Raw genomic sequence first — 71,796 nt, 5'->3', positions numbered from 1 at the left:
ATGTATCAAAAGGGTGGTTTGATTTTCAAATACCAAATGCAACTTCGATGTGGCACCTCTCTCGCAAAGCGCACGGTATTGCTTGCCCCGACACCCCCCTCGTGTCGGCACAAAGGGAATCCTAAGCTATGAATGCATGCCCCCTCCCCCCCAACCGAGGTTCACCTAGAAAAGTGCGAAGTAGCTAGAAGCCCAACTCCTCCCTCGTGTCGGCGCGAAGGGAATCCTAAGCTATGAATGCATGCCCCCCCAACTGAGGTTCATCCACCTAGCAAAGTGCGAAGTAGCTAGCAGCCCCCCTCCCTCGTGTCGACACGAAGGGAATCCTAAGCTATGAATGCATGCCCCCCCAACCGAGGTTCACCCTAGGAAAGTGCGAAGTAGCTAGCAACCCCCCTCCCTCGTGTTGGCACGAAGGGAATCCTAAGCTATGAATGCATGCCCCCCCCCAACCGAGGTTCACCCTAGCAAAGTGCAAAGTAGCTAGCAGCCCCCTCCCTCGTGTCGGCACGAAAGGAATCCTAAGCTATGAATGCATGCCCCCACCCAATCGAGGTTCACCTAGCAAAGTGTGAAGTAGCTAGCAGCCCCCCCCCCTCGTGTCGGCACGAAGGGAATCCTAAGCTATGAATGCATACCCCCCAACCGAGGTTCACCTAGCAAAGTGCGAAGTAGCTAGCAGCCCCCACCCCCCTCGTGTCGGCACGAAGGAAATCCTAAGCTATGAATGCATGCCCCCTCCCCCCAACCGAGGTTCACCTAGCAAAGTGCGAAGTAGCTAGGAGCCCCCCCCCCCCGGTGTCGCTACGAAGGGAATCCTAAGCTATAAATGCATGCCCCCCAACCGAGGTTCACCTAGCAAAGTGCGAAGTAGCAACCCCCCCCCCCCCACACACACACACACTTTCAGTCGGCGGGCCAGAGAGGCATATCTCACCAAGATGGATCGTAAAACGGACCAAGAATAATCCACCTTGGTCGTACAACCTCTCTCTTATTGTTGGTCAAAGTGATGGCCGTCCATGCGACCCCGAGGATGGGCTAGCTCGCCAATAATCACGCAAGTAGCTAGTCCTCGAAGACAACCACTTCATGCATGTGGCCCAAACATATGTAGGAGAGGTGTGTTTTTGAGTAACAATGGAACAACTTTGATGTGGCACCATGATTTCGAACTAGAAATCCCCACACTGAGTGAGGGTTAGGTTAACGATGCATATGTATGTTACACCACACTTCAAGCCAACGACGAGGATTCATGCATGCATGCGTGCATAGTATATGCGCTCAAACTTAAGGTCTGAATCTCACCATGACTTATACTACGATAACACGAACCAAATGAAGAATCTACCATGGTAACCTATCTTGTTGGTCAAGCTGATCATGGATGCCCACGCGGGCCCACGAATATATGGGCTTGTCGCCGATAACCACGCGAGGGAGTGTACCGTTCAAAGGCAACCACTACATGCATATGTATGGAGGTGATGCGTACATGCATGTTTGAATACACAACATTGATGTGGCGCGTGCGTAAAAAATCGTACATTAGCTCCCCACACAGAGCGAGATCGGTTCATGATGTGTCGTTGTACTAGCCACTTCGACTCGATGGGAGGGAATCATGTGTACACATGCATGTGTGTGTGCTCAAACTGTATCATGCATGTCATTCCAGAGCAAAAATAATAATCCCCTCCTAAGTCAAATTAACCTCTCTTGTTGTCAGGCAAAAAGTAGTGATGGATCAAGTGGGCCCACAGATGGAAAGCATCGATATCGCTGATAACCGCTTAAGTGGGTGCGAGAGGACAACTACCACCGCTTTGCATGTGGGCCATATATATATATATATATATGTGTGTGTGTGTGTGTGTGTGTGTGTGTGTGTGTGTGTGTGTGTTGAATACCCAAAATGCATAACTTTGATGTGCCACATGCCTCAAAAACCGTAAACCATGCACCCACACAGAGCGAGGTTCATCAAGCGTACTACATATGATGGTCCCCTTCCCCCCTCTTCACTGCATACTATATGCTCCTGCCGTAATATATGTACAACCCAAAAGAATCCCCATCGATGGTGAAATTAACTAACCTCTCCCGATGTAGGTAAGTGATGCATGCATGCATCGACGATGGCCTCCTGGGCCCACAGATGGAAGCGTCACACGTGAGTGTCCTATTTAGGATATGCATGTGGCCCAAAAAGGTGTTGTGTGATGTTTAAATAGCCAATTTTTCACAATTTTGATGTGGCACGTGCCTAGGAAACCAAAAGTCCCGACACTGAGTGAGGTGTACTTGTTCACGGACGCGTACGTATAGTATATATGCTAGTCCCCTCCCACCTCTTCGACGCGTACTATATACCACCATAACACAAACAAAAAATATTCTACCTTGCTGGTCAAATTAACCTCACTGCCGACTGTTCGTCAAAGTGATGGACGACGACCTCGCGGGCCCACAGAAAGCGTCACACGCGAGTATCGAGTGTCGTGTAGGACAACCATCGACTGCATGTGGCCAAAACATTTATGTATGAAAGGGTTGTGTAATGTTTTAAATAACGATTTCACGACTCTGATGTGGCACCGTCCTGCCTAACAAAACGGCCAACCCACACGGTGGCTCACAACTCGTAGTGTACTGCGAGCCACCCGCCACCCTCAGACGCACACACCCACACACACACCGCGAATCCACCCCAACTACGATGCATGTTAAATTAATTATCCCGCGGTGAACATATATGTTACCAAAGGAGGGACGTTTTAATTTCAAAAAAATCACAGAGATCATTAAGACGTTTTAGTACATTAATTGATTGATTTTCTATGGGTATAATGTGCAAAAATAAAATTTGAGCTACATGCACACGTGACAGTGCACCTAAATGGATTGCAAAAACACATGTGTCTCACTGGGTGCATGTTTACTCCCCGTGCAACAAATTTCAAATATTGAGAATCTTGATTTTTAAATTCTAGTACATCCAAAACTTATTTGAAGTTCATGAAACTTATCGTGTTGTCATATGGACACCAATACAAAGTGGCATTATACTTTTTTGTCAAATTTGAGACCAGTTTTGATGCAATCTTTATCTAATTACAGACGGGAGATTATTAATAATTGGGAACCAATATCCCAAACGGGTTATTTATTCGAACCGTGAGCATTAGACCAACAATGGATACGTGGCATGCTTCGATTAAGCAACAAAGCGGTAGCATTAATCAAACAAATAGAAAAACGATATACGTGCCGCCGCGCGACCCGTGTGTCGTGCGAGCGGGCGTGAGTTGACGGGACGCATGCGAGTAGTCCGCCGCGCAGGCAGACGGGGAGGCGTGCGTGCAGGTGTGTGAATTGACGGAGGCGTGCTACTGCGCAGTGTCATCGGGAGGCGTGCGAGTAGTTGTGTGAAACTTTGGTAGGCATGCCAGCAGTCCGGTACGTAGGCTCACCGGGAGGCGAGCCATCGGTTTGACCGTCGCCCGCCTCTCTCCCACAACTCCCACTACTCCATATTAATGGTGCGCCCGAGCGGCCACACCCCCATCCTCGCCACACACACACAATCCTCTCTCTCCGCTTGCATCCTCGACGCCGCTCTCGATTAGTCCACAAAGCCGTCAGTGTATGAGGATGCCGCCGAAGCGCCCCATCGAAGGGAGTGGCGACGCCGGGGCTGCTAAAGCACCGGAGCACGGCATGGAGATGGAGACAGAGGTTGCTGTCACCGTCGGCAAGTTATCGCTGCACCCTGACGTCGTCGACGGCGTCAAGCTTCCACAGCCGGAGGCGGAGTTCCACACCGACTCTGACGACCACTCCGGCGACGACTCCGACGACCACTCTGGCGACGACTCCGACGACGACGGACAGCAGGTTAGTCATCTATACCCATTTATGTGTCAAATAGATCATAGGGTTTCTCTGGTTACTCCTGCCTCCCCCTTTTTGGAATAGAAATCATGTGGTTATGTTCTCCCAATCCATGAAATTTGAGTAAGTTTCGTTAGATCCGTGTAGTGTATTGATTGTTAGAATGGTACAGGTGATAAGTGATTAGTTGTTTCATCTGTGCAAATGATTTCTGCTAGTAATCCGACAGGGTTAGTATTCGTGCTAATAATTCCTAGCCAGGACTTGACAATTGATTTTGAATGACCTACATATGTTTGTGCCATTATTTTCTTCAAGATTGGTCTGTACATAGACAACTGTGCTTAAAAATCGAACCATAATCTCTGGATATGTATAAATAAATAGCCATAAATTCCTAATCCTACTTCACGGCATGTAATCAGTGATTTGATGCCAAATTTGTTTTACTATTTGTATAGGTGTTGTCTGACGACGTGGACAGCGAGGATGAAGATGCCCAGAGGAGGTACAAGAGGCGGATCCTGAGGGAGCTTTATGCGGGAATGCATAACAGGCGTATTAGGGCCTGAAACGACAGCTATGGATGCCCATTTTGCAACCACAAGCTTCATGACGCGTATCTAAGTGTTCTAGCGCATGCAAGAGGACGGGTCGTTGGCTCCTTCAAGCAGAAGTATTCTCGCAGGGTGGCGCACGACGCGTACGCCGAGTACCTGGAGAAGCTTCAGGATCGTGCCGGCATGTGAGATGAGATGTGGGATGGATCGAACTATGTACGCTTGAGTATGCTTAATGATGGTTGAACTATGTACTTATGGTGTAACTATGCTTATGTACGTGTACGCTTATTATCTATGTCTGAGTATGTTAAATATTTGGTCAAAATTTGGTAAAAAATTCAAAGGGGGGCCAATAAACCAGGAAACGGAGGTAGTACGTCAATCACACACGGTTCCCAAAATTGGAACCGTGTGCAATCACTTTCATTTTGCCTGTTGCGTCAATTACACACGGTTCGCTCTAGCAAACCGCCGCCCCCAAAATTCTTTGTGGGACAGAAAACCCTCACCACCCAATTCAAAAAAGAAAAAAGAAAACCCTCACCATCCCCACGTCACAAAAACCCTCACCCCGCCCGCTACACCCTCCGGTACGGTCCCCATTCACACCTGCACAAACTCCTCCGCGTCTATGCCATGGCACCGCCTATCGCGGCGGTAAACACTTAGCTCGACGCCTGCCGCCGCTGCCAGGCTGCCGGCAAATCCCACCGCATTTCGCCACTTCCGCTTGCCGCCGCCTATCGCCATCGACTTTCTCGACACTGCTCGCGGTCGACCCATCTCTGCTTGGTTGGGGAACCTGCCGTACTGAGGGTTCTTCCTCATGGACGACGAGGTAACTAATTTAATGAGATATTATCTCATCTCTTATCCCAGTTCATCTGCCTCCTTTAATCACCCGGCGGAAATCGCTGTGAATTCATTTTTATTCGAGCTGATTTGAGGGTTTTCTTTCATTCATAGAATGTACACTGCGCCGACACTTCAGCACTTTGCAACCGCCGCCAGAGATTCCATCTCACCATACCAGATAACTTGAGGACGCGCGCGGTATGTTCAATCTCACCCTAAATCGGTTGGCATGGCCTACTTTCCTGAACATATTCTAAATATTGCTACATTTGGATAAAAGGTGACACATGCACCATATACGTCAAAGGGGATTTTCCCCTCTTCTTTCTATATTAGGCAAATTAATGATGTATTGTTCTTTCGATTACTCTCATTTTTCCATGACATCATGTTTACCCTATCTGTTTAATTATAGATTTTTGTCCTTCGATTTCAACTGCTATATAGTTCTTTCAATTCGGGCCCATATTTGCACGTTACCATATTTTCTTTAACAATCCTACCATTTTCTGCAAAACATCCCTCGCTATGCAATAGATTATGTAGTGCACAATTTTTCCCTTTACATAGATCAAGGCTCCACTGATGTCATACTGCACACAAACCATGGATTTACAATCATTGCTACTGTAAGACTTGCTCAACGTGGTGACTCCTATTTTGGCACTGGCTTTTGGAAAGAAATTGCAAAGTTTTATGTACTGGAAGCTGGCACTAAAATTGCACTGCACATAAAAGGACCTGGTCATGAGATATATGCTAACTTCCTCGACAAAATCATCCGTCCAGACTTTGTTTGAAGTAAGTTTGCTTTTCAACTATCTGCATATGTTGACTTACCCAGCAATGTCAAATGAATTGTGTAGTATTTAAGCAACCAATTGTTATTCCCCTTCCTTACTATATTCCTACCTAATAACTTCTACTTACCAATACACTTTTCTATTGCCATGTTTTAACTAACTATTCCCTATACTCCCATTTCTATCAGAAAGCGCCGCTGACAAGGAGACTCCGGAGGTGGAGAACGGGGCTGCCAACAAGCGGAGGCGGGGTGAGCTAGAACCGCAAGCAACTCCAGCAGGCCTAGACTTAATCAGCAGGCTCCCCGATGATATGTTGAGAGTCATCATCTCCCTCCTCCCAATCAAATATGGGGCGCGGACAACCCTCCTTTCCTGGCGGTGGCGCCCCCTATGGAACTCTAGCCCTCTCGACCTTATCGACACCCACGAGCTCTGCCATGGCTATCGCAAAAGTTTGGATGCGTTCTCCAAGATCCTCGGCAGTCACCTTGGCCCAACCAAAAGCCTTAGAATGTGCAAGCTCCGTTCCAACGGCAAGGACCCGGCCAAGCTTGACGACTGGTTCCGGTCCCCCGCCCTAGATCAGCGCGAGGAGCTCACTTTGATGATGGGCATATGGGGTCGCTGCCAACGTCCGCACTCCGCCTCGAGCCCACGCTACGCGTCGCCAAGTTCAGGAACTACCATTTCCCGCCCCTTAATGACGCGCCCGCTCTTATTCTACCACGACTGAAGCACCTCGAGCTCGTCGCCGTATACCTCTCAAAGGGTGACATGGAGTGCCTGCTCCGTGGCTGTACTGCACTTGAGTACCTTCGTCTTCAGGCGATCAATGGGTTGAGTACCATCCACATCACCTCCATGACTCTCCGGACTATTTATGTGTGTTGCTGGTGCGGCAGGAAGACATCACAATGTTGGGGAACGTAGTAATTTCAAAAAAATCCTACGCACACGCAAGATCATGGTGATGCATAGCAACGAGAGGGGAGAGTGTTGTCCACGTACCCTCGTAGACCGAAAACGGAAGCGTTAGCACAACGCGGTTGATGTAGTCGTACATCTTCACGATCCGACCGATCAAGTACCGAACGCACGGCACCTCCGAGTTCAGCACACGTTCAGCCCGATGATGTCCTTCAAACTCCGATCCAGCCGAGTGTTGAGGGAGAGTTTCGTCAGCACGACGGCGTGGTGACGATGATGATGTTCTACCGACGCAGGGCTTCGCCTAAGCACCGCTACAGTATTATCGAGGTGGACTATGGTGGAGGGGGGCACCGCACACGGCTAAAAGATCAAATCAATTGATGTGTATCTAGGGTGCCATCCTGCCCCCGTATATCAAGGAGCAAGGGGGGAGGTGCGGCCGGCCAGGAGGGGGCGCGCCAGGAGGAGTCCTACTCCCACCAGGAGTAGGACTCCCTCCCTTTTCCTTGTTGGATTAGGAGAAGGGGGGAAAGAGGTGGAGGAGAGGAAGGAAAGGGGGGCGCCGCCCCCCTCTCCTTGTCCTATTCGGACTAGGGGGAGGGGCGTGTGGCCCTGCCCTGGCCGCCTCTCCTCTTCTCCACTAAGGCCCACTATGGCCCATTAACCCCCGGGGGTTCCGGTAACCCCTCCGGTACTCCGGTAAAATCCCGATTTCACCCGGAACACTTCCGATATCCAAATATAGGCTTCCAATATATCAATCTTCATGTCTCGACCATTTCAAGACTCCTCGTCATGTCCGTGATCACATCCGGGACTCCGAACAACCTTCATACATCAAAACTCATAAACTCATAATATAACCGTCATCAAAACTTTAAGCATGCGGACCCTACGGGTTCGAGAACTATGTAGACATGACCGAGACACGTCTCCGGTAAATAACCAATAGCGGAACCTGGATGCTCATATTGGCTCCCACATATTCTACGAAGATCTTTATCGGTCAGATCGCATAACAACATATGTTGTTCCCTTTATCATCGGTATGTTACTTGCCCGAGATTCGATCGTCGGTATCTCAATACCTAGTTCAATCTTGTTACCGGCAAGTCTCTTTACTCGTTCCGTAATACATCATCCCGCAACTAACTCATTAGTTGCAATGCTTGCAAGGCTTGAGTGATGTGCATTACCGAGTGGGCCCAGAGATACCTCTCCGACAATCGGAGTGACAAATCCTAATCTCAAAATATGCCAACCCAACAAGTACCTTCGGAGACACCTGTAGAGCACCTTTATAATCACCCAGTTACGTTGTGACGTTTGGTAGCACACAAAGTGTTCCTCCGGTAAACGGGAGTTGCATAATCTCATAGTCATGGGAACATGTATAAGTCATGAAGAAAGCAATAGCAACATACTAAACGATCGAGTGCTAAGCTAACGGAATGGGTCAAGTCAATCACATCATTCTCCTAATGATGTGATCCCGTTAATCAAATGACAACTCATGTCAATGGCTAGGAAACATAACCATCTTTGATCAATGAGCTAGTCAAGTAGAGGCATACTGGTGACACTCTGTTTGTCTATGTATTCACACATGTATCATGTTTCCGGTTAATACAATTCTAGCATGAATAATAAACATTTATCATGATATAAGGAAATAAATAATAACTTTATTATTGCCTCTAGGGCATATTTCCTTCAGTCTCCCACTTGCACTAGAGTCAATAATCTAGATTACACAGTAATGATTCTAACACCCATGGAGCTTTGGTGATGATCATGTTTTGCTCGTGGAAGAGGCTTAGTCAACGGGTCTGCAACATTCAAATCCGTGTGTATCTTGCAAATTTCTATGTCTCCCACCTGGACTAAATCCCGGATGGAATTGAAGCGTCTCTTGATGTGCTTGGTTCTCTTGTGAAATCTGGATTCCTTCACCAAGGCAATTGCACCAGTATTGTCACAAAAGATTTTCATTGGACCCGATGCACTAGGTATGACACCTAGATCGGATATGAACTCCTTCATCCAGACTCCTTCATTTGCTGCTTCCAAAGCAGCTATGTACTCTGCTTCACACGTAGATCCCGCCACGACGCTTTGTTTAGAACTGCACCAACTGACAGCTCCACCGTTCCATGTAAACACGTATCCGGTTTGCGATTTAGAATCGTCCGGATCAGTGTCAAAGCTTGCATCAAAGTAACCGTTTACGATGAGCTCTTTGTCACCTCCATAAACGAGAAACATATCCTTAGTCCTTTTCAGGTATTTCAGGATGTTCTTGACCGCTGTCCAGTGATCCACTCCTGGATTACTTTGGTACCTCCCTGCTAGACTTATAGCAAGGCACACATCAGGTCTGGTACACAGCATTGCATACATGATAGAGCCTATGGCTGAAGCATAGGGAACATCTTTCATCTTCTCTCTATCTTCTGCAGTGGTCGAGCATTGAGTCTTACTCAACTTCACACCTTGTAACACAGGCAAGAACCCTTTCTTTGCTTGATCCATTTTGAACTTCTTCAAAACTTTGTCAAGGTATGTGCTTTGTGAAAGTCCAATTAAGCGTCTTGATCTATCTCTATAGATCTTGATGCCCAATATATAAGCAGCTTCACCGAGGTCTTTCATTGAAAAACTCTTATTCAAGTATCCCTTTATGCTATCCAGAAATTCTATATCATTTCCAATCAGCAATATGTCATCCACATATAATATCAGAAATGCTATAGAGCTCCCACTCACTTTCTTGTAAATACAGGCTTCTCCAAATGTCTGTACAAAACCAAATGCTTTGATCACAGTATCAAAGCGTTTATTCCAACTCCGAGAGGCTTGCACCAGTCCATAAATGGATCGCTGGAGCTTGCACACTTTGTTAGCTCCCTTTGGATCGACAAAACCTTCCGGTTGCATCATATACAACTCTTCTTCCAGAAATCCATTCAGGAATGCAGTTTTGACATCCATTTGCCAAATTTCATAATCATAAAATGCGACAATTGCTAACATGATTCGGACATACTTAAGCATCGCTACGGGTGAGAAGGTCTCATCGTAGTCAATCCCTTGAACTTGTCGAAAACCTTTCGCAACAAGTCGAGCTTTATAGACAGTAACATTACCGTCAGCGTCAGTCTTCTTGAAGATCCATTTATTCTCAATGGCTTGCCGATCATCGGGCAAGTCAACCAAAGTCCACACTATGTTCTCATACATGGATCCCATCTCAGATTTCATGGCCTCAAGCCATTTTGCGGAATCTGGGCTCACCATCGCTTCTTCATAGTTCGTAGGTTCGTCATGGTCTAGCAACATAACTTCCAGAACAGGATTACCGTACCACTCTGGTGCGGATCTTACTCTAGTTGATCTACGAGGTTCAGTAACAACTTGATCTGAAGTTTCATGATCATCATCATTAACTTCCTCACTAATTGGTGTAAATGTCACAGGAACCGGTTTCTGTGATGAACTACTTTCCAATAAGGGAGCAGGTACAATTACCTCATCAAGTTCTACTTTCCTCCCACTCACTTCTTTCGAGAGAAACTCCTTCTCTAGAAGGGATCCATTCTTAGCAATGAATGTCTTGCCTTCGGATCTGTGATAGAAGGTGTACCCAACAGTCTCCTTTGGGTATCCTATGAAGACACATTTCTCTGATTTGGGTTCGAGCTTATCAGGTTGAAGCTTTTTCACATAAGCATCGCAGCCCCAAACTTTAAGAAACGACAACTTTGGTTTCTTGGCAAACCACAGTTCATAAGGCGTCGTCTCAACGGATTTCGATGGTGCCCTATTTAACGTGAATGCAGTCGTCTCTAAAGCATAACCCCAAAACGATAGCGGTAAATCAGTAAGAGACATCATAAATCGCACCATATCTAGTAAAGTACGATTACGACGTTCGGACACACCATTACGTTGTGGTGTTCCGGGTGGTGTGAGTTGCGAAACTATTCCGCATTGTTTCAAATGTAGACCAAACTCGTAACTCAAATATTCTCCTCCACGATCAGATCGTAGAAACTTTATTTTCTTGTTACGATGATTTTCAACTTGACTCTGAAATTCTTTGAACTTTTCAAATGTTTCAGACTTATGTTTCATTAAGTAGATATACCCATATCTGCTTAAATCATCTGTGAAGGTGAGAAAATAATGATATCCGCCACGAGCCTCAACATTCATCGGACCACATACATCTGTATGTATGATTTCCAATAAATTTGTTGCTCTCTCCATAGTTTCGGAGAACGGTGTTTTAGTCATCTTGCCCATGAGGCACAGTTCGCAAGTACCAAGTGATTCATAATCAAGTGGTTCCAAAAGTCCATCAGTATGGAGTTTCTTCATGTGCTTTACACCGATATGACCTAAACGGCAGTGCCACAAATAAGTTGCACTATCATAATCAACTCTGCATCTTTTGGCTTCAACATTATGAATATGTCTATCACTACTATCGAGATTCATCAAAAATAGACTACTCTTCAAGGGTGCATGACCATAAAAGATATTACTCATATAAATAGAACAACCATTATTCTCTGATTTAAATGAATAACTGTCTCGTATCAAACAAGATCCATATATAATGTTCATGCTCAACGATGGCACCAAATAACAATTACTTAGGTCTAATACTAATCCAAAAGGTAGATGTAGAGGTAGCGTGCCGACGGCGATCACATCGACTTTGGAACCATTTCCCACGCACAACGTCACCTCGTCCTTGGCCAGTGTTCACTTAATCCGTAGTCCCTGTTTCGAGTTGCAAATATTAGCAACAGAACCAGTATCAAATACCCAGGTGCTACTGCGAGCTCTAGTAAGGTACACATCAATAACATGTATATCACATATACCTTTGTTCACCTTGCCATCCTTCTTATCCGCCAAATACTTGGGGCAGTTCCGCTTCCAGTGACCAGTCTGCTTGCAGTAGAAGCACTCAGTCTCAGGCTTAGGTCCAGACTTGGGTTTCTTCTCTTGAGCAGCAACTTGCTTGCTGTTCTTCTTGAAGTTCCCCTTCATCTTCCTTTTGCCCTTTTTCTTGAAACTGGTGGTCTTATTGACCATCAACACTTGATGCTCCTTCTTGATTTCTACCTCCGCAGCCTTTAGCATTGCGAAGAGCTCGGGAATCTTCTTATCCATCCCTTGCATCTTATAGTTCATCACGAAGCTCTTGTAGCTTGGTGGCAGTGATTGAAGAATTCTGTCAATGACTCTATCATCCGGAAGATTAACTCCCAGTTGAATCAAGTGATTGTTATACCCAGACATTTTGAGTATATGTTCACTGACAGAACTATTCCCCTCCATCTTACAGCTGTAGAACTTATTGGAAACTTCATATCTCTCAATCCGTGCATTTGCTTGAAATATTAACTTCAACTCCTGGAACATCTCATATGCTCCATGACGTTCAAAACGTCGTTGAAGTCCCGGTTCTAAGCCGTAAAGCATGGCACACTGAACTATCGAGTAGTCATCAGCTTTGCTCTGCCAGACGTTCATAACATCTGGTGTTGCTCCTGCAGCAGGTCTGGCACCCAGCGGTGCTTCCAGGACGTAATTCTTCTGTGCAGCAATGAGGATAATCCTCAAGTTACGGACCCAGTCCGTGTAATTGCTACCATCATCTTTCAACTTTGCTTTCTCAAGGAACGCATTAAAATTCAACGGAACAACAGCACGGGCCATCTATCTACAATCAACATAGACAAGCAAGATACTATCAGGTACTAAGTTCATGATAAATTTAAGTTCAATTAATCATATTACTTAAGAACTCCCACTTAGATAGACATCCCTCTAATCCTCTAAGTGATCACGTGATCCATATCAACTAAACCATAACCGATCATCACGTGAAATGGAGTAGCTTTCAATGGTGAACATCATTATGTTGATCATATCTATTATATGATTCACGCTCGACCTTTCGGTCTCAGTGTTCCGAGGCCATATCTGCATATGCTAGGCTCGTCAAGTTTAACCTAAGTATTCTGTGTGTGCAAAACTGGCTTGCACCCGTTGTAGATGGACGTAGAGCTTATCACACCCGATCATCACGTGGTGTCTGGGCATGACAAACTTTGGCAACGGTGCATACTCAGGGAGAACACTTTTATCTTGAAATTTAGTGAGAGATCATCTTATAATGCTATCGTCAATCAAAGCAAGATAAGATGCATAAAAGATAAACATCACATGCAATCAATATAAGTGATATGATATGGCCATCATCATCTTGTGCTTGTGATCTCCATCTCCGAAGCACCGTCATGATCACCATCGTCACCGGCGCGACACCTTGATCTCCATCGTAGCATCATTGTCGTCTCGCCAATCTTATGCTTCTACGACTATCGCTACCGCTTAGTGATAAAGTAAAGCATTACAGGGCGATTGCATTGCATACAATAAAGCGACAACCATATGGCTCCTGCCAGTTGCCGATAACTCGGTTACAAAACATGATCATCTCATACAATAAATTTAGCATCATGTCTTGACCATATCACATCACAACATGCCCTGCAAAAACAAGTTAGACGTCCTCTACTTTGTTGTTGAAAGTTTTACGTGGCTGCTACTGGGCTTAGCAAGAACCGTTCTTACCTACGCATCAAAACCACAACGATAGTTTGTCAAGTTGGTGTTGTTTTAATCTTCGCAAGGACCGGGCGTAGCCATACTCGGTTCAACTAAAGTTGGAGAAACTGACACCCGCCAGCCACCTGTGTGCAAAGCACGTCGGTAGAACCAGTCTCGCGTAAGCGTACGCGTAATTTCGGTCTGGGCCGCTTCATCCAACAATACCGCCGAACCAAAGTATGACATGCTGGTAAGCAGTATGTTATATCGCCCACAACTCACTTGTGTTCTACTCGTGCATATGACATCTATGCATAAAACCTGGCTCGGATGCCACTTTTGGGGAGCGTAGTAATTTCAAAAAAATTCCTACGCACACGCAAGATCATGGTGATGCATAGCAACGAGAGGGGAGAGTGTTGTCCACGTACCCTCGTAGACCGAAAGCGGAAGCGTTAGCACAACGCGGTTGATGTAGTCGTACGTCTTCACGATCCGACCGATCAAGTACCGAATGCACGGCACCTCCGAGTTCAGCACACGTTCCGCCCGATGACGTCCCTCGAACTCCGATCTAGCCGAGTGTTGAGGGAGAGTTTCGTCAGCACGACGGCGTGGTGACGATGATGATGTTCTACCGACGCAGGGCTTCGCCTAAGCACCGCTACAGTATTATCGAGGTGGACTATGGTGGAGGGGGGCACCGCACACGGCTAAAAGATCAAATCAATTGTTGTGTATCTAGGGTGCCCCCTGCCCCCGTATATAAAGGAGCAAGGGGGGAGGTGCGGCCGGCCAGGAGGGGGTGCGCCAGGAGGAGTCCTACTCCCACCGGGAGTAGGACTCCCTCCCTTTTCCTTGTTGGATTAGGAGAAGGGGGGAAAGAGGTGGAGGAGAGGAAGGAAAGGGGGGGCGCCGCCCCCCTCTCCTTGTCCTATTCGGACTAGGGGGAGGGGCGCGCGGCCCTGCCCTGGGCGCCTCTCCTCTTCTCCACTAAGGCCCACTATGGCCCATTAACACCCGGGGGGTTCCGGTAACCCCTCCGGTACTCTGGTAAAATCCCGATTTCACCCGGAACACTTCCGATATCCAAATATAGGCTTCCAATATATCAATCTTCATGTCTCGACCATTTCGAGACTCCTCGTCATGTCTGTGATCACATCCGGGACTCCGAACAACCTTCGGTACATCAAAACTCACAAACTCATAATATAACCATCATCGAAACTTTAAGCGTGCGGACCCTACGGGTTCGAGAACTATGTAGACATGACCGAGACACGTCTCCGGTCAATAACCAATAGCGGAACCTGGATGCTCATATTGGCTCCCACATATTCTACGAACATCTTTATCGGTCAGACCGCATAACAACATACGTTGTTCCCTTTGTCATCAGTATGTTACTTGCCCGAGATTCGATCGTCGGTATCTCAATACCTAGTTCAATCTCGTTACCGGCAAGTCTCTTTACTCGTTCCGTAATACATCATCCCGCAACTAACTCATTAGTTGCAATGCTTGCAAGGCTTGAGTGATGTCCATTACCGAGTGGGCCCAGAGATACCTCTCCAACAATCGGAGTGACAAATCCTAATCTCGAAATACGCCAACCCAACAAGTACCTTCGGAGACACCTATAGAGCACCTTTATAATCACCCAGTTACGTTGTACGTTTGGTAGCACACAAATTGTTCCTCCGGTAAACGGGAGTTGCATAATCTCATAGTCATAGGAACATGTATAAGTCATGAAGAAAGCAATAGCAACATACTAAACGATCGAGTGCTAAGCTAACGGAATGGGTCAAGTCAATCACATCATTCTCCTAATGATGTGATCCCGTTAATCAAATGACAACTCATGTCAATGGCTAGGAAACATAACCATCTTTGATCAACGAGCTAGTCAAGTAGAGGCATACTAGTGACACTCTGTTTTTCTATGTATTCACACATGTATCATGTTTCCAGTTAATACAATTCTAGCATGAATAATAAACATTTATCATGATATAAGGAAATAAATAATAACTTTATTATTGCCTCTAGGGCATATTTCCTTCACACAAAAGGTGGACCACGGTATGGTCATCCAGGACACACCTGCACTTGAGAGATTACTTGTAGTTGATCAAGAAGGTCCAACAGGAATCAATGTCATTTCTGCACCGAAATTGACAGTGGTGGGCTACTCGTCTAACAAATACTCCGAACTTGTTATTGGATCCACACCCGTTCAGGTACAACAGCCGCCTTCTACCTCTCCTTCTACAAATTAACATTATTTCTAATTTTGAAGATGTTTGTTCATCTGTCATTCAGAAAATGATTCCGACAAGCTTGACCCCGAAACTACGCACAGTGAAGGTCTTGGCACTAGAATCTATCGGCCCCGACCTAGAGCAAGTTGTCAGTTTCCTGAGATACTTTCCGTGCCTGGAGAAGCTATATATCGAGGTGATGTTCCTTTCCTGTTAAATGTTAACCATAAGGGAGTTCAATTTGTGACACCTTTTTCCAAGTTTACAATGGCAATGTACGATTTTTGAAGGTTCTTTTGGAGGATTTCAGTACATACATGTCCCCCCATATTGGTTGCTTGATCCATATGTTCACAATCAATAAGCATTTCTCCTTTGGATTCATCTGTACTAGTTTTCTTAGGAAACTTTTCATCCACTCCAACCTCTTGTGAAGAAGGCTACATTTTTCTAGAATGTAATCAAATGCCCATGTTAATCATGTCAGATCGAAGGTGGCATGTTAATGAATTTTACAAATCCTGCAAACCAAATAGGCATGTCGTAATGTTCAAAACTGCATTTAGGCACTAACACGTTCTCTTCTTTTGCAGATAAGATTAGGCCCAGTGGTGGATAATGTGATACAATATAACAATCACGTCGAATGCCTAGATCTACATCTCTCAGAAATTACTTTGAAGAACTACCGAGAGACCTTACCGGAGATTATATTCGCCAGGTTCTTTGTTCTCAGAGCAAGGGTGCTGAAGGAAATGAGGTTTGCCCTACATTTATTTCGCAAGAATGAATGGTTTGTTGATCGTAGGCTCCAAAAATGCTGAATTTCATTTTGGAACTTCATATGACAGAGTAATCGGAAGTCATTGTGTCAAGCCCATACACGACTTCTCAGTGGCTGGCCCCTTTGCAGAAATTGTGAGGTTTTGAAACCAGACTTAGAAGCGGTGATGTTAGTTTGAACCTCTCTGATATCCATGTTCAGTGGATCAGCGCGAGCGTTTGCAGCTGATGAGCTAAATTTCATTTCTAATATCAGTTTGAACCTTGTAATCTTTGAATTTGAGCCATATAACTCTGGAATTTGAACCTTGTAACATTTCGAGCTTTTGTGGTACAATCGTTGAAATGGCATCGTATGAGACTCGTATATTTCTAGCACTATTTTGACCTTAATATGCAATGGTCTTAGATTTTATTAACCATTCTCGAATCAGTTTACCTTGTCGATCTCACAGCAACGATCTGTATAGCTAACTCGACTGTGATCTTCGACATTATTGCACACAGTTGGTTTCTTCCATCGTGTGCAATGTAGAGCACAAAATTAATTATCGCACTCGAGTGTCCATCATCACCCTTCTGTGTAACTTTGACCTCATCACCCCAAGGGTAAACTTATGACCGAAGTCATTCCACACACTTTGTTTTTACAAAGCTTTTTGCCAATAAACGCCCACGATTTGTCCCTCTTATAGCCGACGCGTGGCCAAACTAGCCGGGCGGGAAGCTTGCGCGGTAGCGTGGGAATAGGCTCACCGATGATACATTTGGCGCCTCTTCGAGCACACGCGTGCGGTGCGGTGTTGTCAAGCGTGCACTAGATTCTAGAATCCTCCGCTACGAACGCAGTGACAAGACGTGACGATTACAGGCCGGCCGGCCCCCATTAATTACAGCGGCCATTTAACCTACCCTTGTGTCTCTTCAACCTTTCGATCGCGCCCCACCATTGCAATAATCACACCCACCATGAGAAATTCTTAGAGGGTATCCTGCGCGGCTCCAATGGCGCTCCGAGAGGCTGCCGACGACGACCAGCAGTTCACCATGCGTGCCGTGGTGGACACCCACAGAAGGTTCATGGACCTCTCGGTGGTGTACACCAACGACCCGGTTTGGGTGGAGCACTCCATCCACATCATGGAGCTGTTGCTTGCCGAGGAGAAGTACAAGGTGGTCGAGTTCGACCTTGAGTACACCCACGCTCGTGTCGGGTCTTGTCCCAAGGTCGTCGTTGCCCAGATGTGCATGCACCACCACGTCCTCGTCTACCATTACTGCCTGGCCACAAGGCCTTGCGAGCGTTTCGCCAGGTTTGTCAACAGCCCCCACTACATGTTGTGGACATCACCAACGATGTAAAGGCGCTCGAGAGTTCGCGCATCGCCTGCCAGAATCTTGTCGACATCCAGGGCCAATACAAGATCTGGGGCAGCAAGGAGCATGAGAAGGACTCACTGGTTCACCTCGCCGAGGCCATCATCGACCCCTACTACAGAGACATGAAGGATTCGTGCAACAAGGACAAGCGTGCCTGACACTCGGCCTGGATGGAGAAACTCGACAAAGCTCACGTCGTGTACGTGGCCAAGGAGGCGTACACGAGCTACGACATGTACAGGCGGATCGTTGACATGAGGATGTGCCTCCTTCCCCAATACGGCCAGGGATCCAACCGGAAGCAGAGCAATGGCAAGCGTCGTCGCAACAATAAGTAGATGATTAGATCCTCGTTTCTCCTACTTTAGTATGCATGTAATTGCTTACTTTGGTGTGTACAAATGTTATGTGTGTAGTCACTTGTGTAATTGTAAGCTTAATTTGGTTATGCAATGCTGTCTTTTTAAGTATATATGTTGATGCTCTGTAGACAGAGCGTAGATGTTGTGCGGACAAAGAAAATCACATCGCACACGGACTAAACAATGGAACCCATCGGTGATGTTTTCATCAATCACTCACAATTGTATACCAGCAATCATTTGCTCGCAACACACACGGCTTGTTAGCAGTAATCGTTTGTGTTGTTATCGGTCTTCGCACACGTTTCCGATTACATATCTGTTTGCCTCGTATCACACACATCTTGTTCATTTGAACCATTTTTGTTCTCATGTCTCAACGCAAACAGTTCATCCGAGTGAACCGCATGCCGTATATCGCACACACCTTTGATCTGGCTGACCGTTTCTTTTGTGTTGCCTAATCACAAACAGTTCATCCGAGTGAACCGTATGTTGTACATCGCACACACCTTCATCTGGCTGCCCATTTCTTTTGTTCCTCCTCATTGCAAACAATTAATTGAGCTGAACCGTATGCCCTGCATCGCACACGCAACTAAAATCTGAACCGTGTTTAATGCATCCTCCATCGCAAATGTTTTGCACCTTTTTTGACGGTTATTTTACACCACCGTTTGCGATTATGGCATCGCACACAGTTTCGTCGAAGGGTCTCTGATCGTAGTGTCGCGTTAGTAGCATCCTGCAGTAGTGAATGTGACTAATGTGTTAGTTACGGGATGATGCATTACGGAAATAGTAAAGAGACTTGCCGGTAATGAGATTGAACTAGGTATTGTGATACCGACGATCGAATCTCGGGCAAGTAACATACGTATGACAAAGGGAATGACGTATGATGTTATGCGGTTTGACCGATAAAGATCTTCGTAGAATATGTAGGAGCCAATATGAGCATCCAGGTTCTGCTATTGGTTATTTACCGGAGATGTGTCTCGGTCATGTCTACATAGTTCTCGAACCCGTAGGGTCTGCACGCTTAACGTTCGATGACGATTTGTATTATGAGTTATGTGTTTTGATGACCGAATGTTGTTCGGAGTCCCGGATGAGATCATGGACATGACGAGGAGTCTCGAAATGGTCGAGACATAAAGAATGATATATTGGACGATGTTATTCGGACACCGGAATAGTTCCAAGAGGTACCGGGTAAAAACGGAGTGCCGGAGGGGTTACCGGAACCCCCGGGGAAGTAATGGGCCAACATGGGCCTTAGGGGAGAGAGAGGGCAGGCCACGAGGAGGTGCGCCCTCCCCCTGGGGAGTCCGAATAGGACTAGGGGAGGGGGCGCGGCCCCCCTTTCCCTCTCCATCTCCCTCTCCCTTCCTTCTTCCCCCTTCCACCAAGAGGAATCCTACTAGAGTCCTAGTAGGATTCCTCTCTCTGGCGTGCCCTACAGGGGCCGGCCGGCCTCTCCCTCTCCTCCTTTATATAAAGAGGCAGGGGGCACCCTAGAACACACAAGATCAATTGTCTTAGCCGTGTGAGATGCCCCCCTCCACAGTTTACCACCTTGGTCATATCATCGTAGTGCTTAGGCGAAGCCCTGCGCCGGTAACTTCATCATCACCATCGCCACGCCATCGTGCTGACGGAACTCTCCCTCGTCCTCAACTGGATCAAGAGCTCGAGGGACGTCATCGTGCTGAACGTGTGCTGAACACGGAGGTGCCGTACGTTCGGTGCTAGGATCGGTTGGATCGCGAAGACGTTCGACTACATCAACCGCATTACTAAACGTTGTTGCCTGCTTTTTGCGGTGGCCTTGCCCCTTGCCGGCGTCGCCTGCCTGGCAAGGGAGGCCTTTCTCTTGCCGATATCTTTCTCTTCTGGCTCGATCTTGGTCTCTCTGGGCTGTGTGTTGGTTCTTCTGGACCTCTTGATTTCTTGTATTCTGGCTCGACCTTGGCCTGTCCGTGCACGAGTTAGGGGGAAAATGCATACCCCTGTATATTTTCCCCGACATAAGCCCCCGGTCCTGAGCCATACGTGTCGCGTGGCACGTTGGGTTAGGCCCCAAACAGTGCGCGGACACGTGGTGGGGAAGGGCTGCGCACGCCGTTTTGCTACAGCGACCAGTCAGTCCAACGTCCTCTTTGCGCAATTATTATGCGTCATGGGGTCGTGGGACGGTTGCAGTTATGGTAAAACGGTAACTTTCTGAAGCGTCGCGCATGTGCCCCCCTTAAGAGTAGGGGAAAAACAGAGCGGCGCGACTTACTCGCCTCCCGCTCCGCTCCTCCATCTTCTTCCTCTGCAAGCCAACTGACAGTTCCTCATCTCATCTCTCCTTTCGCCGTTTCCTTCCCCAACGAATCCCTCCCCTTTTCTCGTTGCCGCAACAATGGGGAAGAAACCCGTGGAGAAGAGAAAGCCGACGACCGCGGCGAAGGAGGCCGCCGCCGAAGGGAACAAGAGGTCCGCGGAGCTGAACAAGAAGCGGAGCGAGGACGTTGTCTTCATTCCGCCCACCTTGAGCGGCCCCGTCCTTCAGGCAAAGTACGAGTATCTGTGGGGGCGGCCCGTTGAGAAAGGGCACGGGGCGCCCGTGGTCTACGAAGCGGGTGAGGTGAATCCCCCCGATTCTTATCGGTTCTTTGCCGCTTATTTCATCTGCGGTCTGTGCCCTCCCTTTTCTGAGTTCTTTGAGGCAATCATGAACATCTATGGATTTCACCTCCTTGATTTCACGCCAAATGCAATGGCGACCATGGACATCTTTGCGGATTTGTGTGAGAATTTCGTCGGGGTGAAGCCCAATGTGGATCTATTCCAGCATTACTTCGTCCCGCGGGTGGAGAGCAGGGTTAACCACTCAGGGATCATCATCTGGATACCGCGCAGCAAGGAAGATCTAGGATTACCTCCCTGGATACCAGCGCGAGAGGTGGGACGAATGGAGAGGGGACCGATGTTGGATCCAGGACAAAGAAGCCCCGAGTTTTGCGAAGCACGGCGGGAGTGCGTTGAGCGCGACAAGGATTGGAGCGCCAAGGGCCTTACTGAGGACAGGTTGCGCCCGGCAATTAATAGGATCACCCGCCTGGCGGCTGCCGGGTTAACCATCAAGCATGTGGGGGCAGATTTCCTCCTCTGCCGCATCTCACCGCTGCAGGAAAGGGACAGGCCTGCGTGGCTGTATGGCGGCGCTGCGAATAGGATGAGGCTATTGTCGGGGCTGGCCAATAACTTGTCAGTTTATGCCCATTCTTGGTTGTCCGACCAGCTATTTGGTCGCTTCGAGTTGTTCAAGCTCCCGGCAACCGTCGTTCCCCTGAACGTCAACTCTGCCTGGGATCAAATACTGAAGTGGATGCCGGATTGCAACACTGAGGGAGTATCGAGCACTTGGCAGCTTCCTTCCCTTGATGAAGAGCTCTAGTGGTCGAGTACTTTGGTGGAGAAGGCCACCAGGGCCAAAGATGGAATGTATAAACACACCTCTGCTGCGGAGGTAGCGTATATTCTGAAGAGAGTCACGGAGGACAAAGATGCCTGCCGCGCAGAAATGGAGAAAGCTGCGAAAGTCGGGAAGGGCAAAGGGAAGGCTGGGAATGGGAGCTCTTCCCAGGGCGGTAGTGAGGCGCAAGCCACGGAAGATACTGCCGAGGGAGAGCTTGCCGGGGATAACTTTGTCGGCCTAGATGCTCTAGCCACGGCAACAAAGGAGCTCCAGGAGGGAGAGGAGGTGGAGCCTGAAGAGGAATGGCTTGTGGCAGGACCGCAAGCCCCCGCACCAGACCCAGACTAGCGTACTCGTAGGCGTGCCGCAGCCCAGGGAGCGGTGACCTCCAACCCGGCGCCACCCACCAAGAAGGTGAAGAAGATCTCCACCAAGTCTACCAAGGCCGAGGTGGCGTGTCGCCAATCTCCTCGCCTTGCTCAGGCCAAGGCACCTTCCGCTAAACGGCCGGAGGCCACGGAGGCGAAGTCCAGCTCCTGCCCAGCTCGAGTTCTTCACATAGCTCATCTTCCCTGGAGCCCTTGATGTCACGGCAAGCACCGGAGCTACCAGGGAGCTTCACTCGCTTCACCCTTCCGTCTCTGAAGAGAGGGCGGGAGTCCCGTCATCCCACGGAGTTTAACTTGACCTCCATGCTCATCGCGGAAGAGTAAGGAGGATTTTTCTTCATGGTAGATATCTTCATAAGCAGATTTGAACATTTCTGCTGACTGACCTCTTGTTTTTGTTTGTTTTTGCCGATCAGGAAGATGGAGGAGGACACGGAGACCCTCGTCCATTGTCCCCGGAAGAGGCTCCAGCGCATAGGGTCTCTGGAGGGCGTGGAGAACTCGGCTTTGGCAGGGACAGATGCAGAAGATCCCCTGCCGAGCCCCCGATCGAGCCCTTGGCCTGGGGGCGGAGACTTGGCCCTACCCGCTGGAGATGGCGGGGACCGCCTCTCTGTCCCCCCAAGTGAAGGAGGAGGCGAGACGCCGCAGGGCGAGCCCCTCCTTGAAGGGCATGCCTCCCCTGTCGTTCAAGCCGAAAAGGTCGTTGTGGAACCCTCCGCGGCGGAGACTGTGCAGAAGGCTGCCGAGCCTGCCCCGGCAGAGGACAAAGCTCGTGACCCGGCAACAACTGCTACCGGGGAAATGGAGATCCCCGCCCGGCAGACTTCCCTTGGTATTTTGCTTAGTTCTTCTTTTCTCCCATGTTCAGACTGCTTCCTCTGGTTCCTTTATTCACTTTGAGACTTCCGTTTCTTCGCTTGCCCACCGGCTCTTTTCATCTGCAGCCCCTCAATCTGAAGAACCAGATGTGTTGGAGGTGGTGGAGGACATAGGGAGGTCTGCCGCAGACGAGGCCGCGAATGTTGCAGCTGCTGAGGAGCAGGATCTTGTTGCCGGGGAAACACAAGGTTCTTTGGCAGTGGTGGAGCACTCTCTGGAGGGTGCCCCGGTAGAGGAAGTGGTCATCGAGGCGAAGATTCCCCTTCAAACCATGGGTCCACTCCCCTCTTCCAGGGGCGCCGTTGAGGCCTTGTCGTCTTCTTTGAACACGCTGGCTATGGTGTTGTCGCTACCTGACATCGGAGCCCACGGCCCGTCCTTGACAAATGCAGAGCTTGATGAAGAGCTTCAGCGCCTTCTGGCACCGCTACATCTGGGAAGCGTGGAGGCCGATGACTCAGCTGCCATCAATATGGATTTGTCCTTTATGGAATCCATGGCGGCAGGTGTGAAGGAAATGCAGGCCCGATGCTGTCAAAAGTGGTAGGAGCTCAAGGAACGGCGCGGATCTGCCGGCAAAGTGGATCAGAGGCTGAAGGACAAATGTCTGGAGCTATGTGAATGGCATGACAAGCAGATCAAGGCGCTCATGAGACAGCAAGAGACCCTTCAGATGACGAGGGAGGACGTCAGGCCCGGGAGGGGCGCCTGGCGGATCACAAAGCATCTTTGCATGCCAGGGAGCGAGAGATCTCCCTTCGGGAGGAGAATCTTGAAGCTACCCTTCGCGCCAAGGATGAAAGTTTGGAGACCTTGGTGCAACAACGCACCAAGGAATTGAAGGACAAGCATGGGGCTGCTCTGGACACCCTTGCTACTGACCATGCTGCCCAACTGAAGAAGCTTGTTGAAGATCTGGACGTCGCGTCTTCCGCCAAGGCCGAGCTCGACCGGCAGGTGGCCAAACTGAATGAAGACCTTGCCGGGAGGGCCAAGGAGGTGGAGGCGCTCAAAGAAGAGGCACGGCAAGCAGAGCTTCACCTGGCTGATGTGCAGTCGTAGCTCTCCTCCAAGACCCGAATCCTTGAGACCGCCAACGGCAACATCTCTGATATGAGGGCGAGGATTGGCTCGCTGGAGAAGTCGGCGGAATCCGCTGAATCACGGCAGCAGTTGCTGTCCAAGGACTTGGAAAACGCCAAGCATCTCCGGCAAGATGCAGAGGACAGGCTGAAGAACCAGGTCGACATGAGCAACCTTTGGCTCAAGAGCCTGATCGATATTGCAGAACGCCTTGGAGCCCAAGCTGCGGCGATGGGCATGGACGGCCCAGTCTACTCAGCCAGCGAACGTGAGGTCCCGAGTGCCAAGCTGGGGATCTTCTTCGACGAGTTGATCGACAAGTTGAAGGTGCATGAAGAGGCAAGTTGAAGGTGCATGAAGAGGGGAGGGCTGAGCGTTTCGCAACCAAGTCGCGGAGGCTTGCTCGCAACGCCCTCTTCATGGTCTTGAGCAACATCGCCTGTCACCACCTAAAGCTCGATCTTGACGACGGCTTCAAGAAGCCGCCAGCGGGTGCTGACGTCGCTGCTGCTGAGGAGAAGGCCGCACCCCGCTCCGACAGGGTTCTCCGCGTTTAGGCTATTCCACCTGGTCCTGTAACGGAACATGACGCATATTTTTGTGTTTAGTCGTTTTATCTCTAGTGTTTGTGCGAGACTGATGCTTCTAGCTAGATCTTTAAATGTGTTTTTATCCCTTTAAACTCTATATGCTCGTGTTCGTATGATCAATTCCTATGTATGCTCTAGATGCCTGCCGATATCATATTGCCACGATTGTCGTAAGGGTCTGGCCCTTGACAGTCATCTTGGCGTGGATGCACCTCGGCAGGTTTTTCCTAGATAGCTCTCGACGCAGCTTCTCGTCCTGCGAGCATGGCTCTGGACAGGACGATGGTGCGATCAAATAAACTAGCCAAGGTTCTATCACATAAGGGATTTCACGATACGAACACTCACTGGAGTTAAGGGGTAGACGGCTGCAGAAATCTGAAATGCATCAACAAGAAGTGATAACATGGACTTAGCTTTTGTTTCAAGCTTCTTTTTCGTCTGACGGGCCGCGCGCGTTCGACGCGTCCACGGCGCCTGGAGAAGTAGAAGGCGGTCAGGTGGTTTCTTCGTTCCCGGCAAGGGTCGACATGTATCTCTTGTAACTGGCGGGCATAGGGGCATGGTGTTGGGCTTCACCGGTCGCCTTCCCTTTTGGTCCCCCCTCGAGTCAGTGCAGCTGCTGCCGTCACATGGGTTGTGCCAGTGCGGGCAGCCTCGCCAAAGTGTGCTTGCCGGGGCATCAATCGATGGACTCATACCAGCATTCTGCTCAGGATTACCCACAGCGAGGAGACCGAGCGTCGCATGGTAATCCTCGACATTGATGATGTAGAGGCTAAAGCAACTCGACTGCTGACGAGGTGGAGGGACAGGAAGGAGGGAGCTCACGCCCGCACGCCTTGTGCACCTTCCTCCAGACAGTGCTCGGATGGCCATAACGCCATACGAGCCGCCGGGGTAAATCCACCGTCATCAACCACGGTCTTGGTCGTGACCGTTGCTACGGCAAATCCTGGAGAGCGACAACATGACGCGAGAGTGGATCTTCCCCTGCTCCGCTTATGCGCCTCCGCGGGCGCCATGGTCGGTGGCGCCGTTGAAGATGAGGATGGTGATGAAGATGACGCGCTGCGCACGCTTTCAGTTTCGCGCAAGCGAGCCCCCTACCTAGCGCGCCAAAGATGTCGCGGGATATCCACGACCACCTATGGGACCGGGCGGCCCCTTGCTGGTTCGGCAGGGGGACGTCGCGTTGCACAAAGAGCAGACCAGCATACGGCAGCGCGGCAGAGAACACACAAGCAATTTACCCAAGTTCGGGCCGCCGCGAGGCGTAAGACCCTACTCCTGCTTTGGTGGATTGATGGTGGAATGAACGTGGTGATGCGTGGTACACTTGCCCGGCAGGGTTCGCCTCGGGGCCGCAGCGACTACGCGCGTATGGTGGCTTGGGTTCATCAACTTTCCAACCCCTCCTATGAGTGCCATGAGCCTCCTTTTATAGATTAAGGGGTCACCACAAGGCAAAATAGTTATTATCCACTGATATGATAGCGAACAGTGCTATCATAGCTAACTCTGCGGGCTGACGGGGTGCATTAAATGCGCCGCTTAGTGTCACATCACTGGTCGCCCGGCAAGGCTTGCCGAGCTATCTTGCCAGCTCCGCGCCTGTTCCCTTGACACGTCGTAGGACGGGTGTCATCTGTAGGCTTCTTCTATAGTGTGGCGAACGGCTGCCACTTAATCATCTTGCAGCTTGACACCGCACTAATTGACGACGTGGGTCGTGCTTGAGTGGTTGGTGGGGTGGTTCTGCCCCGCGAGCCCCAGCAGACCTTGCCGGGGTGCCTCGGTTGCCTGCTTTTTGCGGTGGCCTTGCCCCTTGCTGGGCTCGCCCGCCTGGCAAGGGAGGCCTTTCTCTTGCCGATATCTTGCTCTTCTGGCTCGATCTTGGTCTCTCTGGGTTGCGTGTTGGTTCTTCTGGACCTCTTGATTTCTTGTATTCTGGCTCGGCCTTGGCCTGTCCGTGCATGAGTCAGGGAAAAAATGCATACCCCTTTATATTTTCCCCGACCCCCCCCCCCCCCTCTCCCGCCGGAGGAGGATAGAAAGGGAGACCTTGGCGGCAGTTAGGTTTTCCCTCGTGCTGCTCGCTAGAGGGACAGGGGTTTTCTTCTCTTCCATATACCATGTACTCCCTCCGTTTCATAATACATGCCTTCCATTTGTCAAAATCTAGATGTATCTAGACATGATTTAGTATATAGGTACATCCATTTTTTGACAAATGGAAGTCAAGTATTTTGGAACGGAGGGAGTAGTACTCAATCATTGGTCAATAACAAGGATTACTGTTCATTCATCACTAATCAATGCAGTAACTTGGGTGTGAGCTTGTGATGTGCCGCCGTGGCGTGCACAAGTGGACGTGTATGCACCGTGCAAACTAAGGTCAAGCCATTTTCCACAGGTTGTGGGCAAAGGAAGGCACCGATGATGATGGGAGAGGCGGAGAGTGCCACCAAAAGCAACGCTCGTCGCATCTCTTCTCCGAAGCTACTACTGCAGTAAGCAACGAGCCAACCGTGCTGGGCCTCAACAATGACATCCAAGTTACGGGTAGCATCTTTGCATCAGTTGTCGCCTCCTACTGTATGCTAGGCCTTCGTGAAAACGGACGTCCATCTCAACTTTATGCATTGACTCATGACACCAGCATGGCCGGTCTTCACCGTGCCTGTGATCCACTATTTACAGCTGTGGCCATTTCCTTCCGAGCGACAGTGATTGAAGAGAAATGACATCTCTTCAGAGACTGAAATTGCATGTAAAGCAGGGAACGTGAGGGATGAATTATCAAACTAGAATAACTTACATTTCTGCTTAGTTCTCATTTCGTCAAGGTCTTCGTAAAGAAAGAGGTCTGCCAGGACTGAACCTCAGTTTTGTATACATGCATCAGGAGGGAAGAAATATCTTTGATCTAGATAAAGAAGAGACACATAAACCTGAGGGCTTTTTGCACAAAACCACCTAGGCGACGTGAGGCCAGGATACCGGGAAGCTAGAAAGAAAGGTCGATGTACGAACAAAGCATAGCCACCACACCGAGCACAAACGAGAGGAAGAGGCGACATGCCGTGCCACTGCCGAAGGGAGAGCAGATCAGCCATGTCCGCATGGCGGCTCCGCCCGCTCGTGCTCTTGCTCTTCCTCTTGTCAGTGTTGCCCCGCGCCGCACTCTCACAGATAGGGAGGGGGTTGGCGCTGCCGCCATCGTCACCACCGTCTAGGGTGGCGCGGAGCATAACATGCGACAGCATCCAGCATCCATTTGGCGTCAAAGGCAAAGCCCTGCATCAAGGCTTCGAGGTAACGTGCGGCCGGAACAATGAGGCCATGCTGCAGATCGACAAGCATAGCTATAAAATCCACGATGTGTCGGTGGAAGGAGGCTTCGTCATCATCTTAGCCGGGCCCATCCACCAAGTCTGCTACGACCGCAAAGGTAAGCAGATGAAGGCCACCGGAATCGGCAATATCAGCTTGGAGCAGACGCCCTTCTCCTTCTCCAATCGCAATAAGCTGGTGGTCACTGGATGCAACTACAGGCTAGTTGCTAACTTCGGCAACTCTTCGGCCGGTGACAACCACCCAAAATCTACCAGCTGCTCCACTTGGTGCGACAAAAGTTACGACACCATGGATTGTCGTTTAAATTTAGCCTGCTGTCAGGTCCCCATGCCAATGGACGCCGCTCGAGAGTTCACCTTGGACTTCGACAAGATAGAAGAGCAAGACATGGGCGAAGAGAACGGCACTTGTAGCGCTGCCTTCCTCCTCGCCCAAGACAAGAAAGTCTTCAGGGGTGCCAGAGGCGGTGTCCAGAGGCCGCTGAAAGACATGTTGTTGCCGGCTGGTGACCACAGGATGATCTTGGATTGGGCAGTTGGACGCAGCACATGCCACCAGGCCTCGATCCACAACTTGGCGACACGGTACTGCAACAATATGAGCAGGTGCATTGACGCGCCCAGTGGAGCGGGCCATCTCTGCAAGTGTCATGCAGGGTATGACGGGAATCCGTACGTTGCCGATGGATGTGTAGGTAAATATTTCTTCATCCATCAGAGAGATATAATTTCACCTGCAGTTTCACATGAAAGCACACAAATCCACCTGAGGTCTTGTAATATAACCTAGGTAGATTAACAAACATGTTTCTTTTAAAAAAAAAAAAGGGCAACCACCCTGGTTCATTACTTTATCTTTGTTAGCTCAACCGGATGAAGAGATTGAAATCTAGGCAAGAAAGCTACCACAAAATCAAAAAACAAAGTTGGGTGGTTTTGGTTTCTAACACATCCTGGAGTTTCTGAAATTATCCTGTGAAACAGCCATCATCAGCAAAAAGCCTAGAAAATATACATGGGTTCCGGAGGGAATATCGAGGTCGAGACAGTATGAGTATAACTCGGTTTCATCACTTGCATAAATGGAACTAACTGAATATAAAATTATAAACCACGGGGTAAACTGCCAAACAGGACAATCAAGTTCAGTAGTATAAGAAATTCTAGTATTACTCAGCCTGCTTTTATGAATAGAAATATGCTTCTCTGATTTCTCAAATGAAGTGCTGCACTGTTGGTTTAGATATCAACGAATGTGGGGCTCCCGGTGGCAACAATTGCACCCTTCGGTACTTCTGCCACAACACCCAAGGAAATTATACTTGCTCGTGTCCCAATGGCTGGATCGGTGACGGTTACAAGACAGGGACAAGCTGCAAAGAGGCCATCAGTCCATCTGGTAATATCTAACGCTTTGTACGTTTAGAAAAATGAACCAAAATGTATACTGCCTGAATGTACTTAACATTTCGCACAATATCAAAAGCTACAACTAAGCTACTTTTATGCACAACCGCTGTTCCTCTGCACATGTTTTGAGCATGCATGCGGTCTCCAGTGTATACCTTTGACCATTGTCTTTAACAATTACAGGTTAATCAGAATTACTTAAAAGGAAACAAGGTAATGAAATAAAAGTATTTCTAGTGACAGATCTACTTATAACATTCGCCCATGAACATCCAAATACTTTTGTGTATATTAGCTTAGTTGTACAAGTTTTATAAAGTTAATTGCATACGTCCTAAAAAGACATGTAAAAGAGAACAGACAGAGTACCACCTAGCCTTTACATGTCATTTTAGGATGTGCGGTCACAAGGGGAAACTCCTGCACTCATCATATCCATTTTACTTCTATTTTCCAATTTATCTTAAGCACGCAGTTTCATCTTGGTCTCCAAGCTGAATAAGTGGATCACATATATGTCTATTTTATGGTAGAAGTAATTCAGGTTCTCAAGCACTGACGAAACCATGGAGATGTCCAGGTTACAATTAGTGTCCTTAGTACCATCAGAAGATCTAATATTGACCATTCTCTTCCGATGCAGGTTCCCCTATGCAACAACCACAAGGTATGAGAAAGAAAGTATTTGCTAACCAGCGGCGCAAGAGGACTAAATTAATTATTAGTGCCATTGATGATTTATTGCTATCTATTAGGTTCGAATGTGTGCACTCATCCTGAAAAGAACCCCTGCACATACCCAGCGTACTGCAGTGATGGACAAGGGGCAATGTATGTGATTGTCCTCCAGGCATGAGCGGCAATGGCCAGAAAGGGGGAAGTGGGTGTCAAAAGAACTTTCCCATAGATATTGCTTTTGGTAACTTACTCAACACACCTGGCATTACCAATTTTGACTATTATCTTTTGTTTTTACTTCATCTTATTCTACTGAGGCAATTCAGATATAGCAGTTCTGCAATGGTGCCATTGTGGTGTGGTGATGTAGTACAGTGTCCTTGCCTATTTACTGCAGACCGCAAAATGACAATTTCACCAAATTCACATGTTCATAGATTGTTCACACATCTACATGTTTGGTTTTTCTTTAGAAGAACTTGCAAACACACCTTTTTCTAATAAAGTGGGTAGGGGCACCCGAGCTCCACAAATCTGTGTCCCTATACAACTCTTATGATGGCTCATACGAATGGCCCTACAGGCATAAATATTTTGCAAGTTTATATAGAGTGCTCTCATGATGTATGACCATAAGAGAAGGTTAACTGGATCAAACACATCTTCCCTAATGGATAGTGTTAAGGAGATTTGACAGTTTATGCTTGTCCTAAAGATTATGTCAATATAGCATCTGCATGGGAGTAACCAAACGTAACTTGGTAGCTATCAGCCTTTCTTACTAGAATGTTACTTCCACATGCATTAAGTGAAGAAAGAAGACTTACTTTTTCATCAAATGGTTGCAGGTGTTGGTCTTGCACTTGTGGTTACAATATCTAGCACAGCTCTGTGCTACTACTGGGCCATGAAGAGAAGAAAGATGAGAAGAAAGAGAGCTGAGTTATTCCGTAAGAATGGAGGCTTGCTGTTGCAGCAGAGATTTACATCAATCACATCTCAAGGTACGGACTCGTCGGCAAAGATATTCAGTGCGGAAGAGCTCAAGACTGCAACTAACAACTACAACGAGACTCGAATCCTTGGCCGAGGTGCATATGGAACAGTATATAAGGGTGTTCTTCCAGATGAGACTGTGGTTGCTGTAAAGAAGTCTAGGGTGTTTGATGAGAGCCAGGTGGAGCAATTTGTCAATGAGATTACCATCTTATCACAGACCGATCACCCAAATGTTGTCAAGCTTTTGGGATGTTGTCTAGAGATAGAAGTTCCCTTGCTGGTGTATGAGTTCATACCCAATGGAACACTCTTTCAGCACATCCACAACAGAAGTGGACCTCGCCCCTTAACACGGGAGGATGCCTTAAGGATAGCTGCAGAAACAGCAGAAGCACTTGCCTATCTCCATTCCACAGCTGCTATACCAATTATTCACAGGGATATCAAATCAAGCAACATACTGTTGGATGAGAACTTTGTAGCCAAAATATCAGACTTCGGTGCATCAAGATCAGTTCCATTTGATCAAACTCATGTAACCACCCTTATTCAAGGTACTATAGGTTACCTTGATCCTGAATATTTTCAAAGCAGCCAGCTCACAGAAAAGAGTGATGTCTACAGTTTTGGAGTAGTTCTTGCAGAACTACTGACAAGGCAGAAGCCTATTTCCGTAGGCAGGCCAGAAGAATCATGCAACTTAGCCATGCATGTGGTAATTCTAGTAAATGAAGGGCGCCTACTTAAGGAGATAGAGCCACACATTTTGGAAGAAGCAGGTGAAGAGCAACTCTATGCGGTTGCGCAGCTCTCTGTGAGATGCTTAAATATGAATGGGCAAGAACGACCCATTATGAAGGAGGTTGCATCAGTTTTAGAGGAGCTAAGAAGGTCATTCACCAATGACAAGGAGCAAACTATGAGAAGAAAAGATGAACCTGTACAGAAATATAATGAACAAGGGCACCTTTTATGTGAGGCAAGCTCGACTTCCAGCCTGCACTATTCAGAAGGAAGTACACAGTTGAGCATGGAAGCTGAAATGAAAGCTTCTTGTCACACTCCAAGATGACGCTTCTCATAATATTTAAATGTAAGTCGACATATCAAGACAATGTGTAATATAGTTATGTAGAACCATGTAAAATAGCTCAGAGTAATTGCTTTACTTATTAGGTTAACAATTACCACAGGAGAAATTCTTGATATCCCAACTGTGGGTTCAGATCCAATTCTAGTTTAGAGATTTACACCAATTGAATATGGTACTAACACATTTGTTCCTTAAATTCGATCTTAATTACCTCTCACCTGACTGACGTCGATATGTATGCAAAACCAGAGGAATGCCACATCCCATCAAAACCTAGTGCACACGAATAATCGGTTCCTCGGGATCAGGTTGTCAATTGTGCAGCTAGTCCATGGTTCCAAAGAAAGTGCTATGTCAATTTTAACTGAATGCATTGGGTTGTGTCATTCCAAGTCTTATTAGCACTTGGGGCCTAACGACGGACATATTACACACAACCAGGAAGTCTAGTACTCACTCTGTAAAGAAATATAAGAGCGTTTAGATCACTATATATTGATCTAAACGCTCTTATATTCTTTACGGTATACGTACATCGGTGATTGTCACACATACAGATCATTGATCATGGATTCATGGCTTCATGGGTATAATTTACCACCTCAAAGCATAATCTGCCTAAATCGTACTAGATGAAAGTATGCAGGATGTGAGTAGTAATACATTTCTTTTCCCTGAGTAAGTATCCTGATCAACCTAGTTTGATCAATACATTTACCTAACATCATGACTGGGCTTCAAAATAAAACATATACTCCTACTTTGGTACAAGCGACTCACCCTGGCCTCTTGCATTCCACCGCGGAAGAAGCCAATAGCAGTTCCAAAATATAGAGATAAAGATCCTAGGTTGTAGCCCCTTACCTCGCCGCCATGGCGGCAGGCACTGGGACTCCGGCGCGGATCCGACCCTGGCCTCCCCGAGCAAGCTGCGGCCTCATCACCGCCCATATCCCCCCAGCCCCTCCCGGAGACGCGTTACTCGGGGCTACACTTGCCTCCCGGGCCTCGGCCCGTGAGGGCACGGTGAGACGACCTCCCACGATAGCGGTCGTGGGTCGAGGGCTCGAGGCCAGCCGCTTCCTCGTCGTCTCCGGCGACGCCCACCCGCGTCCAGTCCGTCCCCTAACCTTGGCGAAGCCTGTGCCGAGGAGGGACGGCGCGCGGGGGCCGCTGGGGGGTGGGGGGTAAGCGGCATTGCGGCCGACGGGAGGGCGCCGCGGCTGAGGCGACGATGTGGGGGATGTGGCCGCCGTGCCGTTGCGAGTTGCGATAGAGGAGGAGTATTTTTTTTTTAGTGTACATTTTTTTTCTTTTTAAGACATGGAGGAGTTTTTTTTTGCGCAAAACAAGGAGGAGGAGTTTTTTTTTAGAAATACAAGGAGGAGGAAATTTTTTTGGGGGGTTAAACCAAAGCTTTATTGCTCATAGTCTGCGGACAACCATGTGGCCCTTGATCCGACGAATGGGAAAGCTTGGCTAACCTATCTGCATATGTGTTCGATGCTCTACCTTCAAACATAAATATACAATTAAAAGCTAAATATCTAAGCTTAATCTTGCTACTAATAGCTCCGTACGCTCCACGACTTCCTTTGTCAATGTCGCCAACCACCTGTTTCGAGTCTGAGGCCATGCCAAAATTTTGGAGCATACGATCTTACGCTAGGGATAAACCCTCACGGCAAGCAATCGCCTCCAACGTCACCACATCGGTTATACCTATGATCACCAGAGCCGAGCTACCCAAGTAGTTGCCCACCTCATCTCGACCCACTGCCACTGTTGCACCCATGGGCTCTAGAGGTACCCTCGTCAATGTGGATCCCGGAGGTGGACCTTAAGGTCTAGCTGCTGCAACTCGCGATGGTGTTGTTTCTCTAGTCTCGGCTCTCGGTTGTAGTTGAAGCTCGGTCATGAATAGTGTGATGAATTGATGGGTTGCTGAGCGGCTTTGATAAATCTCTTCGTGGATGGCCTTCCTCCAAGTTGTGAGTCTGGAAACTGTGAAGCCCAAAAGGAAGAGAAATTGTGAAGCCCGTGACTGAAAACTGTTAGCTCCGTCACGGAGGTGAGGCCCGTGACCCTGAAAACTGTGAAGCCCAAAAGGAAGAGAAATGATTTTTTTTCTTTTCTAGCAATCCTTAAAAAGCATCATCACTGACGGAAAGAGGTTGGTTCCGCGAAGAAGAAAAAAAGTTGTGAAAAAACAAGGGATGGCTCGCTTTGAAAAAAATGGGGTGAGGCGAACCAACCTGTGGTTAGATGGTTAGGAAGACAGTGGTATTCTCAACCCATCAGGGTTCAAGTCCTGGACTCGCATTATTCGTGCATTTTCAAGTCCTAAACTTGACATTGGTGCTCACATTATTTGTGTATTTATTTCAGGCTTCCGGCATTGTTCATTCAATGGAAGGAGGTATTTTCGACAATTGCGAGATGTCTATAATGACTTCATAAAATCTAAAGATGATATTTCAGTTTAGGGCTACTTTGGATTACGTCCACGGCTGCATGCTTGTGCGATAGGGCTGCCTGGCATAGACATGGTTTCAGATTGTTTTTCCGCCTGGTCAGGCGGTGGATGAGAGGCGTTTGGTTACTGCCCTGAGCCTGGATAGTCATTAGGAATAAAAAAAATCAGCTCATGGGCCCATGTATGGAGAACAGTTTCTGTCATTAAAGCCCATCACTAGTAGAAAAAGAGGCTTCCATACGCCCCCATTAGTCCCTAAAATAATCGAACCGCGACAAAAGGGGTCTTTAGTCGCGGTTCGGGAGGAGACCCGCGACCAACTATCTGGGCCCAGCGCGCTCGGTCGACAGCTGGCGGACGGGAGGGGCTTTAGTCCCGGTTGGCCTGGCCAACCGGGACTAAAGGTCCTCAGGCTGGCCCGAAGGCCTTTAGTCGCGGTTGGCCAGGCCAACCGGGACTAAAGGCCCATCCCTATATATAGGACTCAGCTCACTTCACTTAGCCACAATTCAGAAGGGGGGTGGTGGGTTTGCTTTTGGTTCCTCCTATGCACACAAGGTGTTCGATGAAATGCCCGAGAGCATGAAACAAACATGATATGAAGTGTCCGAGCCACACTTGAGCTTTCTCATTTATTTTTCCTCCGCGATCGCGGTTAGCAACTTGAACCTTTCATGTGTCATTGATAAAATATGCATGTGTGTAGTTCATTGTTTAATTTGTATTATTTCTAGCTAGTTAGTTTAACAAATGCATGATGGTTAATTATATACTTTATATTATAATAATGCAGATGAATCGGCAATGGATGTACGGTCCCCGACTCTCCGGCGAGTTCACTACGGGTTTGAAAGATTTCCTCGTAGTGGCAAATGCGAACAAGCAGCGAGGTTTTATTATCTGTCCATGTGCTGTCTGTAAGAATCAGAAGGGTTGCTCCTCCTCAAGAGACGTTCACATGCACCTGCTTCGGCACGGTTTCATGCGAAGCTATAATTGTTGGACCAAGCATGGAGAAAGAGGGGTTAGAATGGAAGAAGATGAAGAAGGGGATGATATCGATGACAACTATCATGATCATTTCGGTGATACTTTCATGGAGGATGATGCTGAAGGTGGGGAAGGGTTAGGTGAAGGTGAAGAAGAGGCACATGATGAGCCCGTTGATGATCTTGGTCGGACCATTGCTGATGCACGGAGACGCTGCGAAACTGACAAGGAGAGGGAGAATTTGGATCGCATGTTAGAGGATCACAAAAAGTCGTTGTACCCAGGATGCGATAATAGTCTGAAAAAGCTGGGCTGCACATTGAATTTGCTAAAATGGAAGGCACAGGAAGGTGTAGCTGACTCATCATTTGAAAATTTGCTGAAAATGTTGAAGAATATGTTTCCGAAGAATAACGAGTTGCCCGCCAGTACGTACGAAGCAAAGAAGGTTGTCTGCCCTCTAGGTTTAGAGGTTCTGAAGATACATGCATGCATTAACGACTGCGTCCTCTACCGCGGTGAATACGAGAATTTGAATGAATGCCCTGTATGCACTGCATTGCGTTATAAGATCAGAGGCGATGACCCTGGTGACGATGTTGAGGGCGAGAAACCCAGGAAGAGGGTTCCCACCAAGGTGATGTGGTATGCTCCTATAATACCACGGTTGAAACGTCTGTTCAGGAACAAAAAGCATGCCAAGTCGTTGCGATGGCACAAAGAGGACCGTAAGTCCGACGGGGAGTTGAGACACACCGCTGATGGAACGCAATGGAGAAAGATCGACAGAGTGTTCAAAGATTTTGCAGCTGACGCAAGGAACATAAGATTTGGTCTAAGTACTGATGGCATGAATCCTTTTGGCGAGCAGAGCTCCAGCCATAGCACCTGGCCCGTGACTCTATGCATCTACAACCTTCCTTCTTGGTTGTGCATGAAGCGGAAGTACATTATGATGCCAGTGCTCATCCAAGGTCCAAAGCAACCCAGGAACGACATCGATGTGTACCTAAGGCATTAGTTGATGAACTTTTACAGTTGTGGGGCAGACCTGGTGTACGTGTCTGGGATGAGCACAAAGGAGAGGAATTTGACCTACGAGCGTTGCTTTTTGTAACCATCAACGATTGGCCTGCTCTCAGTAACCTTTCGGGACAGACAAATAAGGGATACAATGCATGCACGCACTGCTTACATGAGACTGAAAGTGTACGTTTGGGTAATTGTAAGAAGAACGTGTACCTGGGTCATCGTCGATTTCTTCCCCGAAATCATAACGTAAGAAAGAAAGGCAAGCATTTCAACGGCAAGGCAGATCACTGGCCGAAGCCTGCGGAACGTACTGGTGCTGAGATATTTGATATGGTCAAGGATTTGAAAGTCGTCTTTGGAAAGGGTCCTGGCGGACAATCAGTTCCGCGGGGAGTTGACGGGCACGCACCCATGTGGAAGAAGAAATCTATATTTTGGGAGCTAGAATATTGGAAAGTCCTAGATGTCCGCTCTGCAATCGACGTGATGCATGTTACGAAGAATATTTGCGTGAACCTGCTAAGCTTCTTGGGCGTGTATGGGAAGACAAATGATACAAAGGAAGCACGGCAGGACCAGCAACTTTTGAAAGACCCAGATGACCGGCATCCGGAATGGTTTCAAGGTCGTGCCAGCTACGCTCTTACCAAAGAAGAGAAGGTCATTTTTTTTGAATGCCTGAGCAGTATGAAGGTCCCGTCTGGCTTCTCATCGAATATAAAGGGAATAATAAACATGGCGGACAAAAAGTTCCAAAACCTGAAGTCCCACGACTGCCACGTGATTATGATGCAATTGCTTCCGATTGCTTTGAGGGGGCTCCTACCGGAAAATGTTCGAGTAGCCATTGTGAAGCTATGTGCATTCCTCAATGCAATCTCTCAGAAGGTAATCAATCCAGAAGATCTACCACGGTTACAGAACGATGTGGTCCAATGCCTTGTCAGTTTCGAGTTGGTGTTCCCACCATCCTTCTTCGATATTATGACGCACCTCCTGCTCCACCTAGTCGAAGAGATTTCCATTCTCGGTCCTGTATTTCTACACAATATGTTCCCCTTTGAGAGGTTCATGGGAGTATTAAAGAAATATGTTTGTAACCGTGCTAGGCCAGAAGGAAGCATCGTCAAGGGCTATGGAAATGAGGAGGTAATTGAGTTCTGTATTGACTATGTTCCTGACCTTAAGCCGATTGGTATTCCTCAATCGCGGCACGAGGGGAGACTAAGTGGAAAAGGCACGATCGGAAGGAAATCAACGATATGTATGGACGGTCATTCTATGACTGAAGCACACCACACAGTTCTGCAAAATTCCAGCTTGGTGGCTCCGAACTTCGAGCAACACAAGAATATTTTACGCTCGGACAACTCGGGGAAGCCTGAATCCTGGATTAGAAAGGCCCACATGGAGACTTTCGGCAGTTGGTTGCGAAAACATTTAATGAATGACAATGATGTTGGAGATCAGCTGTACATGTTGGCCAAGAAACCATCTTCGACTATAACGATTTTCCAAGGGTACGAGATAAATGGGAATACATTTTACACCATCGCCCAAGATAAAAAGAGCACCAACCAAAACAGTGGTGTCCGCTTTGATGCAGCAACCGAGAATGGGCAAAAGGTCACATATTATGGTTACATAGAGGAGATATGGGAACTTGACTATGGACCCTCCTTTAAGGTCCCTTTGTTCCGGTGCAAATGGTTCAAGCTAACAGGAGGTGGGGTAAAGGTGGACGAGCAATACGGAATGACAATGGTGGATTTCAACAATCTTGGTTACCTTGACGAACCATTCGTCCTTGCCAAAGATGTCTCTCAGGTTTTTTATTTGAAGGACATGAGTAGCAAACCGAGGAAACGGAAAGATAAGAAAACGATCAGTACATCATGCGATGATCCAAAGCGCCACATTGTTCTTTCAGGGAAAAGAAACATCGTGGGAGTGGAGGACAAGACAGACATGTCAGAAGATTATAATATGTTTGGTGAAATTCCGCCCTTCAAAGTGAACACTGACCCAACCATTAAGTTAAATGATGAGGATGCTCCATGGATACGGCACAATCGTAAGCAAGCAGGGACACAAGGGAAGAATTGATGTGTAATAATTTATTGTACCAAACTTTGTTGAATGGATCATGTGAATTAAAACGTACGATGGCGAATCCGGATGATTTGTATTTGGTCGATGAACTGAATGATGTATCAAACCTTTTGTCAAACCTTCAAGGGATCGATGAACTGAATTTTTTGATATATTATTTGTATTTTTATGATTTTAAAATGAATTAGTTTTATTTTTCTGATTTTTTTGATATATAATTGTATTTTTAAGATTTTAAAATGAATTAGTTTTATTTTTTTGATTTTTTTGATATATTATTTGTATTTTTAAGATTTTAAAATGAATTAGTTTTATTTTTCTGATTTTTTTGATATATTATTTGTATTTTTAAGATTTTAAAATGAATTAGTTTTATTTTTTTGAATTTTTTGATATATTATTTGTATTTTTAAGATTTTAAAATGAATTAGTTTTATTTTTCTGATTTTTTTGGTATATAATTGTATTTTTAAGATTTTAAAATGAATTATTTTTATTTTATATGAAAAAGGACCTTTAGTCGCGGTTCGTGACACGAACCGCGACTAAAGGCTCTTTCCGCGCGGGAACGAAAGCGGCGCGAAAGAACCTTCAGTCCCGGTTGGGGAGAACAACCGCGACTAAAGGGTACCTTTAGTCGCGGTTGGTGTCCCCAACCGGGACTAATGCTCTGTCTATATATACAGCACTTAGTAAATCCTGCCCTCCACCTCCCATTCTCCTCTCGACGCCGACGCCCTGCCCCGACGCCGATCGACGCCGACGCCCTGCCCCCAGTGAGCTCCGACGCCCTGCACTGCCGCCGCCGCCCCTGCCCTGCCCTGCGCGCCGCCGCCACCGCTGCCCCTGCCCCTGCGCGCCGCCGCCGCCGCCGCCCGCCGCCGCCTCCCGCCGACGCCTGCCGTCCTCCGCCGCCCGCCGCCGCCTGCCGTCCTCCTCAAACAAAGAAAAGGAAGAAGAAAAGGAAAAAGAAAAGGAAGAAGAAAAGGAAAAAGAAAATAAGAAAAGGAAAAAGAAAAGGAAGAAGAAAAGGAAAAAGAAAATAAGAAAAGGAAAAAGAAAAGGAAGAAGAAAAGGAAAAACAAAATAAGAAAAGGAAAAAGAAAAGGAAGAAGAAAAGGAAAAACAAAATAAGAAAAGGAAAAAGAAAAGGAAGAAGAAAAGGAAAAACAAAATAAGAAAAGGAAAAAGAAAAGGAAGAAGAAAAGGAAAAACAAAATAAGAAAAGGAAAAAGAAAAGGAAGAAGAAAAGGAAAAACAAAATAAGAAAAGGAAAAAAAAAAGGAAGAAGAAAAGGAAAAACAAAATAAGAAAAGGAAAAACAAAATAAGAAAAGGAAAAAGAAAAGGAGGAAGAAAAGGAAGAAGAAAAGGAAGAAGAAAAGGAAAAAGAAAAGGAAGAAGAAAAGGAAGAAGAAAAGGAAAAACAAAATAAGAAAAGGAAAAAGAAAAGGAAGAAGAAAAGGAAAAAGGAAAGGAAGAAAAAAAGGAAAAACAAAATAAGAAAAGGAAGAAGAAAAGGAAGAAGAAAAGGAAAAAGAAAAGGAAGAAGAAAAGGAAAAACAAAATAAGAAAAGGAAAAAGAAAAGGAAAAAGAAAAGGAAAAGGAAAAACAAAATACTTGGCAGTGCTCAAACAAAAACTTCTATGCAAATTAGTGCTCAATAATCTTATTTTTTAATTCCTCCTCCTCTATGTCCCCTTAATCTTATTTTTTAATTCCTTTATACTTAATTAATTTTTACTACATGCAGGAGTGACATATGGCGGACGATAGAGCCGAGCCGCTTAGGGATCCGGAGGCTGAACGTTATTTAATGGGCATCATAAACAACGAGATTCCTTATGTGCCGGGCTCAGAATATGAGCAAGAAGAGGATGTAGTCTCTTCTTTTCTGAACCTTGACGGTGGAATCGATGATCAAGAAGGTGAAGGAACGGACATTGTTGACGGAGGTCAACCGTCAACAAACGACGATCTCGAATTGCAAGTAGCAACCACCTCCGGCGAGGTATATATATACATTGAGCCTCTCGTGATACAAACTTACTGAAATGTATTAACGCGCGCGACTCTCTTTCTTTTTTTAGCCCTCGGCCGGATCGAGTACGACAAAGCGTGGCAAATCCAAGGCGATGAAAACAGGAGAAACATATGCCATTGATTTTGTCAGTGAAACTGGCAAGCCCCTACAGCACACCTCAAAGTTTATCAACCAATGCGGAGTCGTTGTTAGAGACAACGTCCCGATCACCGTCCAGGAATGGAAGGAGCCAAAGAAGGCACGTCTTGGTTTCAGTTTTGTCGACAAGAGAACGAAAAAGGATTGCTGGAGAAAGCTTATGGAACATTTCATTCTACCTCCGGAATACAACAAAGTCGATGAATTCGGTAACGAGGTTCCGGGTGGACGTGAGAGGAGGAGGCTAGTTAAAGAGTTCGCTCTTCAGAAGATGGGCGAAGCATTCCGGAACTTCAAGAAAAATTTAACCCGTGACTATGTCAACAAGGGCAAGACTCCGGATTTCAATGGACAACATGAGAAACTGAAAGATGATTGGCCAGAATTTGTGAGGCAAAAGAAATCGGAGCATTTCAAGGAAATATCGAAAAAAATAAGGATAATGCGAGTAAGAAAAAGTTCCATCATATTATGGGGCCAGGAGGATACCGCCTTTCGGAGCCTAAGTGGCAGAAGATGGAGGAGGACCTGAGGGTGCGAGGAATCCCTCTAGGTACAGAGGGATAGGACCCAAGGGCCAAAAGATGGTGGTACGGGCATGGGGGATCGCTAGACCCGGAGACAGGGGTGTGTGTTCACCGGAAGAAAAAGTTTGCTCCCACCGAAGCCCTTATTGACGCAATGACCCAAGCTCAAGAGGGCTTGATCAAGTTCAACAGAGAGAAAGACGCACTGACAATAGCCCTCGGGAATGATGAACACGGAGGACGTGTACGAGGCAAAGGCAGAATTCCGTGGAAAGTAGGGTTTTCCCAGGACAATGACCCGTACTGTTACAGAAGCCGTAAGAGAAAGATGGACCGGGATGCAGATCTTTTGGCGAAGTTTGCATCGGAACTCCATGAGTTGAAGCAGACCGTGCATGAACTAGTAAAAGAAAAATCGGCTGCAGGGCCGCATGAAGATCATGAAGCGGATCGCGGAAGCCAGCAGCGGAGAAGCAGCGTGGCTTCCACGGATGCCCCGCCTGGTGCTAATGCACCGATGATCGAGATTCGTGCACCGGAGCCTCACTACCCCGTGGATGATGTAAAGGAGATGAAAGAATGTGATCTGCATTATCCCGTGGGGAACGTTTCCACGAAGGTAGCTAGCGGCAGTGCTTTACCCTATACACCTGGAGCACTCCACCACAACAACCCCATTGCATATGGCTATGCTCGTGTCACGGTGGAAGACATAGTCCAAGAGTTTGAGGACCTGGAGATTGACAAAGCTACACCCGAAGGGGAGAGAAGACTTGGAGATGTCAAGCGCCAGATCATTCTATGGAAAAAGAAGTACATAGTGTTTCCAGGCGAGGCGCCAAGGCTAACAAGTCCACCCCCTCCGATGGTGGTGGTGGTGGTGGTGGCGGTGGTGGTGGTCGTGGTGGTTCACCTACACCTCCTTCACGCCATTCGACGCCGTCCCCCGATCCACAACCTCCGGCGGGTAAGCAGCCGCCGCCCCCCAATCCTCCTCCGGCGGGTACGACGCCCCCCAATCCTCCTCCGGCGGGTACGACACCCTCCAATCCACCTCCGGCGAAGAAGCAGAAGCGGGCGGACAGCAAGGAAACCCGCTCCTGGACTATTAACCCGGACCCTTATGTACCTAAGACCACAAGGGTACCGGAGCCATCACTGAAGCCTCTCCTCCCAAGGCCTTGGGAACTTAGTGAAGCTGAAACCAAATTGGTCGCGTCTGCTCATTATGAGAAATGGAAGGCGGATATGAAGGCGATAAAAGAGCCTGAGCCCAAGCAAGTATTCACTGAGAAGCAAAAGAAGTGGGCTAAGGATTTTTTGACGACACCGTCCCAAGCCGAGCTGAATATGCCTGATGACTATGGACATGAACTTCGTAGGCAAGCAAAAATATTGAAGGAGGAGAAAGAAGAAAGTAAAAAAAAAAGCGGGAAACAAGTTGACCAGCTCGGGATGCAGAATAAACAATCGATCCCCCCGCTCATAGTGAAAGCCGGTCCGGAAGAGGACCCCGAGATCATAGCAGCTGCGGCAGCACTTGGATTGACTGTAGCGAGTGCCATGAAACAAGCGTCCGAGATGGGTTTGACTCTTCGTGCCTTCTTAGGCCTTGAGGATGCGCCAGTATGTGAGATAGCATTACAATATGTGCGGAATGGGCCTCTCGTCGAGCCTGCGCGGGAAAAGAGTCTACCACCACAAATGCGAAATCTGCTACGTTGGTACAAGCAATTCATAACATGGGCCGACAAAGAATATGTTTATGCGGATGTTACAGAGGAGCATCACACCAAACGGTACTCTGTACAAGTTCATATGAGTGAATTGTTCCAGCTGTTCAATCTGCGCGACCTCGACAAATCTATGCTGAGTTGCTACGTTCTGTAAGTGATTTATTTCTACCTCATCTCGTTCTTCATTGCCTGCACTATATATATACGCTATTATGCAGATTGAAGATTTGGGAATGCAAAATAAGAAACATCCATGATGTTGGGTTCATTGACCCACATATCGTTAATGGACATGTGTTACAAAATCACCCCGAAGACGTGGAGAAAGACTTGTACAAGTTTCTTAGAAAGCATCAACTCAAAAGTCATATTCTATTTCCTTACCATTTTGGGTGAGTGTTTCTCTCTTGTGCCCATTCTCTTTTGTTTACTCCATGCATGGTATGTCTAATCGATGAGTTATGCATGACTGTGCATGTAACGTGTCCGCAGGTTTCACTGGATTCTGCTAAATATTGAACTTCACACCTCCAGAGTTCTAATCATGGACTCTATGGATTCGGATCCAAAGCGTTGGGCCGACATGAGAAAAATGCTGCAAAAGTAATTATTTTCAATCATTTGAGCTCTATATCGATCGGTCTCTTTCATTCATTTCCTAATATCAAGTAACTAATAACTCCCTTGTTCATTTAATTTTCTTTGCCCTGTAGGGTTTGGAGACGGTTCTCAGAAGAAATTGTCGGTGAATTCAAACATGAGCTAGATTTTAGAAGGTTAGTTAATGTGGATAAGCAGCCACCGGGGACCAATCTATGTGGATACTATGTTTGTGAGAACATCCGGAGACACACCTCTGAGCGGAAGGCATCGGATAGCGTGCGGAAGGCGACGGATAACTTGCGGAGGAGGCTTAGTCCAGAAGCTCGCTTCCGACCAATTCAAGATGAATTAGCAGGATTTTTCATGAGGGAAGTCATCAATCCTAAAGGAGAACACTATACCGAGGACGAAGAAATTTATATGCATACCCGAGATTGAAACTTGTTCGAAGTTGTATATGGTCATCCATCCTAATTGTGTATGGAAACTTGTTCGAAGTTGTATATGGTCACCCGAGATTGAATATATATTATATATTCCTCTTGAATTCTTCTTGTTTGAAATTTCATATGCATGTATATAGTAGCGTAGAATATGTGTACTGAAACTTCATCAAAATTAAAATAAAACACAAAATAAAATATAAAAGAAATAAAACACTACAAATTAAAAAGAAACCAGGTTTAGGGGGGCTAAAACCCTAAACCTGCGGAGGAGGCCTTTAGTCCCGGTTAGCCACGAGAACCGGGACTAAAGGTCCTCCGCCCCGACGGACTCCTGGCGCCCACGTGGACGGGCCTTTAGTCGCGGTTCGTAAGAGGCGCGACTAAAGGGGGGGGGGGGCTTTAGTCGCGCATATTTAGTCCCGGTTGCATAGCCGGGATTAATGGCCTTTGCGAACCGGGACTAAAGGCCCATTTTCTACCAGTGCATGCAGCTGTTTTGTGTGCCCAGGCTCCCCAATTCTCACGTCTGGCTCAGGCTAATTACCTTCCTGGCTGCACCACCCAGGCTAACCGCCTGCATGCAAACCCCAGGCCAAGCTATACCAGGCATTTTCAGGATGTGAACCAAACAGCTTACATGCGACGTCCAGGCACGCGTCATAGGGATGAGTGTATGTGAATGACTTTGATTGTACCGTGTTAAAAAAATGAGGTGAGGGAAACCTCTTTATTTTTTTAAAGAGAAGGCAATACCAAGCCGATGTCGATACACATGGAAAGCGACTGGAATAAATGCATGCAATCAAACAACACGCAAAACATGACCCAGGGCCTGTATACACTTAAACAGGTTCCACTGGGCAAACCAAGCACGTCATAGGCGTCTACATCCAGCAAGTATTTGCCGTTATGGCAGTGGCAGGCAGCGCATTCCGGTGGGAGCATGTATATTTTCGACAAAAAGTGAATTTTATTGACTCAAAATTAAGCATCAAGGATGCAAAATACAATGAACACACACCCGGCCTCTGTATAGTTAGAATGTATACAACCAACATCAACACACACACAAAAGACACGCTGGCAAATAGCAAAGTCATATAAAACCAAAACTATGCCAAAGCGAGGAAAAAACAAAGCAATCAAATACGGAATACAAACTACAACTATGGTTATATCCGCACCAATTATTTCATGACGCCACATGACTTCTTCAACTCGAAATCAATCGAGTGCGCACGGCCACGTCGCGCGCAATGCATCATTGTAGGTCGGTCGTATAGAAGTCGCACGCTCAAGGAAGCGCAGGATATTTTCCCATCATCATCCTGGCACCCTACGTCTTGGTCTCCTGAGTCGTGTTACAAATGCTGGTACGAGGGTCATGGTCAACAGGTCAAGCCATCCATTCATTTTCCACAGCCCACGGGTTGCTAAGCGAGCTAGCCAGCCAGCCAGCAGCCACCGAGGACGACACAGCGACCTGGAAGCTGGAATGCTATTGTCATGTCGCCCCTCCTGCGAAGCAAAGCCCAGAAGCCACCGGCGGACCAGCGTCCTGTCGTTGGTGCCGTCTTCTCTCGGTCGTCCGCTCGTCGCCATGATGATAGTGCCAACTGCCAACCCTCGCTGAATGAAAATGTTTAATTCATTGCAAAATAACATACTCTCTCCGATCCGAATTAATTGACGCAGCCTCTATACCATGTCTGTGTCAATTAATTCAGATCGGAGCGAATCCGTTCCATCACTGATTACCTGAGCTTGAAGCATTTAGTATCCATGCTAACACCTTGAATATATTTCCGGCAAAAAAAGGGGAAAGCGCCTTGAATATATCTTTAGTAATTCACCTCATCTCGTGTACAAATAGTTTCAGATAACCCGTCCATTACATCCATGATGTACGTCGGTTTGCAGATGCGGACTAGCTTCTCTTCATCTCCAGGAAATGCGTTTGTTCAGGAGCTCGATCGAGGCGACAGACAAATAATTGTACAAGAGTGATGGTTGGATAGGGTTTTCTTTTTCCTGAAATTCTGAATAATCAGAGTGCATGTCCCGGTGTTTGATTTGGATCTTCTTTCAAATCATGAACTGCTTCCAAGCTTGCTTTGTTTCATGGCTCTGGATTTGTAATTTTATATTTGTATTGTGCTCCAATACATATGTGAGATTATAAATGTGGAGATTGAATCCATCCTTCGCATGGATTAACCAGATAGTCACTAAGTGGCATGGATTAACCAGATGGTTACTAAGTGACAGGGATTAAATCCATCCTCTAGTGGAACTAATCATTGCAGCTTATCTCTTCTGCTAGTAAAAGTTGATATGCCATAAGGTAGCAAACACATAGCCTGCATTTTACTATCTAAGCTCCACGACGTATTTATGCAAGTGAAAGACTTCAGAATGAACAATGGCCGAATGCAAAGGCGGTTATGATTTGTGTCTGAAGTTTTGGTGAAATCCAAGTGCGAAAATTTAGCAGTCATTTCTTGACCTACAAACTGGTCGATAAGTTGGGATGACCAGAGATACGAAAAAGAAAAAAAAAAAACACTAACTGACATAATAAACCTACTCTGGGTTTCTACCTTGCTGCCAGATAACCACAAATGGAACAGATAATTATGAAAGACCTAACATGAGAGATCGCCGGATGGGAGTAGAATGATCTCCATACTTTCATCCTTGGCAATTCCATCATGGTTCGAACTCAACTGCGCATCGAAATTCATCTCCCCGTGGCAACTCAAGTCTCGAAGCAGAGGAAGCAGAGGCTCTTCTTCTTCACTCTTCAGGACAGAGTGTTGTTTCATCAGCCTTCTCAGCGCTTCAAGTTCAACCGCAACCTCAATCATCCTCGGCCTCTCTTCACCTCTCGACCTCAAGCATCGCAAAGCCAACTGCGCGACTGTTTTGACATGTCTCATCCCAGCTTCCTCGGCCACTTGAGAGTCTACAATCTTCAGCAACTGGTTCTGATGGAACAACGTGCTAAAATGCATTGCTAGACTTCTAACCTCGTCGACCTGACCGTCTGATATTGGTTTCTCCCTTGTCAAAAGCTCAATAAGTACCACGCCAAAGCTGTAAACGTCACTTTTCTCGGTCAGTTGGCTTGTCTGGAAGTACTCAGGGTCCATGTACCCTAGTGTGCCCTGCACCAAGGTCGTCACATGGGTCTGATTGGGGGGTAGTGGCCTTGACGCGCCGAAATCAGACACCTTTGCGGTGAAGCTCGTGTCGAGAAGAATGTTCGATGACTTGACGTCTCTGTGAACGATTGGCGTCTTTGCAGCCAAGTGCAAGTATGCAAGTGCCGATGCGGTTTCAACTGCAATCCTTAGGCGGTCCTCCCATGACATTGGGATTGATGTATTGTGGAGATGATGAAACAGGGCACCATTGGAGATGAATTCATACACCAATAAGGGAACTTCTGCCTCAAGACAACAGCCTAGTAGCTGAACCACGTTCTTGTGGGTCACTTGTGAAAGAATGACCAGCTCATTCACGAATTGCTCCACTTGGCTCTGATCAACCCGCTGCGACCTTTTGACTGCTACAACCGTCTGATCCGATAATATACCTTTGTAGACTGTCCCGAATCCACCTCTGCCAACAATATTGTTATCGCTGAATTTGTTGGTTGCCTTGTCAAGCTCACCTGAGGTAAATATCCGCAATGGTGCCTTCCGTGAAAGCATCTGCTGCTTCAGTAACACACCACCATTCTGCATAAAATATCTCTGTCTTTTCTTCGCAAGCTTTCTCCTCTTAACAAGACAGTGAGTCCAGAAACTGAAAACAAGGAGAAGCAGTAGCAGAGCTAGTCCCACAACTGCAAAGGCACAGTAAAACTCGGAGGATTATTTATTTGGTCAAGCATTAATCGAACTTAACATGCCTCCTGTACAGTGTAAACATCCATCGCATGACAAAACAGTGAGATAGGGCTTCAGAAACTTGCCTATTGAAATCTGCAGCGTGCCAATTCCATTGCAGCCACTTCCATCCTTTCGGCCATTACCACTCATCCCTGATGGGCAAGTACAGTTGAAACCGCCCTTCACGTTGATGCAGCTATGTGTGCATGGATTTCCAAGGAAGCACTCATCGATATCTTGCCGACAGTCACATGGAACCAAACAGATATCAGATATGGGTAGTTCTTGCCAATTATTAAGCTGGAAAACAAAAACTGAGGAAACAAAAAAAGTCAGAAAATATAAGCACAGACGTGTTCGTTACCTTGGCATCCACCAGGCCCTTGCAGGTACGGGTTCCCCTGAAACCCGTTGGTACAATTGCAGCGATATCCAATCCCATTAGACGAGTTATAGCAGTAAGAATTCTCCTTGCAAGCATATGATGCAGAGCGGCTTGCCTCCTCACAGCTGCCACCATCTATGGACCACTCAAGAACAACATGCCGGTATTGAGGAGGGCTTTTATTTGAGTTGTTCAGGATCTTCAGGTCAGCAGTAGCGAAAGCATAGGAGTTCTGCTCCACGATGAACGCCTCAGCACATGCTGAAGTATACTTGCTGAGACTGGCAGTTATGTTTATGTTTGTGAAATCTGAATACAGCTTCTTCAACCCCTTTGGCACCGGTGCTTGGCAGCAAGCCACACCAGAGCAAGCACCATCGACGATGCTATTATTAGAGCAAAAAGAAGCGCAGCCACCGCTGTAACCACCACTGGTACCATTCAACAGCATGGCCACCATATTACAGCCGACAGCGGTGAACTTGTTCCTTGTATCGGAGAAGGTGAAGTTTGTCCCCTCAAGGCTGAAGCTAGCAATGTTCCCTCTGCACTGCGGGGAACGGGAAGCGGCACTAGCCAGGATGGTCACATAACCACCCAGCAGGGAGATGTTGAGAATACTAATTGAGTTGTTGCCTATGGGAAGCCTAGGACCAGATGAAGTACAATTGATCTCGAACCCTTGAGCTGGGGAGGGGCTTTGGCCATGGACACCAAAAGGATAAGGGATAGAGATGTTGGAACTTGAGCATGCAGAGGTACTCAATTCCATAGAATGAACAAAGAATGGAGAGAAGCATGTGAGGAGGAGCCATGGCAGGAGAGGAAAGGGAAGCAACTCCTTCTCCATTGGTCTTCGGAAACAAACGGTAGGCTCCAACGCCTATTTATCAACAGTTTCTCAGGAAACCGAGGGGAAGAACCACTAGCAAACACTTGCCCGTGGTTCTCTGGTACCGTGGTACACTCTAATTTTCTCTTGTAGGACAATACTGGGGCATCGTTTCCTCATCTTATTGTGGTCTAGTTTCTGTAGTGGGGCACCGTTTTCTCATCTTATTGTGGTCTAGTTTCTGTAGTGGGGCACCGTTTTCTCAACTTATTGTGGTCTAGTTTCTGTAGTGGAAGCCAAGAAGGTGATCTATTCGAGACTCACAGCCACAAAAGGCTGCCTCAGGCTTCAGCTAAGATGTGCCGATATGTGGACTTGTAGTTGAGCACTCCCCCCCCCCCCCCCCCCCCCCCCGGTCAAAGAGATATTTGTCCCATTGACTAATAAGCACGACCATATTCCCTGTTACTATCATTTTCCCCTTTCCATCTCATTTCCTTTCCTGAAGTCATGTGGATGCTTCAAGCAAACACTGGGTACCAGAGGGGATGCACCCCCCCCCCCCCCCCCCCCCCGGTCAAAGAGATATTTGTCCCATTGACTAATAAGCACGACCATATTCGCTGTTACTATCATTTCCCCCTTTCCATCTCATTTCCTTTCCTGAAGTCATGTGGATGCTTCAAGCAAACACTGGGTACCAGAGGGGATGCTTTAAACTGCTGGCCATTGTCTGTACATATATGCATCGGTGCCTAAACCAAATATGAAATATTATCATGCAGACCATTGCTCATGGGTATAACTGATTGATTTCACCACCTGACAGGTGACAGGCCACCTGAAAGTTCAGATGAAAGTATGCAGGCCTACGAGTAGTACTTATCTTCTCATCAAGTAGTCGGATTCACCAGTTCAGTCGATGTCTGAACCTAAACAATAACCAAACATCATGCCCGGTCTACCGAGATGGTAAAAAAAGAGGGCAGTAGATGATCAGGATAGTACCACTTCAGCATCCATTGTCCCTGCCATCCAGCCAGTAGGAGGGCAATCCACAAGCGGAACTGCGGAGGAAACAAGTAGTAGCAGATTTATTTATTTTAGAAGAAGAGGTAGCAGATTCAGATAAAGGTACTGCCAAAATTCTAGGGTTTTAGCCCCTTACCTCGCCGCCCATGTCGCCAGGCACGGCGGCTCCGGGCTCCGCCTCCCCGCGCAACCTCTAGTCCAGCTTATCACCGCCCATACGACCCTCCCAGTCCCAAGGTCGCGTTGCTCGGGACGCTGGGCGGCTGGCGGGGCGGGTAGGAGTGCGTCTGCCGGCGCCGGGGAGGGTGCGCATGCGAGCGATGAGGTGGCTGCCGTGCTTTCCGCTGCCATTGCGGCGGCGGAGAAGGTGGGAGAAGCGGCGAGTGGTGAGGGTGAAGAGTCCTGGTTTCCGGAGGACAGAGAGGAGGCTCAAGTGGTCTGCACAGAAATGCTGAAGCTGTCTTTTTTTAAAAAAAAAAGCAAGGTTTTTTTAACACATTACAGACGCAAACGCTCATATATATATATACACGCACACACTCATCCCTATGAACGCACACGCGCACACCCTATATTTATGAGCACCTTCGAGAGACTAAGCCGGCATACCATCTTAGATTTTACGAAGTCACCGTAGGCGCGTCGTAGTCGACGAGAACGTCTCCTCCCACTGAACGCGCATCGCCGGAAAGCTTGACATTTCATTAATTAAGAAATAAGATTCATAATAAAGCCCAACAGAAGGCAAGATAAAAAGTCATCACTATCGCTGCATTACAAAACCCAAGTGCTTAGTACCCCGAGCAACCACAACGAATTTCTTCTTTGATGTTGTGCACCATGACCGTTGAAGGAGTCACGGTGTTTCGACTTGCCTGACAGATTGTTTGTGTTAGTGAGGCACGTCACGGAGGTGAACTGAGCCGCGACAGTACTGTGCTACACCGGCAATGGAAATGAAACTTTGCAAGTTTCCGGGCTTATATGTAAAGGGGATTCGGCAAGGGAAAACCCCAAGGTTATCAAGGGAAGGAAAGTACTTTTACTCACGCTCACATGGTGATCGGGTAATTAGCGGTAGCAACAAACACAAAATTCCAAATGTTACTCTATGTTTTGAGAACGACAAAATCGGACACATCTGCCACTTCCAGGAGTTTGTTGCTCTACACAAACACAAACTCGTGGTCTTTTACAACTTCCAACCGATTCAGCCTAGATATATTTTACAGATCGTTTGTGTTAGTGGCATAGGCCCGTCACGGAGGTGAACTGAGCCATGACAGCACCGTGCTACACCGGCAACTGAAATGGAACCTTGCAAGATTTCGGGCTTATATATAACACGGATTCAGCCAGGGAAAAACCCTAGGTTATTAAGGGGGTTGGGATTTGGAGAGGAAAGTAATTTTACTCACAGTCACATTGTACTCCCTCCGTCCCAAAATTCTTGTCTTAGATTTGTCTAGATATGGATGTATCTAATACTAAAACATGACTTGATACATCCGTATTTAGACAAATCTAAGACAAGAATTTTGGGACGGAGGGAGTAATAGGTAAGTAGCTGTAGCAACGAACACAAAATTCCAAATGTTACTCTATATTTTGATCACGACAAGATCGGACATGTCTGCCACTTCCAGATGTTTGTTGCTCTACACAAACACCGATTCTTGGTCTTTTAGAACTTCCAACCGATTTGGCCTAAGTATATTTTACAGATCATTTGTGTTAGTGACACAGACCCGTCACGGAGGTGAACTGAGCCGTGACAGCACCGTGCTACACCGGCAACTGAAATGGAACCTTGCAAGATTTCGGGCTTATATATAACACGGATTCAGCAAGGGAAAAACCCTAGGTTATTAAGGGGGTTGGGACTTGGAGAGGAAAGGAATTTTACTCACAGTCACATTGTAATAGGTAAGTAGCCGTAGCAACGAACACAATATTCCAAATGTTACTCTATATTTTGATCACGACAAGATCGGACATGTCTGCCACTTCCAGATGTTTGCTGCTCTACACAAACACAGATTCTTGGTCTTTTAGAACTTCCAACCGATTTAGCCTAAGTATATTTTACAGATCATTTGTGTTAGTGACACAGACCCGTCACGGAGGTGAACTGAGCCGTGACAGGACCGTGTTACGCCACCAATGAAAATGGAACCTTGCAAGATTTCAGGCTTATGTATAAAAGGAATTCGGCAGGGGAAAACCCTAGGTTATCAAGGGGGTTGGGACTTGGAGAGGAAAGGAAAGTATTTTTACTAACAGAGTAGCAACGAACACAAAATTCCAAATGTTACTGTATGTTTTGACAAAGACAAGATCTGACACGTATGCAACTTCCAGGTGTTTGCTGCTTTACACAAACACAGACTCGTGGTCTTTTTTAACTTTCAACCGATTCAGCTTAGATATATTTTACAGATTGTTTGTGTTAGTGACTCAGGCCCGTCACGGAGGTGAACTGAGCTGTGATAGTACCGTGTTACGCCGGTAATGAAAATGGAACTTTGTAAGATTTCGGGCTTATATATCAAGGGAATTTGGCAAGGGGGAAACCCTAGGTTATCAAGGGGTTGGGACTTGCAGAGGAAAGGAAAGTACTTTTACTCATAGTCATGTGGTAATCAAGTAATTAGTCATAGCAACGAACACAAAATTCCAAATGTTACTCTATGTTTTGACAACAACAACATCGAATGCATCTGCCGCTTTCAGGTGTTTGCTGCTCTACACAAACACATACTCGTGGTCTTTTACAATTTCCAGCCGATTCAGCCTAGGAATGTTTTACAGATCGTTTGTGTTAATGACACATGCCCTTCATGGAGGTGAACTGAGCCATGACAGTACATTGTTACACAAGCAATGGAAATGGAACTTTGCAAGATTTCGGGATTATATATAACAGGGATTCAGCAAGGAAAACACCCTAGGTTATCAAGGGGTTGGGACTTGGAGAGGAAAGGAAAGTACTTTTACTCACAGTCACATGATAATCGGGTAATTAACCGCACCAATTGACAACAGCAAGATCGAACACGTCTGCTACTTACAGGTGTTTGCTGCTCTACACAAACAGACTAGTGGTCTTTTACAACTTCCAAACACAGACTAGTGCTCTTTTACAACGTCCAACTGATTCGCCCTAGGTATATATTTTACAGAAAGATGAAGGAAATGTAATAACCACTTTTTTTACACTCTTTGAAATAACCACTTGGTCCCACCTTCCACGGGGGACTGACAGATGGAAAATACCATGGCAGTTTCAAACAAGAAAAATACAACAAACAACAACGACGATGACAATAATGCCAGCAACACAGCACTGCGGATTCTGTAATAGTAACATATACTATTGACATACTGAGGTCGACAAGGTTACCCAGAAAGCTTTGATTGTGTTCACAACATTTGAAGCTGCTCTTCTGTGTATCACACACTAACCTACATATGCTTCTGTACAGGTGAAGCATGACTCCAAAATCTGGATATAAACTTCTACATATAACATACTATTGATCTGTTGAGCTGTTGGCTATGTATGTAATGTAACAACAAAGGTAAACTATGTAGATACATGATCAAACACAAAAGTCAGCACCTTCACAGTACAAAAGAGAGAGGCAGCCAGTTCCAAACGGTTGGCCAGTACTCTGGTTTCCCCTTTGTTGAAGAAAGCTCCTTCCATCAGATTGCCTAGCCAAGGCTTCGGCATCTGAACACAAAAACAGTTTTCGATCTTCACACCAGCCACCGGACGGACAGTCAGAGATCAACGACGATTTTGAGGCATCGACAGTTTGGGACTTTGGGAAATGTACATACAACAGCTGCAAGCCTGAGCCAGGTCAAGCCATGCCAACCATTCGTACTACCAGCATAGCCAAAAGACCTACGGTGGATCCCGTACCGCGGGACTGGCCTTTCTAGCACGGTGAGCAAGAGCATGGGACGGCCTGCCAACTGCTTCCATTATCCTACTGAACACAACCTTTGCGGGGACACATGTGACCAGCGGAATTGCTCCTTCTGATTTCAATAGACCACCCAGAACATCGCTGCGCCTATGTGCCTTTGCCTGGCCACCTTCTCTGTGAGACTTTTTCCCAATGGAAATGGATGAAAGGGGTCTGGTTTTCTGGCTTGGTGAGCTTGCTTTCTTGAAGCCAGAGGGCTTCTTTTGAGATTTCTGCGAAAATGGCCTCCGGACACTGGTGGTGCTTTTCTTTGCATGCTTGACCCCCTGCTCATCGGTGGCATTGCCATCTAAGGTTGCTCGTGATGGATTCAAACGTGGGACTCTTGGCATAACAGTCCTTCTGCCTGTCGGCCAAGCAGGTGGTGCTGCTGTGCTATTTTCCAGAACAAGATCACTGCCCAAAATAAGCCTGTCCATTGAACCTTCTTCAAGAATTCCAACTTGGATAGGGTGTCCAACAATAGCTTTGCCATCCAGTCTGCTCATCAAAGAAACCAATGGGACATGCTCACCTTGATAGTTAGCCTGTACCTTCAGGTCAACATTAAACAACACCTGCCCAGTGTAACCAAGATGTGAGCCATGATTTTGTTGATACAATGAAGATCCGTCCCCACATGCCTTCTGATCAATAGAGGTTATCTGATTGCCATTTTTATTTAGCAAAGAGGTCTTGCAAGAAATTTCAGAGTTGTTGAAAGAAGTGTAACTTCGTCCAATATCTCTGACAGGTTCTGAAGATAAGGGATAATCTTTACCATGGTATCTGTTAACTCCTGAATGACTCGCGGCCTTGTCAACCAAATCTGCTTCATCATGATCACAATCCAACCCTTCTTGGTTCTCAGGAAAACTTTGACCAAACGGCTGATGGCTAGACGCATCAATAATCTCAACTTTAGAGTCACCTTTATTGGCCATTTTGAGCAGCCCCTTCATGAAACTACTTGAGCTATCTAATGACAGATTTTCATCCGCCTTCCCCATTGATCTCTTTACTGCAGTGCGCCGGTTGCGTTTACCTTTCATATGCCACTGGGAAACACCTAACTCAGGAGAACCATCCTCACCTAGTAAGACATTTTGCTGAGGAATATGAGTAGAAAAGTTCATCTCATCATCGTCATCAATATCATTTGCATGCCTTGACTTATTAGAAGCCTTGAGGGAATTAGGATCACATGCATCTGATTCAGGGGATTGTACCTTAGCATACCCTGCCAATAATATCAACAATGGGAATGCGATCAAGTAAGGACAAATATCCAGTAAGAAATGTTACGGAAGTCACTGGAATCAAGCATCATAAGTTCAAGACAAAGGTGGAGGTTGTATGTTATTGTAGCAAAACACAAACATGAACAAGTATACTTAGCATATCTCAAAGCACAAAGTTTAATCAACAAACTTCCATAAAAGAAGTGCACCAACAAAATAGATGTACACGACACTACGTAGCATAGTAGAAATGAGCTGTACTCGATTTTTGCAACAGTTCAGCCCCACACTCATGCATAACTAAATAATCGCATGATCGGCAATAATTGATCCTACAACATCCCTAAAATATCATTAGGCATCAATATTTGACAACCTAAGCAGGGGCATGATTATTTATTGTTGTGTCTTACAAAATCAAAATCCAAAGAAAAGGCATGTAGCAATGAGGCACTTACTTTGCAGAAGTTCAGCGTCATCTTCTGTCTCAGTATCTGAACATAAACTCATTGAAGAATCAGATTCTTGCTTCTCAACAAAGCCCGGAAATGTTTGCTCTTCGAGAAGAGTATCCTCCTGCTTTAGGTAACTTTCTGTCTCATGATGAGCTTCTGTTAATATTGTTTGCTTAACAGGTATGAAGTCACGGCTATGTGCATCACCAGAATCAGCAGACAGGTATGTGGCACCACTTCTTTTCGCCTGACAGATAGCAGGCAAAGGATCCTTCCCTCCTTCAACTACAACAGTTCCAGAATCATCATTGCACTGAAAAGAGCGAGGAAATTTGACGCTACTCTGTACAACTTGAGCAAGTGGCCTGCATCTATCATGTTTTTTGACAACAGATGCCTCAAAAATAGCTTCCTCTAATCTTCTCTTTTTCAGGGCTGTATTTTTCTCACCGCTCTCTACATTTGATCCTTCTTGCGTATGTCCTGAAAGGGAAAAGCCATTGACGTAATTACTGAGAGTGTTCCCTGAAGCTTCCAGATCAAGAGATCCTGACAAGTTTCTTTTTGAACCAGCATGAATAAACTTTTCTTCACACTCTTTTGTTTTACCAAGGCGAACAGAGGTATCCCCTTTCTGTTTTTTACTCTTTTTGCTTTTATAACGAGTAGTGCTGAGATCTACGCGTTGCTGAGATGCTGAGCTTTGCAAATGCAACTGAGGTTCCTGGACGTTGTTTCTTGAGTAATATTCTGAAGGAAAGTCGTCAAACTCCCTCCCTGTGTCAGCAAAGAGGATACTGCAGCTGTCATCTGCCCTGAAACCTTGGTTCTGGTACTTCAATGCAAGCTGCTTTCTTTCCAATTCAAGAGCATGAATAATAGCATCTTCTCTACGAGCATATTTTTCTCTTCTCTTTACAGGAGTTCCTTGACAAGCCATTGCCTTCTCAATACAAGCATCAAACTCTCCACACCTAAATTCCTTGACACGTTTCGATTTCTCCAGGTTATACCAGTCACTGACAAAGAGAGGAAGAAATGAATCATTACAGAAAGAATCAGAAATCAAACTGTAAGCTCTGTTGAAAGCCAAATCATTAGCAGCTAATATTGAGTACTCTGTGCAATCAGCAGTTTGCCTGTTATCATTGTGAATTAAAAACTCACTTGAAACTAATTCTTTAACATTCTTATGTACTTACTCTCAGATGGAGAACTAATTTCATACTTGGGATCCATGAATAAGAAGTAGAAGAATAAACAAGAATCTGATCCATTTAATAGTGACTAGAAAACTACTACATAAATAAAATCATCTAAGCAAGAAATTAGTCAGTGAAACTTGTAAGAAAATGTAATCTGATACGGCTTTGTGTACCCCAACCACAATCGTTGTTGATGGACTGTATGAGCCTGCTATTTGTGCACCGCAAGTTGATGTAGAAAGTGGACCCTAAGAATCAGAGATGTCTACAAGCCAAAGTTTTTTCAAACAATTGATTAGGAAGGTGACAAGAAGATGAATTCGTGCCCGAGTGCAGTCTGCTGGACATGAAGAAGTCAAACGTATCCACGACTTTGATTGTGTATGATCACAGCAGAATCAGCTAAAGCGAACCTGACTCTAGCATAGTCACGTAAAAAAGAAACACGTATGTGTGCATGCATATGAGAAAGAGGCTTAGTTGTGCATGTGCATGAGGTTGAACAAAAATGTTTTCTAATCAGAAATATAGGATAGTTATGGTTGCAGCTCTCTAAAAGAAAATATGAGATCTGGTCGGTTTGAATAGAACAGGATTTTGTTGCCTTTTATTTGAACGGTCATGACCACCCGATCAATCAGGGGCGACGCGTACAAGGGTTCTTACATGGAATTGCATGAGTTTGGATGGGGTCCACCAAGAAGGAACTGGCGCCCAAAGGAAGTCTGATATTTTTGGTACCTATTTGAGTCGGTCTAATATTTTAGAAATCAGAGATGTCTTGGTGAGATTTAATTGGCAAGAGAGTTTATTTTAGAGATTGTTTCTGTTGGTATTTATAATGAGTTTTTATCAGTGCGGCCAACTTGGTGGCAAAGTTAAGAGTGTTGGGTACACACTATAACTAGTCAGGCTGGTTAGTGCATATTTTTCATGAGGTCGTGAATAAAAGCAGAAAACACCCATGTCGGGGATGACTAAATACCGTGCTTCTGCGCCGCCTTATGTTTAGGGTTTCGAACTGAGCTTTGAGGTTGGTTGAGCACTTTGGTGCAACAAAAATCTACATGCTTCGCTTCTTGCATGATTTTTCAAGGACAAAGAATCTTTCTTTGCTTTTCCAGTGCCTATCTAATTCTTTTTTTTCTTCTACCAATTCATCCACCAATACTTTTTTCCACTTCGTTATAGAGCTTGTTTAGTGAATGCGATGAAAGGTAAAGGCCACCCATAAAATCATGCAAGTGCACAAAACAACTCTGCCAAGGATTCATAGATTAGTCTCCCGGCTATATATTAAAAATATCAAGAACTTCATCAGACTACACTATTCAATACACCATAAATCCAATAGACAGAATCACAGAACATACAAAATAAAAGGCTAAAATAATGTATTTACCACAATGCTCTTAAGACTATCCCAAAGACTGCCACTGCCATGGCAGAATCCAATCAACGCATCAACTTATGTTTCATACTTTAGTCATGTTTTATTTCATGCAACGCCCATTCCAAGACTGGCACGCACAAGACACGTGACGTAAAGCAGCCTAGCACTCGCATTTGTTACCCATTTATTAATCTAGAGTGAGTAATTGCCGAAATAACGTCGAACCATTTATTCAAACATGTGGAAGTCACAGTATCTATAAAAGTTTGTTCCCATGATTAAAATACTCCATTTGTTGATCTAATAGCGTTTGGAACGGCAACCCAAGGCTCATTCGATTCAAAGAAATTTCATATGAGTTTTGGAGGGTTATAATCCTTTGGAATTTTTCCTGCATTTGGTCGTTTGATTCATAGGATTGAATCTTTTAGGAATTTTTCCTAAGGAATCATGTCTACTACATTTCATAGGAAATCCAGCATCCACTCCAACCTCATTTTACAGTTCCTTTATTTTTCCTGTGAAATAAAATACTCCGTGCTAATCCTATAGGATTCAAGTGGGCATGCCACTCCAATCCTGCATTTTTTTCGTATTCCTACATTTTGTGAATCCTGCGAACCCTATAGGATTCAAGTGGGCATGCCACTCCAATCCTGTATTTTTCATATTCCTACGTTTTGTGAATCCTGCGAATCAAAAAGTGCCTAAGTATCCCCATGTCATTCCTGAACCAAACAAATCCTTATAATGAATAGCTGGGAATCAACTAACCCTAGGTCAATTTCTTAATCTAGATAAATCAGGGCAAAAAAACATAGAAGAGGGAATGGTAGGGAAGCTTACATGCTAGCATCCTCGCGGCCGAGCAGCTTGACCGGAGTTCCCGTCCTGGGCGTCACCACCTGCGACGCCGCGAGCTCGTCCTGCCCGACTATCCTCCCGGGCCACCAGGACCCGTTCCGCCGCCGCACCCAGACGATGGTCCCCGGCGAGCAGTCTGCGATTCCGCCGCCATCCGCCTCCCCTTGCCCCTCCCCTCCTCCTCCCTCTCCCCCCGAGCTCCGCCCCATGGCGACCAGGCCAACACCAAACCTAACCGAATCCTCAGGGGCGGATCTACAGGGCGTGCGGCACGCTGGTGGGATTAACTTAGCCGCTGGCCGAAACCAACTCGCGCGGGATTGGGACGTCGGCGGTCGGCGGTGAAGGGCCGGCCGGCGGTGAAGCTAGGGCACGGTCAGGGCGGTCTTTTTTCTTTTTTTTTCCTTGAGGGAAGAAGGGCACACGGTCTGAACTCGGAAAGACAGAGCCAAAGGTCCAAACGTGTGTTTAGGTGTTTTGTCAGGTGGTCAGCTAGACCAGTTGACGGACCGATGAGGAGGGCCAAGTCGGTCGAAAATAAAAAAACTGACATGTGGGCCCAAGACGAAACAAAAAAAGGGAAAAGACTCAAAATGTGGTATTTTGTTTTTTCTTTTTATTAAAGCAACCAGGACCTTATGAGAAATCAAAATCTTTGGGTTCCGGAGAGTAGCTCTTTTGCATATTGTTCATAGGGATATAAACTATGTTTGGAGGAGCTCACTGCCCACACTCTAAGCTACAACCTTAGATTTTCATGAGCCTTAAATTGCACGATCGATTTTCATGACACAAAGAGACTTGCTGGAACATTTTTTTACTTTGCCATAAACTCCTTGATATGGCACCATAGGAATAAGAGTTTCCTTCATCGATGATCTTGAGAACTATCGAGCAACTGGTGGCCAGTTGAACCATCATTGTTTTAAGATCAAAAGCAAGTGATAGTAGCTCACTACATGCAATGGCTTCCAACTTGCTTGGATTAGTCGACCCACATGTGACGCCAGAAGCTCATACCACCTGAGGGTCCTCCCGGACCACCACGGCACATTTCGCTGTCGCACCCACACGATAGACCCCCAATGAGCAATTCGTGATGTCACCATCTTCCTCTCTCTCTCTCTCTGGCCGATGGTGAGCATACCACGACGAAACCCAAACATCAAGGGCAGATTTGTAGGGTGTACGACACACCTGGTAGTTGTGGAGGTCGGTGGAATTAAACTAACCACTGGATGAAAACCAACTCATATGGGATTGGGGCGGTGGCAACCGGTGGCGATGTTGAGGGTTGGCATAATGGTAGCCTGCAGGGGAGAACTAGGGCACCGTCATGACTCTTCTAAATTTTTGAGAGAAGGGCTAGAAACACAGGTGACAGAAAAGACAAAACACATCTCTAGGTATTAAGCCAAAGGAGGTGATGAGCCGACTAGGAGGGACAAATTGAACAAAAAGAACACTGATGAGTGGGCCCAAAAAAATTGGGCAAAAAAACCTCAAAATGTGCTAAACATGTGTCATTTTGAGTTTTGCAAAGATACAGAAATGTGTGCTTTTGGAACACTATTTAAGAAAAATGGACAACGTTTTTTAAATTTCATGTCACCGCTGAAAATTTCATGAGTCATCTTCGTCGAATAAATATTGTTGTTGCACATCGAACCGTGTGATTGTGGCTATGACGCAGAGAATATGGAGTGGCAAAGGACATAGAGGGGTTGTGGAACATAACATATTGGTCATAGTTAAACTAAATGGCCTGCATGACCAATTGGGTAAAAAAATCTACTAGCAGTTTTTCCCCATGGCATGACTTTCTCCTCAGTGTCCTACATAAAAAGAGACTTGTGATATAATTGGTTTTCAAGTGAAAAAGAAGAGACTAAAATGTTATCTTGTATTTGTGTGTCGTGTATAGTACAATAATACAAAAGTAAAGGCGAGAGAACACCCATAAGGTTGGTCATAGCAGGAGTAACTTAGCTAGTAACATAATGCACCCCAAGGCAAGTTTGCTTATGTACCAAATAGTTAATGAGGAGAGAGGTGTTTGCGATAACATAATGTGTTATTGTAATATAACACACCCCAATGTAAAATGAGTCTACATCTAAAAAATGAAGGCTTGCATGATATTGATAACCCACAAGTATAGGGGATCGCAACAGTTTTCGAGGATAGAGTATTCAACCCAAATTTATCGATTCGACACAAGGGGAGCCAAAAAATATTCTCAAGTATTAGCAGTTGATTGACACCAATTCAACCACACCTGGATAACTTAGTATCTGCAGCAAAGTATTTAGTAGCAAAGTAATATGGAAGTAACGGTAACGGTAACAAAAGTAATATTTTTGGGTTTTGTAGTGATTGTAACAGTAGCAACGGAAAAGTAAATAAGCGAAGAACAATATGTGAAAAGCTCGTAGCCATTGGATCGGTGATGGAGAATTATGCCGGATGCGGTTCATCATGTAACAGTCATAACATAGGGTGACACAGAACTAGCTCCAATTCATCAACGTAATTGTAAGGGCATATTTATCCCTAAGATGTTTTGGTGATTGATGACAATGCTTTTGCGGACTAATCGTGTGCATTGAGTGTTTTCAGAGATTCATCCTTTTGGCACGAGACGATTCCCTCCCCTCGGAGCTTGAAGCGAAGACGGTGTAGTCCTTTCGAATTAGTTTGGTGGACTAGTTTCATAGGGATCACCGTACTATCAAGAGGGGGTCCGCTTTGGAAAGGCTAGGGCGGAATCATCACGTACACTTCCTTTGCCCCCCCCCCTCCGAGCCTTTCCGCTTCTATGATGGGTTTGTTCCTCTCTTCAGTGTGCCCTCTCTGGTCCCAGCGGTAGTACCGCAGGCCGGAGCGGTAGTACCGCTTGGGTGCTATAAGCGGCAGTACCGCGCCAGAGCGGTAGTACCGCTCTGGAGCGGTAGTACCGCTGGTAGCCCCCAGCCGTAGTACCGCTGCGGTCTCGTGCTAGTACCGCCTCGATTCGAGGGGTCTTTTTTCGTGTCGGGTTTTACGGTACTAGCCACGGCAGTGGGGGCCGTAGTACCGCTCGTTTGCGGTAGTACCGCCCTGCCACCACAGTAGTACCACTCTGGGCCCAGTGGCAGTACCGCGAGGGGGAGCGGTAGTACCGCTTATAGGGGCAAGCGGTAGTACCACTCTCTGCGGGGCTGAAGTGGGGGTAACGGTTGGATTGTTCCCCCACTATATAAGGGGGTCTTCTTCCCCAAAGTTGACTCACCTCTTCCCCCAAAAGCTCCATTGTTGCTCCAAGCTCCATTTTCGCTCGATCTCTCTCCCTAGCCAATCAAACTTGTTGATTTGCTCGGGATTGGTTGAGAAGGCCACGATCTACACTTCCACCAAGAGAAATTTGATTCCCCCCACTTATCCCTAGCGGATCTTGTTACTCTTGGGTGTTTGAGCACCCTAGACGGTTGAGGTCACCGCGGAGCCATAGTCCATTGTGGTGAAGCTTTGTGGTGTCGTTGGGAGCCTCCAATTAAGTTGTGGAGATTGCCCCAACCTTGTTTGTAAAGGTCCGGTCGCCGCCTTCAAGGGCACCAATAGTGGAATCACGGCATCTCGCATTGTGTGAGGGCGTGAGGAGAATACGGTGGCCCTAGTGGCTTCTTGGGGAGCATTGTGCCTGCACACCGCTCTAACGGAGACGTACTTCCCCTCAAAAGGAAGGAACTTCGGTAACACATCCTCGTCTCCACCGGCTCCACTCTTGGTTATCTCTTACCTTTACTTGTGCGCGCTTATATTGTGTTGTATCCCTTCCTTGTGTGTGTGCTAGTTGTTGTTGCATCCTATAGGTTGCTCACCTAATTGCATATCTAGACAACCTACGTTGATGCAAAGTTTAAATTGGTAAAGAAAAGCTAAAAATTGTTAGTTGCCTATTCACCCCCCCCTCTAGTCAACTATATCGATCCTTTCAATTGGTATCAGAGCCTCGTCTCTTTATTAAGGACTTTACCGTCCAAAGAGTATGGTTGACGTCGTAGACGGTGTGGAGGAGCACTCCGGTGTGAATCCGGTCTCGTCTACGGGAGATGGGGGAACCGCGGTCTCTCGTGAGGAATTCAATGTGGCGTTGGACACATTGAAAACCTCCATGACGACCGAGGTCGAAAGCATGTTTAATAAATTCTTAGAAGGGCTTAAACTTTCCACCGCACCATTGAAAGTGGGTGATCCCGCTAACAAGGTGACTGATGCTACCTCCGACAAGGGGGAAGCTACTAGCGAGAAAGCTCCTTCCTTTAGTGGTAAAAATGGGACCGGCATCTTTGCTCATGTGGAACCTCCACCTGTCTATGGTGGACCGCTCCCTTCCACTCATTTGAATCATGCCGGCCCGGCCCCTAAGATTGAGAAGAATGTAGATTTTGATTCTTGGGTCTATCGTTTTAAGCGTCATTTAAATCATGTGAACACTAACCTTTGGAGAATCATTGAAGAAGGGTTTTATCCGCATGACCGAAGTAACTTCACTCCTAGAGAAGTTGTGGATCATCAATTCAATGAGAATGCTCTCTTCATCATCCAAGAAGCAATCCCACCCGAAGATCTTCCTCATCTCCGGCCTTACACCGTGGCCAAAGATGCGTGGCTCCAAGTTGTTTCCCTCTATCGGGGAAGCGCAAGCATTCAACGCTCCAACTATGAAGTGGTGCAAGATGAAGCCGACGAGTTTGCAATGAAAGAAGATGAAGAACCTCGTGAGCTTTTTCGGAGAGTAACCAAACTCGCGGTCTCGCTCCGAGATCATGGAAGTAAGGACACGGATGACAATTGGATCAAGCGCAAGTTCCTCAAGGCAATGATGCCCTACCACAAAGCCATGTCCTCCGTAATTCGTCAAAGGCCGGACTTTCACACCTTGTCCTCAAGTGAAGTGTTGGATGAGTTTGTGGCTATGAGCATCTTGGACAAGACCGCCGACAATGCGGTTCTTTGCTCTCAAAGAGTTAAGAAGCCCAACCTTGCTCTAAAGGCCAAGGTTAGTATGGAGGAAGAGGATGAAGAGGAAGAAGAGGAGGGCAACCTCGAAGATACGAAGTATGCCTATCATGAACACATGGCCCTTGCTTCAAGGCAATTTTGGAGCAAGAAGAACACAAGGCCAAACTTCAACAAGAGCAATTCAAGTGGTGCAAAGGGCAAGCAACGAGTGAGAACTTGCTTCAATTGTGGCAATGTGAGCCACTTTGTTGCGGAGTGTCCTTACGAGAAGAGGGAAGACAATGGTGGAAAGCTCATTAGAAAGGACAAGGCCAAGTCGTTCCCCAACAAGAGCAACTTCACCAAGAAGACTCCTCCCAAGGCATTAGTGGTACAAGAAGAGTACAACGAGGATGATGACGATGATGAAGATGATGAGTCGGTTGCCATGGCCTCCGTTGCCATTGCGAAGACTCCACGGATGTCTCTCTTCGACTCACCCAATGAGAACATCACCGCCAAGTGCCTCATGGCTAAAGCCACCAATAAGGTAACCTCCAACATCAAAACTACCATCATTAATCATCCTTCTTCGACGGATAGCATTGATGAACATGAGGGGACAAATGTGGAGGAAAATGAGTTTGAGACCTTTATGGGTAAACTCAAGGGTAAATCCAAGAAGCACTTCGTTGCTCTCTTGGAACAACATGGTGAAGCCAATGACATGATCGAGGCTCACGAAGATACCATCTCTAAGATGGAGGGGCATAGTCGTGACTATGCCGATGAGATTTCGGATCTTTCCAATGCTCTTGACGAAGAGCGTGGTCTTCGTTTGGCTCTTGAGGAGTCATACAACGATGATCATGCTAAGTTGAAGAAAGATCTTGATCATGCTCTTGTTGCGTCTTGTGTGCTAAACTCCGAGAAGGCAAAACTTGGGGTTGATCTTGCTAGACTTAAAGAGGAGTTTGACATTCTCGACAAGGCTCACAAAGTCTTGAAGGGCGTTCATGCTAGCCTCAAGGAGTCTCATGATCAACTCCAAGTAATGCTAACTAAGGAGAAAGCCACCTTTCCTCATATGGTGTTAATTGATAATGCAAATGCTACTAACCCTTGTTGTGAGCATGTGCATCTTGTTGAGGAGAATGCTGAGTTGAAGGAGCAACTTGAGAAAGGCCTTGTGTCATGCATACAAGGTGAGAAGAACCTCAACGACCTTTTGAGAAACCAAAAGGAAGTTGTGGCCAAGGAAGGGATTGGGTTCGCACCCAAGCCCAAGAACAAGAAGAAGAATGACAAGACCAAATGACCTCCTCCTTTCAAGCAAACTTTTGTGAAGGAGGGAGAGGGTGCTTCCAAGGAGAAGAAGGACAATGTGAAGGGTGACGGTGTCAAGAAGGGCAATACCACCCCATCCAACAAAGCCGACGACTTTAATCCTTCTTATGTGTTATGCCGTGCAAGTGATGGGCATGTTTATGCCAAATTTGTTGGTTCTCCTCATGAGTATATTGAATGGTCCATTTGGGTTGCTAAGACCCTTGTTACTAACATCAAAGGACCCATTACAAAATGGGTACCTAAAACCAAGCATTGATCTCTTGTAGGTGTTTGCTTCCGGTGGGGGATCATGGTTGCTCGATAGTGGAGCTACAAATCATATGACCGGAAGCAAGGACTTGGTGGTGGACGTGCACAAGATTCCATCTATGCCCACCAATGTCGAGTGGGGTGATGCCTCGTCTTCTAAGGTATTGGGACTCGACAAAGTTGTCATTTCTCATGATCTCACGATCGAGAAGGTCATGCTAGTTGAGTCCCTTGCATACAATTTACTTTCCGTTCGTCAACTTGCTACCATGGGCTTTGCCACCTTCTTTGATATTGATACCGTGGCCCTCTTGTGGAGCAAGACTCTTAAAGTAGCCTTTGTTGGGCATGTCGAGAACGGTCTCTATGTGATTAACTTTTCGGAGTGACCCACTAAGACCGCGACATGCCTAATGGCTAAAGTTGACGTGGGATGGCTTTGGCATCGCCGTTTAGCCCATGTCAATATGAGATCTTTGCAAAGTCTTCTCAAGGGGGACCATGTCCGTGGACTAACAAACGTTAGTTTTGCTAAAGATCGTGCTTGCAGTGCTTGTATCGAAAGAAAGCTTCATGAGAAGGCTCACCCTCCCACGACTCTCATTTACTCGAAGAGGCCTTTGGAGCTCCTTCATTTGGATCTCTTTGGGCCTCCATCCTTTGATAGTCTTGGGGGTAGAAACTATTGCTTGGTAATTGTGGATGACTATTCAAGATACACATGGGTGTATTTCTTCAAGAGGAAGAGTGAGACCCAACAAACAGTCATTGACTTTGCAAATGAAGCCCAACGTCAACACAATGCAAAGATCTTGACAATAAGAAGTGACAACGGCACCGAGTTCAAGAACTACACCTTGGATGAGTTTCTTAGTGATGAGGGGATCAAGCATCAATATTCCGCACCTTACACCCCTCAACAAAATGGTGTTGCGGAGAGGAAGAACCGGACGTTGATGGATGCGGCAAGGACCATGATGGCGGAGTTCAAGTCTCCATACAACTTTTGGGCCGAAGCCATCAACACCGCGTGTCATGCTTCAAATCGGCTCTATCTCCGCAAAGGCTTGAACAAGACTCCATATGAGATACTCACCGGTAACAAGCCCAACCTCAAGTACTTTCGGGTGTTCGGGTGTAAGTGTTTCATTCTCAAGAAAGGTGTTCGTTTGTCTAAATTTGAGACTAGAGCTCATGAGGGCATATTTGTTGGTTATGCTACAAACTCCTATGCTTACCGTGTTCTCAATAAGTCCACGTGACTTATTGAGGAGACGTGTAACATGGAGTTTGATGAGAATAACGGCTCCCAAGTGGAGCAAAGTGGTACTTGTGATGTAGGTGATGACATTCCTCCCCAAGCCATAAGAAGAATGGGTGTTGGTTATATCCTACCCATTGAGGAACCCCTTGTGGCCGAAGGAGAAGGACAATGCTCCACTCAAGTGGAGCCATCACCAACCCTAGACCCACACGCTTTCGAAGAACAAAGTGAAGGCCCTCAACCTCATGAACAAGATCAAGGGCAAGATCAACCTCAAGATGGTGGTGATCCACCAAATGATGCCCAAGGTCAAGTTCTCGCCCTCGAGCAAGTTCAAGATCAAGAACGAGCTCAAGACGACGCTCAAGATGATCAAGTAACCCCTCCTCATTTCACTTCCGAGGAGGAATTGGAGCGTCGTGCCGCTAAGATCGCTTCCAAGCTCACCACCAAAGGTCATCTCATGGAGAATGTGGTTGGAAGCCTAAGAAAAGGGGTAAGCACTCGTAGACAATTAGCAAACTATTGTGAACATCATGCGTTTGTTTCTTGTGTCGAACCCCAAAAGGTTTATGAAGCGCTCGAGGACCCGGATTGGCTCAATGCCATGCATGAAGAACTCAACAACTTCGAACATAACCAAGTGTGGAAATTAGTGCCAAGGCCAACCGGGAACCATAATGTCATTGGAACCAAGTGGATATTCAAGAACAAGCAAGATGCTCATGGGATCATTGTTCGCAACAAGGCTCGTTTGGTGGCACAAGGCTACTCCCAAGTCGAGGGTATCGACTACGGTGAAACCTTTGCCCCTGTCGCTCGCCTTGAATCTATTCGTTTGTTGATTGCTTATGCTTCTCATCATAATTTCACGTTGCAACAAATGGATGTGAAGAGTGCTTTTCTTAATGGTCCCATAAGTGAGTTGGTGTATGTCAAACAACCCCCCGGGTTCGAAGATCCCTATTTCCCCGATCATGTGTATCAACTCCACAAGGCGCTCTATGGCCTTAAACAAGCCCCACGTGCGTGGTATGAGCATCTTACGGAGTTGTTACAAGATCGTGGATTCGAAATCGGGAAAATCGACCCCACTCTTTTTACTAAGAAGGTCAAAGGGGAGTTGTTTGTGTGCCAACTATATGTTGATGATATTATTTTTGGTTCCCCTAACAAAGCCTTCAATGAAGAATTTGCCGCTCTCATGACCTCAAAGTTCAAGATGTCTATGATGGGAGAGTTGAAGTTCTTTCTCGGATTCGAAATCAAACAAAGAAGAGAAAGAACCTTCATCAACCAAGCCAAATACACTCAAGACATGCTAAAGAGATTCAAGCTAAGTGATGTCAAGCCGGCTTCCACTCCAATGCCCACCAAGTGCCAACTTGACATTGATCCCAATGGTAAAGCGGTGGATCAAAAGGTATATCGCTCCATGATTGGATCCTTGCTTTACCTTTGTGCATCTAGACCGGATATCATGTTGAGTGTGGGAATTTGTGCACGGTTTCAAGCCGCACCTAAGGAAAGCCACTTTGTGGCGGTCAAGCGAATCTTTCGATATTTGGCTCATACCCCAAACTTTGGCTTATGGTACCCAAGAGGAGCAAACTTCAAGCTTGTAGGTTATTCGGACTCCGATTGGGCGGGAGACAAAGTGGATAGGAAGTCCACTTCCGGAGGGTGCCAATTTCTTGGTTGCTCTTTGGTAAGTTGGTCTTCTAAAAATCAAAGTTGTGTGTCTCTCTCGTCCACCGAAGCGGAGTATGTGGCGGCCGGGAGTTGTTGTGCACAACTCTTATGGATGAGGCAAACTTTAAAGGATTACGGTGTCATTTGTGACAAAGTGCCTCTTTGGTGTGACAATGAAAGTGCCATCAAGATTTCTCTCAACCCGGTGCAACACTTCAAGACGAAGCATATTGAGATTCGGTATCACTTCATCCGGGATCATATTAGGCGAGGGGAGATCGACCTCAACTATGTCAACACTCATGATAACCTTGCAGATATTTTCACGAAGCCATTGGATGAAGCAAGATTTCGCGAGTTAAGGCATGAGCTAAATATCATTGATTCGAGCAATGTGGTTTGAACCTTTGCACACCCCTCACATTCATCATGCATTCCTGTCTAGGTGTAGGCATGGACTTAGGGGGAGTGTTGTTCTCTCAATGAACTCTTCCTCCCCCCATAATGCATAAACTAATCTCACTCTTTCACATTAGCCATTTTTGATGGTACTTGTGCTTCAAAGACGAGCTTTGGTCATGGGCCCAAGGATAATTCTTCGCGGTGCCATACCAATTGACTCAAACATAGGTGGCCTCAGCCACCGCCCTCTCGTATAGAGGCGTGTGGCTCTTGTTCTCTTGCTGGTGCTCTTGTTGGTCTTCTTCCCGTCGTTTCCCGTCTTTCGTTTTGCGCCATAGGTGTTGAGTCTTGTTTTGAGTTGCGCTGGGCGGTACTACCGTTGTGAAGGCGCGGTACTACCGCTGGAGCGGTACTGCCGCTCTACAGAGCGGTACTACCGCTTATGTGGCTAAGCGGTACTACCGCCCATCACCACGGTACTACCGCTGAGGGGAGGGGCCAGGGGGTTAAGTCGTGGGCAGGGGTGGTTTCCTCCCCCCATACCCATTTGCTTCCTCCCCTGGTTCCTCTTCCTCTCTCTCCAGCGCCATCTCGCCGGGAGGGCTCCGGCGGCCCTCCGTCTCCGGACTGTTCCTTTCCATTTCCTTCGGTGGAGTCGATCCCCACCTCGTCCTCTTGCCATGGATGCCGGTATTGCCCCCGTTCCTCTTCTCTTCTTGTCTAGTTTTCAGATCTCGCGTTTTAGGGGCAATAGTAGTTGCATCTCTAGATTTTTGGCCAAATCTAGGCTTGAGTAGGTTGGAGAAGGCAACTAGACTCTTTGGATTGATGTTTGGTAGGTTTATTTTTGAATTTGGCATCCCCGGTAGTGCCGGATATGACCACGGCAGTAGGGATTCTCCGTGCCCCGTCTCGGGCGGTACTACCGCCCATCTGGCGCGGTACTACCGCTGCGAGGGCACGGTACTACCGCTGGTGCGGTACTGCCGCTGTGCAGGCACGGTACTACCGCCGGATGCCCAGTTCCATCATTTCCTACCACATGTTGATCCATATTTGTTCTGTTTATTTGGTTTTGATCGCTCCTTCTGGTTGTTTCTCGTGTCCGTGTGTTTGGTTCCAGGTGATGAATATCCTGAGCAGCAAGTCCGCTGTGTCAACCCCGGGCGTTCAACGTCAAAGCGGTACCGCTCATCTGAGATTGCAGGTGGTTCTTCCAGTGCTCCACCGCCGCCAGTGGGTGCTTCCTCAAGTGCTAATCCTCCTCTCAAGAAGAAGACTGCCAACCGGCCGAAGCCAGGTGGCAAGAAGGTGACTGAGATGTCTAGCAAGGAATTCTGGGACAGGCGTCGCCGCAACCCATATGAGGAAGACCAAGAACCCAACCTTGTCAATCGCCCGTTCTGGAACCGGTTTCAGTATGCCACCTACTTTGATGTGATCAAGGCTAAGAAGAACCTCTTTGTCAATGTTCATTCCATCAACACGGATGCTATGGAGAAGGACCCTGAGTACTTTGGTGATGCCCTTCAGATGTGCTCTCAGTTGAACATTCTCAGGATCATGCAGTTCAACAAGGACTTTGATGCAGATTTGTTGGCACAGTTCTTTGCCACTGTCCACCTAGGAACTGATGAAGACAGGATTCTGACTTGGATGACTAATGGGAAGTTGCTAGCTGTCAAGTGGCAGGCCTTCATGGGGTTGCTTGAGGTGGAAGATCAAGGGCTCAAGGCTCCAGTCGGTTTTCGTCCTCACCAAAATGTTACCTCCACTCACAAGCAAGCCCTCTGGCCCTACTGTACTCGGAAGGTCAACCCCGAGACCAGGAAGGAAACCTATGAGTTGTCTGCCTATCTGGACATCCTTCACCGTATCTTCCGCGAGACTCTCTTCCCTCGTATCAGGAATCTGGACATGGTACACTCTTATCTCGTGGACATGCTTCTCTTCTGCCAGCGTGAGAAGGAAGCAAACACTGGCGAGTCCCTGGATATATCTCATGTCATGTGGTCTGAACTTCTTGCTGCTATTTCTGAGCGCAAGT

The 71,796-nt window shown here is 46.7% G+C and overlaps 2 protein-coding genes, 1 long non-coding RNA gene and 1 pseudogene across 4 annotated transcripts; 1 reads left to right on the top strand and 3 right to left on the bottom strand.

Annotated features, from left to right (window-relative positions):
- Positions 1–27,473: 27,473 nt before the first annotated feature.
- On the top strand, positions 27,474–32,546 carry LOC109737435 (wall-associated receptor kinase 17-like; annotated as a pseudogene).
- Positions 32,547–46,549: 14,003 nt separating this feature from the next.
- On the bottom strand, positions 46,550–49,922 carry LOC109737223 (wall-associated receptor kinase 17). 2 transcript variants are annotated; one of them, XR_012203291.1, is made up of 4 exons: positions 48,790–49,922; positions 48,509–48,661; positions 47,096–48,379; positions 46,550–46,626 (listed from the first exon to the last, which is right to left on the bottom strand). XR_012203291.1 is itself a non-coding variant. In XM_020296424.4 (3 exons), exons 1-3 carry the CDS (start codon positions 49,658–49,660, stop codon positions 47,175–47,177), a joined length of 2,229 nt encoding a protein of 742 aa, XP_020152013.1. In that variant the 5' UTR covers positions 49,661–49,922; the 3' UTR covers positions 46,961–47,174. The 2 variants fall into 2 exon arrangements, 1 of the variants encoding a protein (XP_020152013.1); XM_020296424.4 differs by lacking the exon at positions 46,550–46,626 and having other exon boundaries at positions 46,961–48,379.
- A 339-nt stretch (positions 49,923–50,261) lies between these two features.
- LOC109737430 (uncharacterized) lies at positions 50,262–51,126 on the bottom strand. The gene is made up of 3 exons (XR_002226584.4): positions 50,811–51,126; positions 50,651–50,709; positions 50,262–50,574 (listed from the first exon to the last, which is right to left on the bottom strand). It is a non-coding gene; the product is annotated as an uncharacterized lncRNA (long non-coding RNA).
- Positions 51,127–54,027: 2,901 nt separating this feature from the next.
- On the bottom strand, positions 54,028–60,273 carry LOC109737213 (uncharacterized). The gene is made up of 3 exons (XM_020296414.4): positions 59,792–60,273; positions 56,351–57,366; positions 54,028–55,891 (listed from the first exon to the last, which is right to left on the bottom strand). The coding sequence occupies exons 1-3, from the start codon at positions 60,016–60,018 to the stop codon at positions 54,588–54,590; spliced, it is 2,547 nt and encodes an 848-aa protein (XP_020152003.1). The 5' UTR covers positions 60,019–60,273; the 3' UTR covers positions 54,028–54,587.
- Between the last annotated feature and the right edge of the window lie 11,523 nt (positions 60,274–71,796).

Source organism: Aegilops tauschii, chromosome 2 (assembly GCF_002575655.3).
Source record: "Aegilops tauschii subsp. strangulata cultivar AL8/78 chromosome 2, Aet v6.0, whole genome shotgun sequence".
Taxonomy (NCBI): domain Eukaryota; kingdom Viridiplantae; phylum Streptophyta; class Magnoliopsida; order Poales; family Poaceae; genus Aegilops; species Aegilops tauschii.
Note: the sequence above shows the minus strand (reverse complement) of the source record. Positions and strands in the feature narration are given on the sequence as shown.

What these genes read in the sequence shown, in the direction of transcription:
- LOC109737223 (XM_020296424.4), bottom strand. Translation starts at nt 49,660, where the DNA reads ATGGAGAAGGAGTTGCTTCCCTTTCCTCTCCTGCCATGGCTCCTCCTC. An exon ending in AGGGCCTGGTGGATGCCAAG is followed by an intron (nt 48,662 to 48,789) that starts GTAACGAACACG and finishes ACTGTCGGCAAG; the next exon opens with ATATCGATGAGTGCTTCCTT. An exon ending in CACGCTGCAGATTTCAATAG is followed by an intron (nt 48,380 to 48,508) that starts GCAAGTTTCTGA and finishes GTGCCTTTGCAG; the next exon opens with TTGTGGGACTAGCTCTGCTA.
- LOC109737213 (XM_020296414.4), bottom strand. Translation starts at nt 60,018, where the DNA reads ATGGGGCGGAGCTCGGGGGGAGAGGGAGGAGGAGGGGAGGGGCAAGGG. An exon ending in GGCCGCGAGGATGCTAGCAT is followed by an intron (nt 57,367 to 59,791) that starts GTAAGCTTCCCT and finishes TCTCTTTGTCAG; the next exon opens with TGACTGGTATAACCTGGAGA. An exon ending in TGACGCTGAACTTCTGCAAA is followed by an intron (nt 55,892 to 56,350) that starts GTAAGTGCCTCA and finishes TATTATTGGCAG; the next exon opens with GGTATGCTAAGGTACAATCC.